This window comes from Hippoglossus stenolepis, chromosome 18, assembly GCF_022539355.2.
Source record: "Hippoglossus stenolepis isolate QCI-W04-F060 chromosome 18, HSTE1.2, whole genome shotgun sequence".
NCBI classification, from domain to species: domain Eukaryota; kingdom Metazoa; phylum Chordata; class Actinopteri; order Pleuronectiformes; family Pleuronectidae; genus Hippoglossus; species Hippoglossus stenolepis.
The window spans coordinates 293165-363954 of NC_061500.1; the positions used below are offsets into that span (position 1 = coordinate 293165).

The 70790-nt window shown below is 43.1% G+C and overlaps 5 protein-coding genes across 6 annotated transcripts; 1 reads left to right on the forward strand and 4 right to left on the reverse strand.

Annotated features, from left to right (window-relative positions):
• Positions 1-15819: 15819 nt before the first annotated feature.
• Positions 15820-19600, reverse strand: june (JunE proto-oncogene, AP-1 transcription factor subunit). Its single transcript, XM_035183968.2, has 2 exons — positions 19466-19600; positions 15820-18057 (listed from the first exon to the last, which is right to left on the reverse strand). The coding sequence occupies exon 2, from the start codon at positions 17866-17868 to the stop codon at positions 16843-16845; it is 1026 nt and encodes a 341-aa protein (XP_035039859.1). The 5' UTR covers positions 17869-18057; positions 19466-19600; the 3' UTR covers positions 15820-16842.
• A 1136-nt stretch (positions 19601-20736) lies between these two features.
• LOC118098126 (leukemia inhibitory factor receptor) lies at positions 20737-30168 on the reverse strand. Of its 2 annotated transcripts, XM_035141608.2 has the most exons (17): positions 29919-30168; positions 28718-28869; positions 27821-27974; positions 27442-27726; positions 26176-26296; positions 24894-25027; positions 24579-24724; positions 24344-24497; positions 24086-24147; positions 23471-23696; positions 23237-23395; positions 23044-23145; positions 22793-22966; positions 22303-22431; positions 22115-22208; positions 21978-22044; positions 20737-21785 (listed from the first exon to the last, which is right to left on the reverse strand). In XM_035141608.2, exons 1-17 carry the CDS (start codon positions 30013-30015, stop codon positions 21318-21320), a joined length of 2724 nt encoding a protein of 907 aa, XP_034997499.2. In that variant the 5' UTR covers positions 30016-30168; the 3' UTR covers positions 20737-21317. The 2 variants fall into 2 exon arrangements, with proteins under 2 accessions (XP_034997499.2, XP_034997500.2); XM_035141609.2 differs by lacking the exon at positions 28718-28869 and having other exon boundaries at positions 29919-30167.
• A 1353-nt stretch (positions 30169-31521) lies between these two features.
• Positions 31522-38601, reverse strand: crata (carnitine O-acetyltransferase a). The gene is made up of 14 exons (XM_035184310.2): positions 38170-38601; positions 36994-37290; positions 36477-36595; positions 36158-36211; positions 35664-35829; positions 35398-35572; positions 34858-35036; positions 34474-34574; positions 34169-34288; positions 33941-34063; positions 33676-33811; positions 33408-33470; positions 33190-33327; positions 31522-32645 (listed from the first exon to the last, which is right to left on the reverse strand). Exons 1-14 carry the CDS (start codon positions 38194-38196, stop codon positions 32430-32432), a joined length of 1914 nt encoding a protein of 637 aa, XP_035040201.1. The 5' UTR covers positions 38197-38601; the 3' UTR covers positions 31522-32429.
• A 326-nt stretch (positions 38602-38927) lies between these two features.
• LOC118125581 (serine/threonine-protein phosphatase 2A activator) lies at positions 38928-59825 on the forward strand. The gene is made up of 10 exons (XM_047344410.1): positions 38928-39071; positions 47184-47281; positions 48067-48162; positions 48729-48845; positions 48932-49049; positions 50652-50751; positions 51383-51507; positions 52087-52187; positions 56184-56291; positions 59240-59825. Exons 1-10 carry the CDS (start codon positions 39047-39049, stop codon positions 59312-59314), a joined length of 963 nt encoding a protein of 320 aa, XP_047200366.1. The 5' UTR covers positions 38928-39046; the 3' UTR covers positions 59315-59825.
• A 6681-nt stretch (positions 59826-66506) lies between these two features.
• ier5l (immediate early response 5-like) lies at positions 66507-67622 on the reverse strand. The gene has a single exon (XM_035184792.2). The coding sequence runs from the start codon at positions 67484-67486 to the stop codon at positions 66650-66652; it is 837 nt and encodes a 278-aa protein (XP_035040683.2). The 5' UTR covers positions 67487-67622; the 3' UTR covers positions 66507-66649.
• Positions 67623-70790: the final 3168 nt, after the last annotated feature.

Here is a 70790-nt window from a genome sequence, read left to right on the forward strand (position 1 = left end):
CCGGCTGAGCCGTGACGCTCCTCCGGCCCCAGTCTGACCACTCTGATTAAACCTGCATCACCTCCTGCTCCCAGCATGCACTGCTGCTGCCGCCACGAGCAGCAAGGGGGACATGAGATCTATTCAAAATGCTTTTAATGTGGATTAGATTCATACACAGTCTAACAAAGAGATGGAATTATTCTACTGTGCCCGCTGATTAAAACGATTAATATATGTTACTTCCTGTTTCAACCATAAATCACAAAAACAATATTTTAAACCATCAATCAAGTAAATTTGAATTAGTTTTAAAATGTTAAAACAAATGATATGAAAAACGAATGATTTGGAACAAAGTGGGTTAGGGTTAGGGTTATATTTTAATAACAGTAAATATCAATAAAACATAAAATAATATATTCTCAATAAAGCAGATGTATCAATAAAAACAAGAGGAATCAAATCTTAACAGAAGGTGATATAACAGAATGAAGAGTTTATAAATATATATTTATATACATTTAATCTTTTCTTTCTTTTCTCTGCGTCTGTGCTGCTTCTGATGAATGTTCATCCTCTGACCCAGATACCATCTACACAGCTTCACTTTTCATTCTCCTCAGTCTGGACTCGCTGGATTCCACCTGGAGCATCGAGCTGTAAACGGAGGTCAGCGGCTCGAACATAACCACGATAATGATGCTGATGTATATTTAAATATAAACACTGTCATGAGTCTAAAATCTGCCTGGAGGCGTTTATCAGATCTATAACACCGTCTAATCTCTGTGCCAATAATCTGCTGCTTCCTGAAAAACACTGGAGGACGCCTGCAGGGAGGAAGACGGTGAGTGGGGGAGGAAGAGGATGAGTGGGGGAGGAGCCCTGCTGGAGCTGCTGGTTCAAAACCCAGAGAAGAGAAGAAATCAGAAGGAGCAGGTCAGTGATGCTGCTGAAGTGCTTCTGAGCAAAGCTCGGCTCAGTCAAGTTCACAGGTCAAATCATGAAACTACATTTATCTGGATCAAATCACGACAACACGACTTCTGCTCAGACTCTGATGCCAAATTACGACATCGGCACAAGATGGCGGTGTTCGTTTCGAGATATGTAGGCTTCATTTCTGGAGGAAGTGTTGTTGAGTCTGGTTGAAACTTTGTTTATTCATCTGCTCAGTAAACACAGACGTGTGGTTTTGTCCGAGTGTTGCTGCCGTCACCGTGACGCACACCTGGGTGGAGGCCGTGTGACATCACTCCTCCGGGGCTAAAGGGCGTCGCTGTGACAGACGTGGTTTCACCTCCTCCCTCTGAGTGTGTGTCGCTGGTTTGAGTCACGTCTGAATTCCTGCCTGATGTCAAGAGTAAGTTTGTGAGACAACAGGCAGCAAAGTCCGTCACACACACTCTGTCACCTTCTAAACTTAACACCTATCTTAGGTGTGTCAGCTGATGAATTCAGACCTTCAGCATCTGAGTCTCGATCTGTTTCAGACACAAAAACACTACATTTTAGTTTGACTCTTTATTGTTTTTATAGACTAAAATTTGTCACATTTTAATACAGCTCAGAAAACAAAATAAATCGAGAGAAACCAGAGCTGTGTAACGTTTAGTGTGTGTGTGTGTGTGGTGGCACCTAAGCTTGTTGCTAATAATAATCTGAAAGTACACACAAACAAATCAACACTGAATATATGTACACACTGACACACACTGTGTCAGTCATTTATTTGGGATTTGTCAGCTTTAATTCAGGAACATTAATCTGCTACGAGATAAACTGAGCAAACATAAGAGTAAAGGTGATAATTATAATCTGAGTCCTGAACAAACTTCAAATCAGCATCTGTCTCAATTTAAGTATGAATTAAATATAGTTCTTTTTGAACTGATGATAATTTTCATGTCTCTAATCATCAGACAAAATCTTCCCACACTTTTCATCTCTAGTGTCAATCATCACGTCTCAGCTGTCAATCATCACGTCTCCTCCTGTTTTTATATCAAATAACTGATTGAAACCAAACTGATCAGAAACTTGAACAAACATCAGTGAGAGAAGAACGACCTGAAATGACAGAAACATCTTTACAAAGATTTATTTAACGTCTACTTTGATTCTTTAGTCTGGTCCATGTCCCATCTGCTAACATGGAGGAGGTTTATGACCTATACTGCAGCCAGACACCAGGGGGCGATAGAGATTACTTTGTTTCACTTTTCGGTCCATCTTTATTTACAAGTTAAAATCATATCTGGATATAACCTGAACCACATTTTAATTCTCAGTGAGTCGGTGCTGTTTCCTGCTTTTACTTTGAAATTTGACAATTACAGTCTTGCAGAGCTTTTCCTTTCACATCCGTCTCGTCTGTGGAGGACGTCAGCTGAAGAAGTGACCGTCGGGTTCTTCTGTGTTTGTGAAGTTTCACTGACTTGGACATTTTGTTGATTTGACCTTGTTAACGAGTCGAGGAGGATGAGCAGCAGCCTGAAGGTTTTGTCTAAATATCATTTTCAACCTTGACTGACTAATCGCAGCTCAGCGGCCAATAAGTGGCTCTGAGGTGACCTTTGACCTCCAGACAGAAGCAGAAAGGTCTGACTTCATCCTCAATAATTAACAGAACCAGAAATGATAAAGTGTTGAAATGGACAGAAGTGGAATGTAAAGAAAGATAAAGTTTGAAGAGGTGTGGTCATTTCGTCTCAAATGAAAATATAGTGAACAAAGTGTCTGACCTCAGGTTTGCAGATACAACATGTGAAGCGTATTTTTAGACGAGCTGCGACCACGACTCTGGATGAAATTAGTTTATGGCTCTGTGAATGTGCACACACACACACACACACACACACACACACACACACACACACACACACACACACACACACACACACACCCCACCCCCCACTGGCCTCGTCCTGAACGTGGCTCTGATCAGATCCCATCAGTTTCCGCTCAGCTTCCTCTCTCGCAGCGTGAACACAAAGAAGCAGCAGCATACATTTCCTCCTCGTTTGTTTTCTTGCTGTAATTTCATGCAGCAGCTGCAGGGTTCCCCGTTCCCCCGTTTCCCCCGTTTCCCTGTTTCCCCGTTTCCCCGTTTCCCTCCGTTTCCCCTGTTTCCCCTTCCCTTCTTCCCCTGTTTCCCCTTTCCTGTTTCTCCTTTCCCCTGTTTCTGTTTCCCCTTCCCCTTCCCTCCGTTTCCCTGTTTCCCCGTTTCCCCATTTCCCCTGTTTCCCCCTTCCCCCGTCCCCCTTTCCCCGTTTCCCTGTTTCTGTTTCCCGTTCCCTTCCTCGTTTCCCCTGTTTCCCTTGTTTCCCTCCTTCCCCTGTTTCCCTTTCCTTCCGTTTCCCCTTCCCCTGTTTCCCCGTTTCCTGTTTCCCCTTTCCCTCCTTCCTGTTTCCCCCGTTTCCCCCGTTTCCCTCCGTTTCCCTGTTTCCCCGTTTCCCTCCTTCTGTTTCCCCTTCCCCGTTTCCTGTTTCCCTCCGTTTCCTCCTTCCCTGTTCCCTCCGTTTCTCCCGTTTCCCCTTCCCCTGTTTCCCCGTTTCCTGTTTCCCCTTCCCTCCTTCCCTGTTTCCCCTTTCCCGTTTCCCTCCGTTTCCTGTTTCCCCTTTCCCTCCGTTTCCCTCGTTTCCTGTTTCCCGTTTCCCCGTTTCCCCTTCCCCTGTTTCCCCGTTTCCTCCGTTTCCTGTTTCCCCGTTTCCCTCCGTTTCCCTGTTTCCCCCGTTCCCCCGTTTCCCTCCGTTTCCCTGTTTCCCCCGTTCCCCCTGTTTCCCCGTTTCCCCCGTTTCCCCGCTGTTTCCCCGTTTCCCCCTTTTTCCTTTCTTCCCTTCTGTTTCCCCGTTTCCCCTGTTTCCCCGTTTCCCTTCTGTTTCCCCTTCCCCGTTTCCTGTTTCCTCCTCCTTCTTTCCCTTCCCCGCTTCCTCCGTTTCTGTTTCCCCTTCCCCGTTTCCCCCTGTTTCCCCGTTTCCCTGTTTCCCCGTTTCCCCCTGTTCCCCGTTTCCCTCGTTCCTGTTCCGTTTCCCCGTTTCCCCTGTTTCCCCGTTTCCCCTTCCCTTCCTGTTTCCTCCTTTCCTGTTTCCCCCGTTTCCCCTGTTCCCCGTTTCCCTCGTTTCCTGTTTCCCCCGTTTCCCCGTTTCCCCTGTTTCCCCGTTTCCCCTGTTTCCCTTCCCTCCGTTTCTTCCCCGTTTCCCCGTTTCCCCTGTTCCCCCGTTTTTCTTCCGTCCTTCTTTCCCCTTTCCCCCTTTCCCCGTTTCCCTGTTTCCCCGTTTCCCTCCGTTTCCCTGTTTCCCCTTCCCTGTTTCCCCGCTTCCCTCCTTCCTGTTTCCCCTTCCCCCTTTCCTGTTTCCCCGTTCCCTTCCCCCTGTTTCCCTCTTTTCTCTTTCTTCCTTTCTTTCCCCTCCTGTTTCCCTCCCTTTCGTTTCCTTTTCTTCTCCTTTTCCCTTCTTTTTTCCCTCCCTCTCCTCCCCTTCCCTTTTCCCTTCTTCCCCCTCCCCTTCCCCGTTCCCCTCTTTCCCCCGTTCCCCGTTTCCCTCCGTTTCCCTGTTTCCCCTGTTTCCTCCGTTTCCCTGTTTCCCCCTGTTTCCCGCCTGTTTCCAGGCTCCTGGTGGTTAAGGCTCCTGGTGGTTAAGGCCCTGGTTGTCAGGCTCCTGGTTGTCAGGCTCTGGTGGTTAGGCTCCTGGTTGTCAGGCTCCTGGTGGTTAAAGGCTCCTGGTGGTTAAAGGCTCCTGGTTGTCAGGCTCCTGGTGGTTAAAGGCTCCTGGTGGTTAAGCTCCTGGTTGTCAGGCTCTGGTGGTTAGGCTCCTGGTGGTTCTCTGGTGGTTGCTCCTGGGGGTTGTCAGGCCCTGGTGGTTAAGGCTCCTGGTTGTCAGGCTCTGTGGTTAAGCTCCTGGTTGTCAGGCTCCTGTGGTGTCTGGTTGTCAGGCCTGGTTGTCAGGCTCCTGTGGTTAAGGCTCTGTTGTCAGGCTCCTGTGGTTAGTCCTGGTTGTCAGGCTCCTGGTTGTCAGGCTCCTGGTTGTCAGGCTCCTGGTGGTTAAAGGCTCCTGGTTGTCAGGCTCCTGGTGGTTAAAGGCTCCTGGTTGTCAGGCTCCTGGTTGTCAGGCTCCTGGTGGTTAAAGGCTCCTGGTTAAAGGCTCCTGGTGGTTAAAGGCTCCTGGTGGTTAAAGGCTCCTGGTGGTTAAAGGCTCCTGGTTGTCAGGCTCCTGGTGGTTAAAGGCTCCTGGTTGTCAGGCTCCTGGTGGTTAAGCTCCTGGTTGTCAGGCTCTGTTGTCAGGCTCCTGGTGGTTAAGGCTCTGGTTAAAGGCTCCTGGTGGTTAAGGCCCTGGTGGTTAAAGGCTCCTGGTGGTTAAAGGCTCTGGTGGTTAAGGCTCCTGGTTGTCAGGCTCCTGGTGGTTAAGGCTCCTGTGGTTAACTCCTGTGGTTAAGGCTCTGGTGGTTAAGGCCCTGGTTGTCAGGCTCCTGGTGGTTAAGGTCTGTTGTCAGGCTCCTGGTGGTTAAGCCTGGTTGTCAGGCTCCTGGTGGTTAAAGGCTCCTGGTGGTTAAAGGCTCCTGGTTGTCAGGCTCCTGGTGGTTAAAGGCTCCTGGTGGTTAAAGGCTCCTGGTTGTCAGGCTCCTGGTTGTCAGGCTCCTGGTGGTTAAGGTCTGGTTGTCAGGCTCCTGTGTTAAGGCTCCTGGTTGTCAGGCTCCTGGTTGTCAGGCCCTGGTGGTTAGGCGTTAAAGGCTCCTGGTGGTTAAAGGCTCCTGGTTGTCAGGCTCCTGGTGGTTAAAGGCTCCTGGTGGTTAAAGGCTCCTGGTTGTCAGGCTCCTGGTTGTCAGCTCCTGGTTTAGCCCTTTGTCAGGCTCCTGGTGTTGCTCTGGTTTCAGGCCCTGGTGGTTGGCTCCGGTTAAGGCCCTGGTGGTTAAGGCTCCTGTGGTTGCTCCTGGTGGTTAAAGGCTCCTGGTTGTCAGGCTCCTGGTGGTTAAAGGCTCCTGGTTGTCAGGCTCCTGGTTGTCAGGCTCCTGGTGGTTAAAGGCTCCTGGTGGTTAAAGGCTCCTGGTTGTCAGGCTCCTGGTGGTTAAAGGCTCCTGGTTGTCAGGCTCCTGGTTGTCAGGCTCCTGGTTGTCAGGCTCCTTGTTAAGGCTCCTGGTGGTTAAAGGCTCCTGGTGGTTAAGGCTCAGGTCTGGTTGTCAGGCTCCTGTGTTAAGGCCCGTAGGCTGGTTGTCAGGCTCCGTGGTTAAAGGCTCCTGGTTGTCAGGCTCTGTTGTCAGGCTGGCTCCTGGTGGTTAAAGGCTCCTGGTGGTTAAAGGCTCCTGGTTGTCAGGCTCCTGGTGGTTAAAGGCTCCTGGTTGTCAGGCTCCTGGTTGTCAGGCTCCTGGTGGTTAAAGGCTCCTGGTTGTCAGCAGCTCTAAATTTGTAACTGGTCTCTGGTTGCCTTTGGGCCCCTGGTGTTTGACTTGTTAAATCTCGGGGCCCCTCTGTGATATTGTTGTCCCTGGTGTTTCCTCCTCACCACAGTAGCTCATGTTTAGTTGGTGTGTGCAGATTGATCACACTGGTTTGTATTTAACCTACTTAGGCAGCGAGCTAAGCCGGGCCCCTGCAGGATTTAACATTTCCAACTGTCAGGATGAATTAAGCGGCACTAATACCACTTTCATCCCTCGCCGGGTTCCTTCAGTCGACTGACTCACGGCTCTGTGACGCCGAGCAGCGTCTCTGAGAGTGATTCTTTTAAACATGTTGATGAGCCTGTGATCTGCTCCCAGGGGCTTCAGAGGAAAAACATATTTCAGGGTTTAAAGGAGAAAACAATCATTTATTCACCTTAACTTCAAGTTTCTTTGATTACAACACGCAGGGTGTAAAAGTAGATTTAACACGTCAAATACTTTGATCACTTTAAGACATTTTCTGCTCCTTAATCATTGTCATTATCTGAGTTCTTATTTAGCGCCACCATCAGGTCATAATTTTAACATCTTATAAATCAATCAATCAATCACATGTTATTAGTTATTAGTCTCATAGATGTTAACAAGGATCAACTTCCTCTGTTCTTCACTCAACTAGAGTCAAACAGAAACTTAGTGATCAGTGAATAAAGCTCAGTCCCATGTGAGGATCCTCTCCCAGGACACAAGTCCAACAGGTGCTGATGGAACTGAACACATCAACACAACAACACATCAACACAACAACAGGATTCACTACATGAGAAGAACCAGTTTGTAACTTCATGTTTAAAGTGTTTATACAGAATGTCTGAATAATGAATCTCTGAGGTGTCTAGTATCAGAACCTTTGATTTATCTGAGGAGCTAATCCAGGTTTTATGTTTTATTAGTTTTATATTTATAGGTTTTATTGACAAGTATAACCGGGTGTCGTCAGCATAGCAGAGTCCTGACGTTTCCTAATGGAAGCAAATATAAGGGGAATAATTGTTTTAAGTCTTTTTATACCTGCATAACTAACGTCACTCCCACCAGCCTCAGCTAATCAGCTAATGCTAAACTAACATGTTGAAAAACCATTAGGCTACTGCTAAACCTGTTAGCATTGTCCGTGTGTGTGTACCACAGACTGGAAATAAAGATGGACGACATGACGGCTTCCAAAACTGAAGCCAAAGTGTCTCGTCAGCCCCCGTTAGCTTAAAACATCGTCAGACATCAGGTTCACTTTTTTCTTCTCACTTTTTTAACATGAAATCAGTTTCCACCAGTCAGTCCACTACTTGTCTTATTTTAGCACAAAGAGAATCTGCTTTGCTTCTTCAAAATGTTTAAATGCATTTTATTTTCATATATGAATAAATCATTGATTGAATATGTAACAGATGAAATCCTCAAAAAAAAGTGAAGCCAGTTTCATTTTACAGTGGTCTGATTTATATGTAATGAAGGTTTGTTTTCATTTAAATTTCAAAAAGGCTTTTTCATGTTAAACAGTTTATGTATGAGGAGAAAATGAGTAAATACAGAAGATGTAAATCTCTCAGTGTGATTCTTTGTTCTCCTGGTTTGTTCAGTGGTTGAACAAAGGTTAGAATCAGCTCTTCTCCCCACAGACGAGCAGCATGTGGAAATATTAAGATAAATCAAATCAAACAGTAAAAACGAGTTAATCACAGAGACGTCCTCCCTCCAGCAGCAGCACCTTGTTTTCATGGAAGTGTTAAATTTAAATAAGCTCGGCTGCCTCGTCCTGATCCAAGAAAATAAACCAGCCCCATGAATAATAGATGAGTGTGAAGAGGATTAATTCTAGCGCAGTAAAACCTGTAGCTAATGTGCTACACCGACACTAATGCTAATGACAGAAAGCTCATGTCTCCACACAGGAGAAAATCTTCATCTGTTTAATCAACATGTTTTGAATCTTTGTCCGAATGAACTTCATTCAACAACTTTACCGTCTGTGGTAAAGTCAATGTTTCATATTTTTATTGTAGAACCACTGACTTCACTTCCTCATACAGAGACGTGGAGTTGATAACAACATCTTCATTAGACATGAGAAAACTTGATGTGTTTTTTAACTTATTGTGTTGAAATGTATCAGTGATGATGTGGTGCAGTTTATGTTTTTAAATTCAAACAGATAATTTCTGATCGAATACGTTTATTTCCCCACATTAGAATGATGATTAGAATTTTAAATGTAAAGACACGTCTCTAGGCACCGTGAATACATCCCATAATATCACATGAGCCTCTGATTGTGTCCCTGGTTTCTTACAGTGTTACTGATGACTGACAACAAGATATAGAGACACACACACACACACACACACACACACACACACACACACACACACACACAACATATCTGTTTGTTTTGAAGTGTGGAGCAGATCTGATTATCCTGTAACACTGTCAGGAGCTGTGTGTGTGTGTGTGTGTGTGTGTGTGTGTGTGTGTGTGTGTGTGTGTGTGTGTGTGTGTGTGTGTGTGTGTGTGTGTCTTCAGGCGTTGACCAGTGAAGCCAGGAGGAAACTGCATCTGTCTCAACGCATCGACAGACACTGCGGTGAAGAACACACACACACTAACTCAGTGTATATTAAACAATCTTACTGGTTTAATGAGGCTTTATTAAAAGGAAAGTTTAAAAAAAGATATAATATTTTGACCAGTTTATACATTTTCATCATTCACATTTGTTTTTATATCAATTAAAAATCAGTGAATGTTTTTCATTGTTTGTCCGAATCTGCTGTTTATGTTTAATTTAATTTCTTTTTTCATCATAAAAGTTTTGAATTGCTTTTATGTGTTGTATTTTAATGAATGTGCTAAAGGAATAAAGTAGATTTTTAAATTTGTATGCCCAAAGAAAAGGTCCAGCAGCAGCAACTCAAGTCCAACATAGAACATGCGTATCTTCAGCACAGGGACAGAACTTTATATCAGTGGGAGATGAGTCTACGAGTGAAAGAGCCGTGCAGGTGAGTCCACTTCAGGTCACAGTGTTAAATGAGAAGTCAGTTTACATCTCATTCATATTTCTACAGGAGCCTGGAGGAGCCTGAAGGTGAAGTCTGTCGCTGTGACTCTTCTGTCTGATGTGAGCTGGAACCTGGAGGCCAGAGCTAAAACCAGCCTGGAACTCTCAGTTTAATCCAGAAGGACGTCCCAGCACCAGAATCTGCTCGTCGGACTGGAGAATTAACTGCCATCGTTATTTAGAGAGAAAAATCCACACGCCTGCAGGAGGCGATGTGTGTGGACGAAGTGAGGAGGGTCGATGTCTGCGGTGACCACCTGACCTCATGAGCGATGACGACAGATCTACGTCTTCAAATAGTCACACACTCGAGCTTCTGAGGAGTTAAAGTGTCTGAGCTGCAAAACATGACCCGTCGCAGACCTGCACGCTTCACATCTGCATTTCTGCAGGGACTGAAACTATCACATGACGTTTACATCAGACTCCTGAGGCCGAAAGAGAAGCAACACGATGAGGAACGTGTGAAGGAGGCAGTGCTGAGAGCAGGAGGAAGTAGACCGTAAATAAAGATCAAAGACTGTAAATAAAGATCAAAGACGTAAATAAAGACGACGACACGTCTCCTCCAGAAATGAAGCTAAAATATCTCCGATACGAACGCGGTCATCTTCAGTTTTTGACGTCATTTGCAGACAGTCTGTTCAGTAGTGATCGTGGAGTGGAGCGATATTTTTAAGGTCCCACCCACATATGCCCTCAACCATTAGTCAGTCTCAGTTGTCAGTCATGACGTCTCCGCTTGTTTTCATCAAATAACTAATTACAAACTGATGAGAAACACTTGAACAAACATCAGTGTGAAATGACAGAAACCATCTTTGACAAACATTTATTTAACGTCTTTAACAAGTTCGATATGTGTCGGGTCATTAAGTTCCTGCTATAACATCGTCCAATCAGAACGAGAGAAAAAAAGCTGTGAGAAAGATTCAGATTCTCACTTTACTGACATTTACATCAGGTACAACACACACACACACACACACACACACACACACACACACACACACACACACACACACACACACACACACAGAGTACTCGGCAGTACGTGGTGACTCAGTGTGTCTGTGGGCGGAGCATCTGAGTCACCCTCAAATATCTACAGAGCCAATAATACATCTCTCCATCATCTCTCCATCAGGTTCAGGAGACACTGATCATCACAGTGATTTTCTTAAATCTTCACTTGTCTCTTTGTGTTGTTGTGTTGATGTTGTTGTGTTGGTAACATAACACAACAGCTCAGTTTCATCTTTCAAATGTTTGATTTCCATTTATTGATTATTTGTTGTGACATTTCTCTGCAGCTAAAATGTGTCATAAAGTGAGTGTGTATGTTTTAGTTTGTGTGAGTTTGTGTGTGCATGTGTTTGTGTGTGTGTGGGAGTTTGTGTGTGTGTGTGTGTGTTACAGTCTCCTGTCACACGCGTCTTTTTGTTTTCTACCTGTTTTTGTTTTGAATCTGTGTCACCATAGCAACATAGAACCAAACAAAGGCAAAGACACAGCTGAAAACTGTGTGTGTGTGTGTGTGTGTGTGTGTGTGTGTGTGTGTGTGTGTGTGTGTGTGTGTGTGTGTGTGTGTGTGTGTGTGTGTGTGTGTGTGTGTGTGTGTGTGTGTGTGTGTGATTATGTTTCACAAAGAGAGTGAGGTAATGAGAGGAGAAGCGAACCAATCAGGAGGCGGAACATTAAGTCTGTTACATCAACAGACTTAATGTTACTGTTTACATTTCATTTAGCAAGCTAGCAGGTGGTAGAACAGATCCTGTGGTAGAACAGATCCTGCAGTAGAACAGATCCTGTGGTAGAACAGATCCTGTGGTAGAACAGATCCTGCAGTAGAACAGATCCTTCAGTAGAACAGATCCTGCGGTAGAACAGATCCTGCAGTAGAACAGATCCTGCGGTAGAACAGATCCTGCAGTAGAACAGATCCTGCAGTAGAACAGATCCTGCAGTAGAACAGATCCTGCGGTAGAACAGATCCTGCGGTAGAACAGACCCTGCGGTAGAACAGATCCTGCAGTAGAAGAGATCCTGCAGTAGAACAGATCCTGCAGGTAGAACAGATCCTGCAGGAGAACAGATCCTGCAGTAGAACAGATCCTGCAGGAGAACAGACCCTGCAGGAGAACAGATCCTGCAGTAGAACAGATCCTGCAGGAGAACAGATCCTGCAGTTGAACAGATCCTGCGAGAAAGACCTGCAGTAGAACAGATCCTGCAGTAGAACAGATCCTGCAGTAGAACAGATCCTGCAGGAGAACAGACCTTTCAGTAGAACAGACCCTTCAGTAGAACAGACCCTGCGGTAGAACAGATCCTGCAGTAGAACAGACCCTTCAGTAGAACAGATCCTGCAGTAGAACAGATCCTGCAGGAGAACAGACCCTTCAGTAGAACAGATCCTGCAGTAGAACAGACCCTGCAGGAGAACAGATCCTGCAGTAGAACAGATCCTGCGGTAGAACAGACCCTGCGGTAGAACAGATCCTGCAGGAGAAGAGATCCTGCAGTAGAACAGATCCTGCAGGAGAACAGATCCTGCAGGAGAACAGATCCTGCAGGAGAACAGACCCTGCAGGAGAACAGATCCTGCAGTAGAACAGATCCTGCAGGAGAACAGATCCTGCAGGAGAACAGATCCTGCAGGAGAACAGACCTTCAGTAGAACAGACCCTTCAGTAGAACAGACTTGCAGAACAGATCCTGCAGTAGAACAGACCCTTCAGTAGAACAGATCCTGCAGTAGAACAGATCCTGCAGGAGAACAGACCCTTCAGTAGAACAGATCCTGCAGTAGAACAGACCCTGCAGGAGAACAGATCCTGCAGTAGAACAGATCCTGCAGGAGAACAGATCCTGCAGTAGAACAGATCCTGCAGGAGAACAGACCTTTCAGTAGAACAGACCCTTCAGTAGAACAGACCCTGCAGGAGAACAGATCCTCAGTAGAACAGATCCTGCAGGAGAACAGACCCTTCAGTAGAACAGACCCTGCAGTAGAACAGACCCTGCGGTAGAACAGATCCTGCAGTAGAACAGACCCTTCAGTAGAACAGATCCTGCAGTAGAACAGATCCTGCAGGAGAACAGACCCTGCAGTAGAACAGATCCTGCAGTAGAACAGACCCTGCAGGAGAACAGATCCTGCAGTAGAACAGATCCTGCAGGAGAACAGATCCTGCAGTAGAACAGATCCTGCAGGAGAACAGACCCTGCAGGAGAACAGATCCTGCAGTTGAACAGATCCTGCAGGAGAACAGATCCTGCAGGAGAACAGACCTTTCAGTAGAACAGACCCTTCAGTAGAACAGATCCTGCAGTAGAACAGATCCTGCAGTAGAACAGATCCTGCGGTAGAACAGATCCTGCAGTAGAACAGATCCTGCAGTAGAACAGACCCTTCAGTAGAACAGATCCTGCAGGAGAACAGATCCTGCAGTAGAACAGATCCTGCAGGAGAACAGATCCTGCAGTAGAACAGATCCTGCAGGAGAACAGACCCTGCAGGAGAACAGACCCTGCAGTAGAACAGATCCTGCAGGAGAACAGATCCTGCAGTAGAACAGACCCTTCAGTAGAACAGATCCTGCAGTAGAACAGATCCTGCAGGAGAACAGACCCTGCAGGAGAACAGATCCTGCAGTAGAACAGACCCTTCAGTAGAACAGATCCTGCAGGAGAACAGATCCTGCAGTAGAACAGATCCTGCAGGAGAACAGACCCTGCAGGAGAACAGATCCTGCAGTTGAACAGATCCTGCAGGAGAACAGATCCTGCAGGAGAACAGACCTTGCAGTAGAACAGACCCTTCAGTAGAACAGATCCTGCAGGAGAACAGACCCTTCAGTAGAACAGATCCTGCAGGAGAACAGATCCTGCAGGAGAACAGATCCTGCAGGAGAACAGATCCTGCAGTAGAACAGACCCTGCAGGAGAACAGACCCTGCAGTAGAACAGATCCTGCAGTAGAACAGACCCTGCAGGAGAACAGATCCTGCAGGAGAACAGATCCTGCAGGAGAACAGATCCTGCAGTAGAACAGATCCTGCAGGAGAACAGATCCTGCAGGAGAACAGATCCTGCAGTAGAACAGATCCTGCAGTAGAACAGACCCTTCAGTAGAACAGACCCTTCAGTAGAACAGACCCTTCAGTAGAACAGATCCTGCAGTAGAACAGACCCTTCAGTAGAACAGACCCTGCAGGAGAACAGACCCTTCAGTAGAACAGACCCTTCAGTAGAACAGATCCTGCAGTAGAACAGATCCTGCAGGAGAACAGACCCTTCAGTAGAACAGACCCTGCAGTAGAACAGATCCTGCAGGAGAACAGACCCTTCAGTAGAACAGACCCTTCAGTAGAACAGACCCTTCAGTAGAACAGACCCTGCAGGAGAACAGACCCTGCAGGAGAACAGACCCTGCAGGACAACAGACCCTTCAGTAGAACAGACCCTTCAGTAGAACAGATCCTGCAGGAGAACAGACCCTTCAGTAGAACAGACCCTTCAGTAGAACAGACCCTGCAGGAGAACAGACCCTGCAGGACAGACCCTTCAGTAGAACAGACCCTTCAGTAGAACAGATCCTGCAGGAGAACAGACCCTTCAGTAGAACAGACCTGCAGTTGAACAGACCCTTCAGTAGAACAGACCCTGCAGTAGAACAGACCCTGCAGGAGAACAGATCCTGCAGTAGAACAGACCCTTCAGTAGAACAGACCCTTCAGTAGAACAGACCCTTCAGTAGAACAGACCCTGCAGGAGAACAGACCCTGCAGGAGAACAGACCCTTCAGTAGAACAGACCCTTCAGTAGAACAGACCCTTCAGTAGAACAGACCCTGCAGGAGAACAGACCCTTCAGTAGAACAGACCCTTCAGTAGAACAGACCCTGCAGGAGAACAGACCCTTCAGTAGAACAGACCCTTCAGTAGAACAGACCCTGCAGGAGAACAGACCCTGCAGTAGAACAGACCCTGCAGGAGAACAGACCCTTCAGTAGAACAGACCCTGCAGGAGAACAGACCCTGCAGGAGAACAGACCCTTCAGGAGAACAGACCCTGCAGGAGAACAGACCCTTCAGTAGAACAGACCCTGCAGGAGAACAGACCCTGCAGGAGAACAGACCCTGCAGGAGAACAGACCACAGTACCCAGTGAGCGACAGGAACCAGGTTTGATGATCCAGCAGCAGACACCAGAGATCTGATCTGGTTTGAGGAGCTGTGACGTCAGATTCATTGGATTGAAGTCATGTGGATTAAATGAAGAACAAACTGTTTGTTCATCCAGGTGAAGAAGAACAAATGTTTAATTCAACTCATTTCACTTATTTAACTGTTTAATTCTAACCCTTCATTCTCTGGTCAGAATTAGTTGAAATGATTGTAAAGTTTGTTTCGGTCCTCGTCTGATCTCAGATGTTCTGAGTTTAATAGAAGGTTTTATATTTACTGAAGAGCAGTGATGACATCAGAGGATTCTCATAGATACTGTGATGAACGTGTGTGACTCAGTTTAACAACAACTCGTCGACCACTGCACTGACGGCTCCCCTTTAACCTGATTGGTCCAAGTTACAGTCAGAGTTTAATCTTAATATTCACATGAAGCTGACGAAGATGTAAACTTTCTGTTTGTGTAAAACATCAGCTTCATGTTTCACTTCAAAAAGGTTTCAACACGTGAAAAACTTCCTTTAAGAAAAGATTCATTATCATAAAGAATCAAATATACTGTTGACTTGTGTGTGTATATATATGTGTGTGTGTGTGTGTGTGTGTGTGTGTGTGTGTGTGTGTGTGTGTGTGTGTGTGTGTGTGTGTGTGTGTGTGTGTGTGTGTAGAAGTGGGTGAAGTGTTGAGTTCTGTTGCTCTGATTCAGCGACAGAGAAATCACTTGATGAGTCATCGATGAGTTAAACAACTAAATCATATGTGGACAAAAGTATGTGGACAGCCACTCACTTGTGTATGAGGCTGTTTCCACTGCCACTCATGTATTTGTCTTATGGCCGAATGTGTAACCGTCCACATACATGGATCCTAACACAGAGGTGTTTTACATAGTATTTATTTATCTGGATTTATAACAATAACTTAAGTTTCTGATAAAAATGGAAAAACCCTGATGGAAATCTGCAGATTTGATTATTTCATCATTTCATTCATTTGTCATTTTATAGTAAAAACAAAAGCAGGAATCATGAGGAAGAATAAGATGCAGATTGTAAAATCTTCACGTGTCTTGTACAGTTTCCTTCCCTCACGTGTCTGACGTGTTCAGTCACGATCACGTGCACGACAGCAAAGACAGAAAACAAGCAGCAGGTTTCATCACTTGTATTATTACCACAAACATTTAACACAGTGTGACGGAAATTAACAAAAGACTTTCATGATAAATAGACACAAAGAGTTTAATCGAATCAGATCGTTCACACACATTTGATCTTATTCACAACGACAACTTTTATACATTTGTACAAAAATAGAGACGTCATGAACGTCAAGTAAAAAATCAGAAATATTTGCTTTGACACTGAAAATCTGGTGTCAAACAGAAAACGTGACGGACACGTAAAGTTCATGCTTCACGCTCGGAATCCTTCAGTCGGCTCAAACTGAGCAGAGTGAAGTCAGCGTGCGGCACTGATCAGCCAATCAGGGGGCAGCAGATCCACACAATGATCACATGACTGCTTCTCATCTGCAGAAAGTTTCTCCTCACGTCACTCGTGGAAAAGTCAAAATAAAAAGAGACAAATGTGTCAGTTGTTTATTTACCTGTGAAAAGAAAGTAATCAGATTACAAAACACAAACTAAGTCTGGGCCGTTGGAAGTGAGGCGTTAAAAAAATCTGACTAATGTAATCTGATTACTTCACTGATGACATCACTTCACTTCTATTGATTATGTTTCATGAGAATTCACTGATTCAATGACACACACACACACACACATTCTCACACACACACATACACTCTCTCTCACACACACACTTACACACTCTCTCACACACACACACACACTTACACACTCTCTCACACACACACACAGTTTGCTGTTTAACAGTCACTTTAAATTCAATCTGTTTCCATCTGTCTTTTTTTCCGTCTTTTCTTAGTAAAGTCCATCTTCTCGTGTCGGGCGTTTGTTCCGCCTCCTGTCTCCTCCCTTGTCCAAGCCCCGCCTCCTCTGGCTCCATGATTGACAGTGGTTTTAGCGGGACTCTCAGGCAGCGTAAATCCCTCAAACGTCCTCGTGTCCGGTGACGCCGAGCTGCTCGCTTTCTGCTCGCTCTGACCAAGAGCACGAGTGAAACCTCATTCTCCTTGTGTCCATCTTCCTCAGCAGCTGGAGTCCTCGCTGCCCGTCCCTCCTCCTCCTCCTCCAGACCTGGTGGCGGTAGCGGAGCTGACAGTGATCTGGCAGCCGTTGGTGATGTGACTCATGACCTTCTGTTTGAGCTGAGCGACCTGCTCCCTCAACATGGAGGCGGTGGAGGCCAGGTCTGAGTTCTGGGTCTTCAGGACCTTCACCTTCTCCTCCAGCCGCGATATCCGCTCCAGCTTCCGCTTGCGGCACTTAGACGCGGCGATGCGGTTGCGGAGCTTCTTGCGTTCAGCTTTGATTCGCTCCTGCGTCTCTAGGTCGATCGGGGAGAGGGAGGGAGGGGACATGGGGTCACCTGATGGGTGAGGCACCTCAGGGACAGTCTGAGGGGCGTCCATGCCTCGGGTGTGAGGCTGAGGTGGTCCACCGTGTCCTGAGCCGCCAACGTACGCTATCTGCCCTCCAGAATAAGGCATCTGGCCATGATTGTAGCTGCTGAGGTTAGTGTAAACGGGCAGGTCAGCGGCGGACATCAGGTTCCTCTGGTAGGCCCCCTGCAGGGAGACGGAGCAGGACGAGGACGGGGACATTGGGCCGCCTCCGACCAGCTGGTTCTGCTTGTGAAGGTCGGCCAGCGCTTTGACGAAGCCGTCGGCGAATCCTTCTTGTTCGTTGGTAGCCTGGTTGCGGTAGATGAAGGGGTTGGTGGAGTTGGACGCGGGGCTGGTTGTGACCAGTCCCTGATTGGTCTGAATGATCAGGTGCTCCAGGTCGGGCGACGCCAGCTTCAGCAGGTTCATGTCCCCCGGAGATGCTGCCGAGGCCACCGCCGACATCAGGGAGCTGTTCCCGCCGAGCCCCAGGTTGCTGGTTCCCCCCCTCCCTCCTGTGGCGCCACTGCCGGGGAAGTGATGACTGCCCGCCACTGACATGGACTTCTTACTCATCAGCATCTTGTTTCCTGGGTAACGCTCGTACTCAGCGATGTGGCTGTAGCCGGAGACAGCGGGAGAGTCGTCGTGGTAGAAAGGTGTCTCCATCTTGATCGTCACTGACGATGAAGCGTATCAGAGGGAATCTTCATAATTAGATTAACCTGAATATCAGAGGAGATTGAGATGTTCCACTGACGTCAGCAGCCGGAGGATGAAGGTGGGATGAAGAGGAGAAGAAACAAAGAAGAGAAGAAGGAAGAAGGAGATGATGAAGAAGACGAAGAGGACGAGTTCCTGCAGGAAAAATAAACACGTGTGAGAAGAAGAGAGAAAGAGTAGTGAGGTGTAAATTAGGAAGTAGAGCTACTGGTGTGTGTGTGTGTGTGTGTGTGTGTGTGTGTGTGTGTGTGTGTGTGTGTATTAGGTCAGAGGTTAAAGGTCAGTGTCACAAAAGCATCACATTTTCTTATATCTTTCAATGATGTGAGTTTATTTCCTCTAGATTGTGGAAAACAACAACTAACCTCATATACACATAAATATAAATATTCCTCCTTGAACAGCCACAAAATCTGAATCTGTCCTTTCACCGATAAAGATAAAACACATCACACAACAAAGGTCACACACACACAGAGACACACTCAGACACACAAACACACACACAGAAACAGAGACACACATATATATATTTATATGGTAAAAATTAGTGACCATTAATATCAATATATAAAGTAAAGGTCACATTGTCAGCGCTCTCTGGTGGACACCGTACGACATAGCAACAAAAATTAAAACCAACATTTCATGTTATTTATTAACAACTAAACTAAAAATATGTGTAATAAATAAAAATCACAGCTGCTGTTTTCATCTGTTTTGAGGTTTTATCTTCTTAGTGACTTTATAAAATAATGTTTTAGAGTTAAATACAATAACTATGATCATGTAATAAAATCTAACTGATTAAAAGATTAAAGTACCGTCAGTGTTTTAATACTTTTCCACATCCAGCAGCTTCCACATTAAACACTGATTAAATATGTTAATATAACTGGAATTTATCAAGTTTGGAGCAACATCTGGTTCTTAATCTCATTTGAACTAATCTTATTTCATCTCTTCTTAATAATAATCCAGTGATAACATGTAAACATACATTAATGACAAGGTGACGTCTACAATAATAGGTTAATAATTAATAACTTTCACTGAAGCTGTTACAGTTTAATTCTCTTCTCTCCTCAGTTTTTAAAAACATTAATTCCTTCACATCAAGAAACTCCACCATTCCTCTATCATCCCTCTATCATCGCTCTATCATCCCTCTATCATCCCTCTATCATCGCTCTATCATCCCTCTATCATCCCTCTATCATCCCTCTATCATCGCTCTATCATCCCTCTATCATCCCTCTATCATCCCTCTATCATCCCTCTATCATCGCTCTCTATCCTTCATCATCCTCTATCATCCTCTCTCTATCATCCCTCTATCATCCCTCTATCATCGCTCTATCATCGCTCTATCATCGCTCTATCATCGCTCTATCATCCCTCTATCATCGCTCCACACATACTACACCTCCACCTCTCTTCCTCCTGTTGGTTGTTTCAGGTTCAGTCTGTCCGTAATAACAATAACAACAATAATAACCATGATGATGATGATGATGATGAAGTGATGAAGGTTAATACTCACAGAGAGAAGAAGAAGAAGAAGCAGAAAAGCAACTGAACCAGATCTGAGATCAGACTGAATGAGTCAGAGAGTCACAGTCACTCTCCCTCTCTCGCTCTCTCTCCCCCCCTCTCTCTCTATGTCTCTCTCTCTCTCTCTCTCTCTCTCTATATGTCTCTCTCTCTTATATGTCTCTCTCTCTCTCTCTCTCTCTCTCTCTCTCTCTCTCTCTCTCTCTCTCTCTCTCTGTCTCTCTCTCTCTCTCTCTCTCTCTCTCTGTCTCTCTCTCTCTCTCTCTCTCTCTCTCTCTCTCTCCCTCCCTCGCTCTCTCTCCCCTCTCTATATGTCTCTCTCTCTCTCTCTCTCTCTCTCTCTCTCTCTCTCTCTCTCTCTCTCTCTCTCTCTCTCTCTCTCTCTCTCTCTCTCTCTCTCTCTCTCTGTCTCTCTCTGTCTCTCTCTCTCTGCCCTCTCTCTGTCTCTCTCTCTCTCTCTCTCTCTGCTCTCTCTCTCTCTCTCTCTCTCTCTCTCTCTCTCTCTCTGTCTCTCTCTCTCTCTCTCTCTCTCTCTCTCTCTCTCTCTCTCTCTCTCTCCTCTCTCTCTCTCTCTGTCTCTCTCTCTCTCTCTCTCTCTCTCTCTCTCTCTCTCTCTCTCTCTGTCTCTCTCTCTCTCTCTCTCTCTCTCTCTCTCTGTCATGTCGTCCACCAGGTGGCGCTAAACTCGGACATAAAACTGACTTGAAATTCAAGTCATCAGACCGATGATGATGATGAAGATGATGATGATGAAGATGATGATGATGAAGATGATGATGATGATGAAGATGATGATGATGGTAGGTTAGGGTTATCTTGGTGAGGACATTCATTGATATAATGCATTCCCTAGCCCCTAACCCTAACCATCCAAACTAAATGCCTAGCCCTAACCTAACCCTTAACCTTTAACCTTTAACCTTTAACCTTTAACCTTTAACACTGAACCCTAACCTTTAACCGAACCTAAACCTAATTCTAACCCTAAAACCAAGTTTTAACCCCCAAACAGTCCATTAAAGGGGGGTCACAAAGTGAGTGGTCACACACTTTACACAAAACTTAGTTAGTTTTGTTCTTTAAATTCATCGTCAGTTCTTTTTCTTCACTGTGTTTCTCCTCATCTGGAATAGTGTTGGCTCCCTCTAGTGTTCACTGGAGAAACAGTCAACAACAATCAGGTTAGTCCCTTTTTCCTCCTGTTTTATTAAAGTGTCTGATTCACTCAGATTAAATGTGACAAATAAAAACATGTGTTTATTAAAGTTCAGCAGGATTTTAATGAAGCAGAGATTTTCCTGGAGACATAAAGAAAAGTGCATCAGTCAGGATTTGATATGTTCGATAAAGCCGAACATTGAGTAAAAGTTAATGAAAAACCCTCTAATCCATGAATAATGTTTCCTGTGTGAAATGTGTTGAAGGGACGAAGCACGTTAGTTTGTTTCTTTGGTGGATCTTGATTCTAAATAAATCGGATGTATTGGACTGATGGGCCTTGACGGAGGAATGTGAACCCGCCTCTCGACCAATGTCAGCAGGGTTTGGCTCCAGCTCCTCCCACAACTATCAAAGCATCATAGATGTGTTGGATTCTGATTCTCTCAGTGATCCCAGATTAGTTTTACACTAAATAGATATAAATGAATATTTGTCTAATATTTCTGCCTCATTTCTAGTTCTTATTGTTGTAATTCTGTTGAAAACCACTTTGTGAATTTTTTCTGAAAAGTGCTGTTTAAATAAATGTATTTATCTTTTTTATACTCGTCTTCTACATCATTTCATTCTCACTCTCCTCCAATTAAAGAAGAACCAAACTATTGTGAGTGTGACTGACTTTAAGTTTCACTGTAACTCAAACAGCTCGTGGATTTTGAAAGGCTTGTTTTGCTTGTTTCTGTGTCAGTGATATTTGTCATATGTTCATCAGATGTTGGCTGTGGCACTGAAATGTAAGTCAAGACACAGGTCATGTGACTCTCTGGTTCCTCTTCTGCCGGGTCGGGGGTGAAGGTCGGAGCTCGGAATTCGTTGGCGTGACCCTCCGGAGGCTGTGCATCCTCAGTCTGCATCATCAGGTGGTAGGACAGGTTGTTAAAAGCGCCTCTGAACGACGAGGAGGGTAAACCTGACGGAGACGGGGCTGATCTCGGGGGTAAGATGAGGTTTGGTGGAGGCTGGTAGGTGGAGGCTGGAGCGGAAACTAAATTCTGGTTGACCTGCACTCCCGGTTTACACAGCAGCTGTGGAGCGTCCATGATGTCCACCTCACTGGGACCCTGATCCACGTGAAGACTGTGTTCACCCTGACAAACACAGTGAGCACATTTAAAGAAACGGGCTCTGCTTCATCATTACACAACTACTAACCGTTACTTCCACTATTTCTGTTCCTTCAGTAACATGACTCATTCGTATTGTACAATACCGTGTGGATATGTGAGCTTGTTGTCAGACATTAGAAAACTTCCTCAAATTAAGACATTTTGAGAACCTACTGTTGATCTGAGCCACGTGTCCGTCAGCAGGGGCCTCGGGATGGGGGGGTACACCTTCTGTTTGATGCTGGTGGAGGAAACAATACGTGAAAATAAAACTCAACACTGATTCGTTCCGAGAATGGTCAGAAACTCACCAGGCCCAGTGTCTGTAGCAGACGACATTGATGAGCGTAAGGAGACTGAAAACAACGACCAGGGAAATGACCACGGTCTCCATCAGGTTATCAGCTGTTGAGTTCAAAAACAGGACTTCATCACATTAGGCTCTTTGTTTTACTACAGACCATGGATCTGTAGTACAAGTGAAAAGGAGAGAACGTACTCAGTGAATTGACGGTGACGATTAACGATTTGGAGCCACATTCTCCGAGCGCGGTCCGAGCCTTCACTGTGAACGTGTACGAGCCGGTCTTCAGGTCGGAGGCTGTGAGGCTGGTGGACGTCGGGTCGTCTGAACCCAGAGAAAGAAAATAAAGAGATAAAACTGTAAAGATGAGATATGAGATCAAATCAGGATGTCCACAAAGGTTAGTAAACATGTATCACGACCACAGACTGAATAAAGATTAACGACATGACCGTTCACAAAAGTGAAACCAAAGTGTCATGATCGCCCCCTGGTGGCTTCTTCTTGACAACGTGAATAAAACACGTTTTTCTAGTTGATATCATTCAGACTTCTACAGGAGAATGTAAAACCGTCTCTTAGCCTGTGGTGAGCCGACCTTGGACGGTTAAAATATTCAGAAAATGATTTTGACTTGTGTAACCGTTGAGCTCTGTTGTGTTAAAGGAAGCGGCCGCTCTAGTACCTGTGCTCACATTGTAGACTGCCTTGTTGTTCGGCTCTTCACTGTCAAACCACTCCAGGACGTAGCCTTGGATGAAAGCTGTCTGCTCTTTTAGAGATATCCAATCCCAGGACACCTCAACATCGGAAACCTTCTGTTTCAATGTCAAATTTTTAAAGAGGTCGTCTTGTATCCCTGGCAAAGCAAAACAAGTCAACATGTAAAACACTGCTGAATAAAGATGCTGCAGGAAAGTGAAAGAGTGGTCTTACGTTGCTCCTTGACGTAGCCCTCTCTGGTTTCCAGCAGCAGCGGAGCTTCTCGGGTGCAGGCAGATATAGACATCGAGTATCTCTGTCCTTCTGTGAAGTTTTCTGGAGAGAAAGAAACAGCAAATATGTATTTTAACACGAAGAAAAGCAGCATCACATGAGTGCAGCTGTTTTAAGGTCAAACATTTCTAACCACTCAAAAAGACGTTGGTTCGAGGCACTTTGAGCCACGTCACCATCGAGGGACCCGAGGTCGGCCACCAGTCCACGATGTAGCCGCAGCTCGCTGCAGGACTGGAGGACCAGGACAGATTGAAGCCGCCGCCGCCGCCCTTGATCCGAGAGCTTGTGTCTGAAATGAAGATTTACAGCCTCAGTGATGATGCTGACAATCATTTGAATTTTAAATGTAAAGAATGTAACTCACTCAGTCCAACAGAGGATGACGATGGGGTGATGATGGTCGATGGGGACGAGCTGCCGTTTAAGTTCCGAGCTGTAACGTTGACAACGTACTGTTGGGTTGTGTCCAGACTGAGTGTGGCGCGGTTGTGAGTCACTGTGGTTGTGTTGTGTTGTTCTGTCCCTTCGATCTTTGACCAGGTCACTGTGTAGTCCAACACGTGTCCATGACTCTGGTTCTCCAGCAGAATCTGTGTGAACGTTAGAACCTTTAAAAACCTTTAAAACTCTTTAGTGTGTTCAAAGTTTTTTAAAGTGAAAAGATCGAAGTCTGTGAAAACACCGAAGCTCCTGAAACATCTCGTCTGTCGTCAGGACGACACGTCCTCATCATTGTGATGTCACAACACCACATTTGCATAATGCACACCTAGCGACTAGTCTGACACGCCCCCTGACAAAACCAGGGCTTCAAGATATAACTTTAAACTAAATGATCAACCTGAATATGAACATGTCCCATTTAAATCATTGATTAGAGCCAGAAGTTTCTTCTTTTATTTCTAATTATTCATAAAGACATTAATAACAACTTGTAAAGATTTTACAAAGAATTCCAGCTTCGATTCAGCTCACTTACTTTCCAGATAATTAAAATCTCATTGTCCTTCATCTTCATCCAAACGTCAAGAGCGTCTGGAACTGTCGGACAAACCGAAAATCAGAGAGCAGACTTTCAAACAGAGTCAGGTGACGTATTATTAACCTAGTTCAAGTTTAACGTTCTTAAAGATTCCAAACTATTTACAAACAGATTCATATAACATTTGAATTGCTAACATGTGAGCCTCGGATGATAAAGAAAATGAAAGTGTGAACCAGGTTCTTCCACACTGACCATCTCCCTTAGTGTGGAAGTTGAATGGCGAGCTCCAGTTGCTCCATTTCGAAGAATGTTGTGTTGTTCGACATTGAACTGTCACGTTATACGACCAGTTTGGAATCAGGTTCATCAAAACTGCAAAATCAAGACCGACTCCAGAGTTTGGTTTCTGTGAACACGACAGAGACGAGATGAAGTCAGAAGGTTTTCACTTGAACAACCGGAGCTCAGCCTCTGTTTGTCCACTCACCGGCTCATGAGCTCCAGCGGGGCTGACGTTCACCTGACACGTGACGTTGAGATGTTTGTAGCGTTGAACCTTCCAGCTCCACTGCAGCCTGACGTCTCTGTGATTCACGGTCGAAGCTGTCACTGACTCTGGAGCCAACATGTGAACTGAAACAAAACTTTAATCAGTTTCCTCCTCAGGTTTTTACCTGCGTCTGAGAATATGATTTCAATTTAATATAAAGTTATATCATTCATTAATGTTCACTGTGTCTTTAGATGAATCCACCAGAGCCTCCAAATAAAGGTTGACCGACTCGTTTGAGAAACATTTCACCTCTTTTCATCGGGTCTGCTGTGTCCGTCAGTTCCACCGTCCCCAGCTCATTCTCAGCCTTTAACGTCCACGTCCTCTCACCAGCTGACACGTCCTCTTTACCCGTGCATTTCCCCGGATCACATTCATATGCACTGAAATACAGATAAATACATTAAACATATTGTTGAGGAATTTTTGACCATCCTCCCACATTACAGTATATGTCACTATATATTAAGTATAGTGTATATTCTATCTGTACAGGAGAATAGAGCCTGTCTGGTTCCACAGATCCTCCTTCTCTCTCTGAGCAGAACCCAGGTCAGGTTATAGATAAAGGACCAACAGGACATTGTAGTGTCTTCACTCAGGGACGTTCAGATCTAACTCAGAGGCTCCAGACAGAGACACCGACTCTTTGTGTGTTTCACCAGACGTGAGGACACAATGTGATTCATGAACACACACTTTACACTGAACTGCCCAATAGGATGCAAACACCTCCATGTAACAGAGAGAGGGACCTTCATGGGTGACGCAGGGTGAGGGAGATATACTGGGAGGCTGTGGGAGACATCTTCAGACTTGGTGGAGACAGTTGCTCACGTTGCTCTGTTAGTGTTTGTATGTTGTTTCACCTCCTGGTCTCCTTGATGCATCAAGTCTACATTCAAACCTTCTGCTGCTGCCTGAGTTCTCCTTTCACCAGCTGCCAGGAAACTTCCAGAACACATATACTACACAACATATAATCCACAAGATTACACAAACATTATTAAACTGAATAACCACAGAAAAATCTGCATTTCTCTGAATTTAAACCACTCAAATAACTTATTTTGAAAAATGTATTTTTGAATTTAATTCTTTAAACATTCAACATCACTGAGCTAGAACTTCCCTCAGTAGATCTCTGACCCATCAGTCCATTAAATATGTCTAAGATTGTTCATTATGATTCTCATTATATTCTCTGAAAATGTTCTGTGTTAAATCAGCAGAAACCATTTGTTAAAAGGATTTATCTAATAATTCATTTATTATCTATGTTCATGTGCATTTTTCTTGCTGCTACTTCAGTTTTACAGTTTTTATTTACGTGCTTATCTTTATACACAAATCTCTTTGTACCTTTCTGATAATAATAAAATAATAATTCTTGGATCTGCATGTTTTTCTGGATTCATATCCCTCCACAAGATGTCATGGAAGTCGTGTCAGTAGTTTTCTGCTAATGAACGAACTAATGCTATAGAAACCATAACCTCACGATTCAGGACAAACATGTTATTCACTTTACCTTCCAACAATCTGGTAATTGGTGTCTTTACGCAGGTGTGTGTCTCGTCCAACTGTCCAGCGACATTCCACTAATTCCAGATCGCTGGTTTCACACTGAAGGTCTTTATCATCAGGAGGGTCTGAGTTTAAAAAGAAGAACGGTTTTACTTTGCTCTGGTGAAAAGTCGACTGAAGAACCTGTTTTCAGGAACATGTTCAAGTCGTAGTAGAAATCTCACATCACATATGTTGTGTCAGGTTGTTTGTTTGCATTAGTAGAATTAGTAGTTTGACTCTTGCTGAGGTTAAGGACAGAGGACGTCTCACCTTGTTAAAGCCTCTGAGACAAACTGGGATTTGTGAATATGAGACTATACAAATAAAACTTGATTGATTGATTCAGGGAGTGAAGGAGGAAACTTTCTCATGTTCACACTAAACATCAGACTCACTTTAACCAAGCTGCTGCTTTCAGGTAGAAAAGTTTCATAGTGTGGATTTAAAAATTGTTTTTAGGAACCCTGCGCTTTGTTTTTGGAGGAAAAGGAGGGGAGGGAAGTGGGGGAGGGCGTTGGTGGAGCAGCTACATCCCTTTCCTTCTTCCCCCCCAGACACCACACCCCCTTCTCTCCTCCTCCTCCTCCTCCTCCTCCTCCTCATGCTGCTGCTGCTTGACCTCTCATAATTAACCTCCAGGTTAACATGAAACTTTGTTTCTTTCAAATGAGTCTATAATCAAAATAAATAGTTTCAGTGAATTGATTTGTGTTCAGATAAATTTAAAGTCTGGGATCTGTCATTTAAACCAACACTATGTAACTGTTACTGAGTAACAGCGCCCCCTGCAGCCACACATGATTAACTCTGTTGGGGATATTACCCATGATCCTCTGCTTCCTGACCCTGAAGAGCTGCTGCTGTAACAAATCCACCAAACTCTGTTCAGAATTCTTCGTGTTTAATAGTTTCCTGCTGAATATTGGAGATAAACTCTGGTTGTTAATAACTTCAGAGTCTTTTTAACTGATCTCAGTTCAGCTTCAGTCTTCAGCTGCAGCTGGTTGTGACAGTTGAAGCTGACTCTCAGTCAGTTCTTCTCACAGGAGATGGAACCCACTCAGCAGAGTTACAGAGAACAGACGCTCAGGGAGAGAAGGAGGAAACTTCCTCATGTTCACACTCACACATCATTCAGAACATTTTCAAGAAGTTGTACAGATTCCTGACGTTTCTCTGTCGCTCATAGTTACATGTTTAGATTAAACACAACATAAATCCTACTTACAGCCAATGAAAGCAGTAGCTCCATTGTCTGTTTGCCTGTGTTGGATTGTTGCTTCACATTTGACGTCAGTGCCGCTGGGGTGCGACGGCTGGTTCAGGACGATGGTCAGTGAATACGTCTGATTGTTGATCTGTGTGATGTTCCCATCAGATCTGTTATAACCCACCAGATACATGTGGTTGAAGGTTCCTCCTGCTGGCAGAACACAGCAGAATGTGGCTCTGCTGCCGACCTCAAACACTTTGTCTCGTGGATAAACCTCTGGACCTTTGGAGTTTTTCATTCCTGTAAAATCACAAGAATCACAATGAAACCCGTTTCCGTGGAGTACGTCGTCGCAGAGAGTGAATATTTACGATCAGCAGAGTGTGACTTTAACCTGGGAGGGTTTCTTCTTGTCTCCTGGGGCTTGTGTAGTTTTTGTATCGGACACTGAGTATGACCGAATGGGAATCGCACTCTAAGGCCACGTGTGACGTCCACCCCCAGATGTGAGGGGATCCGATCTGGTCGGGCGTCACGGTAACGAGATCCTTAAACATTTTACAAGTTAGAAGGTGATAGTGCATAATCTGTGAATAAAGATGGACGACATGATAGCTCCTAAAAAGTCAAGCCAAATATCTGGATCTCCCCCTAGTGGTTAGATGCAGAAGAGGTCATAAACCCACCTTCTCCATGTTAGCAGATGGGATGAAATGTACTGATTGACAGCTGAGACTGACTCATGATAGGTCGATCGTGTGTATCAGCTCCATCCCCTGATCACTACTCCACAGACTCTGACTGTAAATGACGTCATCACCACAAGATGGCAGCGTTCGAATCTGAGATATTTTAGTTGAATTTCTGATGAAGTGTTTTTGTCTTTATTCACAGTTTGATGATATAAAGATGGACAACATGACAGTTCCCAAAAGTAAAGCCAAATCATCCTGATCGCCCCATGGTGGCTGGCTACAGTATAGGTTATAAACCCTGCCTCCTCCATGTTTATAGATGGGACATGGACCGAACTAAAAAATGAAAGCACAGGTTAAATACATCATTTTTGGTACGTTAAGTTTGGTTTCAATAGGCTAGTTATTTTGAGATATAAAAAGTGTGCTGAAAAATACTGCGCCAACGCAAGATGTCTGCCCCCATCCCTGAGATATTTTGGCTTCATTTGGCATCAGAGGGAGGAGGTGAGGACAAGTCGTCCATCTTGTTTTACAGTGGATGGTTGGGTTTTGTGAAACTCAGAAACTGTGACATAAAACAAATCAGTTCGTACGTGATGAACTTGCTCGTCTCCGACAAGAACCAGCAGCTCATAGATGAGCTCATCATTCCCAGCAGAGCATGATGGGTCGTCTTCCCACGTCGCCTCGATCGTCTGGGCGGATGACTTCAGCGTCAGGTTCTTAGGTCCACAATGCAGAACAACTGAGAGACAGACGGACAGTGTCACAGCAGCTGTACGTCACAGCGCTCCCAGTGGCTTTACTGGGATACTACAGGGCCTCGTGTCGATATTCACAAGAAGAAGCAGCTGCCACTAGTTTAGATAGATTTACTGTTTACTTTCACTTTATTAGCAGATAGGACGACATTTGAAGTCTTAATTAGTTAATTTGTCAACAGCAGAATCTCTCATGAAACATATAAAACTGGTGTTTAGACAGAAAATGAGTCTAATTATGTTTCATATTTATAATGAGTATTAAATATACCTGATTATCTGTTTAATGAATGAAGTATTTCTTTACTAGTAAATCTTCATCACTCCAGATGTGACTGAAGCTCTGGAAATCAGGAAGTTGAGCCTTGATAATCAATGTCAGCATCAATAAATTGTCTTTCAATTTAAATCAAACAAATCTTTTACCAGCTTCGTTTACTTAGTTCTATAATATTGTTGTTTTCGCGTATTTCTACATTTAAAATGTATTTATCTTGGAGGAGGATTCGCTCTGAGTGACGTCGTAGTTTTATAGGAATCAGACGTTTGTGGCCACAGAGAAAAATCGATGGAAATTTGAGATCAATGGTCGACTTTGACGAGAAAGTTCTGAAGAAGCACTTAAGAAATAATGAAATAGATGTTTGATTGTGTTAAGTGGCTGTTTGCAACATTTATGAGCATAAAAAGACGCTAATGGTTCGTGATCGGAGAAGTTTATCTTTGTGTAGATGATGAAGCATGAAGTGCAAACGTTCATGTTCCCACAGGATGAACCACGCTGACGTTTCCTCGCCAGGTTCACGCTCGTTGAGTAAAACTTCTTGATAAAGTGTTTTACACACATTCATGTTCCCTCAGGATGAACCGTAATAACTCATTGTTCTTTGAGCTCCATCAGCAGGTCAGAATCTTAATGTTTTGATTCAGGAATCCAGTTTTCCAATCCAATTTCTAAGGACGGACCAAGTGTCATTTGATGAGATTGAGTAATTGATGAAGTTATCACAGGTTAATGATGATTGTTACTCACCCTGTTCTCCTGTGTTTCCATCCTGTGAGCTGTGGCAGAACAATGAGAGCAGAATGAATGGGATCATGATAATCCTGGTCACAGACTCAGTTTTCATCACAGAGCAGAAAACATCTGTTCATCCAGCTGTATCTTCATTTAAATCCACTTCCTGAGAGATAGAGAAAAGCCTGTCAAAGGGAATCTGCTGCTGTGGATCTCACACAGAAAGAAGAAGTCACGTTACTTCCTCACACAACACTCCCCTTCCAAAGAACTCTACTGTCTGGCAATGATGAGTCACTGCAAGTGTGGACATGTATGTTTTAACTTGGAAATGGATCTTTGTTCAGAGAAGAACGAAAGAGAAACATCAGGAATCTGTGCAACTTCTTAAAGAGTTTCTTAAATCAACAGAGAAGAAGAAACGTTTCCACCTTAAACCATGAGTTTGATGTTTTCTCCTCCTACTCCTCAGCCTGAAGCAGCGAAGTGACTCCTCTAATAACAGAGCCTCCTGGCAGGCTGCCTCCAGACCGCTGCTCGCAGCCTGAAGCTGTTGATTCATACGTGAACTGATGAGCAGCAAGCTTTTCACTTTCAACTGTCATTGATTCACCTGCGTTAGCATTGATGTTATTTGGATATTATAGGTTTGTCACTTTAGTAACTGCAAACAATAGCGTTGGTTTATTTAAGATCTCAACAATGTTATTACAATGACATTTACACAAAACTTTTGTCAACTAATGGTGATGTAACAACTTCTTGAAGGGATGTGCCAATTCTTATGGGAAGATTTCAACCACTTCCCCTTGTGGCTCCGCCTCAAGGGGTAAGATAACCCTCAAAAACCAGAGGGAGGGGTCTCAGCTCTGTGGGGAGTTGTTGACATGGAAACCAGGCAGGAAGTGGAGTAAGGTTGAGTGGGAGGAGAGGAGGAGAGGAGGAGAGGAGGAGTCAGGGGGAAGCTGGACAACAGACGGACATGAGGGTCAAACATGAATAAGATTGCGTTCCGTGCTGTGAACGGATCGGGTCCAGTCTACATCCAGGACATGGTCGAACCTTACAGCCCGTTCTTATCTCACTGATGTTTGTTCAAGTGTTTCTGATCAGTTTGGTTTTATTTATTTATCTGATGATATAAAAACAGGCTGAGACGTCATGATTGACAGCTGAGACTGACTCCTGATTGGTCGAGTGTGTTTGGGTCCTGGAGTCTGAGGCTCTTCTTCATGATCATCACTCCACAGACGTCAAAGTGCAGGATAGCTTCATTTTTATACAATGGGAGGTGTCGTCATCTATATTTATCGTCTGTGGTTAAAACAGAAATAATTAAATTGTTACTAAACTAATTCTGAAGATCGATTCCACCAGTTTGTGCACGCTACTCGTCGTAGTTTGATAGATTCTTTATAGTTTGACTTAATCTAGAAAATTTAAGTTTATTCTGGTCATTTCATCACAACATTTTTTTCTTACATTTCTCTTTTCCATAAGTCTGCTTCTTTAGAACATCTGTTGAGTAACAGTCCTTTAAAAGTAGAGGATACTTCATCCCAACTTTGTGGAAGAGCAACATTAAATCATGTTCTAAAAGAAAATGAACGAGTGACACTTCAGTGTTTTAAATATATTGAAATGTGTTGAACAATCATCTCCTCCCTCTCATTCACATACTCTCTGTTATTAACTTATTATTTACTTTCCTGCTAAATGATCCTTCAAAATAATTCATTTCATTTCTGACTTTATAATAATTACATGTCTTCATTAGCATGTTATGACTAACTGGCAAAAACAAGTCAATCTCTCAAAATTTAAATTTCATCTTTTAACTGCGACAACTTAAAGTGATACAATCAAGAGTCTGATTCTGACTTTAGTGACCCCTGCTGGAAGTAGAAAAACACAGTTTCAAACAAAAATACTGATTAATGTACAGAGATGATGTACTATACTGCACACTGAGTGTAATTCTCTGTGTAATTAAACATCTGGAAAAAGGCTCATTAACAAACGCTTGTGAAACTAATAAGATTTGACTGATACAAGACAATTTGTTTGGTAATTTACGTAGCGACTAGATGATGCCACAGATTGTCAGTGTCACAAAAAATATTCTCCAGAGTTTACAGCCTCTGAGAATTAGATTGCTAACATGTGATTTTAATGTGATTTTATACAACAAGCCTGGAGATAACGATATTTGTACTTAAAAAGGAGCTAACTTCACTTCTCACGCATCTAGTTTCCAGGTTTCATTCTCAAGTTAGATAAATATTCGGTAAAATCAGTGAATCAGTTTGTTTCCTAAAGTGTGAAGAGATCATGGATAAATTAACACAGCGTATTCAACCCATCACTGCATCTGTAGTTGTGTACCATAGGACCTCTGAGGGGTCATTTACAATCAAGTGTCGTCTTAAAATCACGTCAGAATAATCAACACTGGCCATGTTCACTGTGGAGATGCAGCAGTTTTAGACGATGAGCCATAAACCGACTCTTTACGGTGAGTAACGTTCACAGTTTGGCTCGTGGAGTTTGTTCCAGCAGAGTCCTCATGTCTAACAGCGCGTCCTCCATCGCCTGAGCCAGACGAGCTGCGTTCGTTTCCTCGCAGGTGTTGAAAGACGACACAGCAAAGTTGATGTGATCGTTCATGGGGTTGTAGCAGACGCCGTATCCGTTGGTCACGACGGGACCGAAACACATGACGCAGTCGGTCTTGGACGGAACCTTGTGGAGACATGAGGATGTAGTTGTTAGAGTTACACAGTTAAATAACATGTTTTCCATCCAATGCCACTTTAAAATACTGATGTTATAAAAACTATTTGGCCCAAAGCAAACACTGATCATATTTTTATACTGAGGTCATTGGGAAAAAATATTTTCTGTTTCTTTAAATCCATTTAAATTAGTGAAAAGTTTGATAACATTTTTCTGAATCAATTTACGAATAAATCTTTTGTGTAATTTTTTAGGCTGTAAGAAGCAGAAAAAACTATAAACAGAATCCCTATGTAACAGCGCCCCCTGCTGCCACACATGGTGAACTCTGTTGGTCTCTGACTGAGTCGTCCCTCTGAACTGAAACACTACTGAACGCTGGAGATTACCCACGATCCTCTGCTTCCTGAACCTGAAGAGCTGCTGCTGTAACTGATACAGAGCCACTGAACCATCATTTAATCAAACCGCTGGTTTAAGGTAGTAAAGTCCACTGAGCTTAATGAATCCATCTGTGGAACTAGAACTCATCTCTAGTTTCAGCTCACACCTGACTTGTAGACAGCTGGTAGTTTGATGCTTTAGCGTAGGAAGCGTCTTTAAAGACGTCGGGGATGGAGAGTTGTTCATCGACCGCCTGCATCTTCAGGCCCAGGAGGTGTCGGTCTATAGCCTGACCACTGACCGCCTGTTAGGAGGGAGACAACATGTCAGTTCCTGTCTGTCACTGATGGGGATCTGTACACTTCAGACCTGTCCTCGACTCACCATGCTGGTGTACGACCTGTGAGCTTTTACAGCTTTCTCCATCAGATCCACTTTCTCTGTGTTCTGTGAAGAACAAGAAAAACTTTAACAGTCTTAAGACATGCATTTTAAACTTGACTTGTATGTAGTTTGTAAATGAACCTCCTCTCATTTACATATAAATGTATCTTAACCACAGACTGTGAATAAAGATGGACAACATGACAGCTCCCTAAAAGTGAATCATCAACAGGAGGAGGTCTCTGAGGAACCCCTGCTTCCATCAGACCTGTCTGCTGGGGTCATCAACAGCTTTGACAAAGGCAGCTGAGGCGGTCGAGGCTGATCTGATCGTATCTGTACGTCCCAGTCGGAACATGCGCAGGGAGGCACTTTCATATGTGGCACAGCAGCGCTGATGCATCCTGTTGAGGCAGAGGACACTTTAAATCCCTGTAAAATCATTTCACCTCAGTTAATCTGTAAAATTATCTCTGTAACTCTTTTAAAAGTGAAAAAAGAGTTCCTGCCCACATGACGGGTCAACCTCTCACCTGTAGTAGGCGAGCTGCAGGGCGATCTGTATGAAGGCATCAGGACTCATCTTGTGGCTCTTTGGGACATTTTTACCAAAGTGGCCAAAAACTACAACCTTCATATCGAGGTCTTTAGCCAGACTGTGATGAGAGAACCGTTCAGACAGCGAGACTTAATAACATGAAGTGTGAACATATATTGTATATGATTAGTTTATTGAGAATCATGATGAAAGCTGCTCTCACATGTTCATACTCTGCTTGGCCTCCTCGATGTCCTTCTTGACCTCAGGTGTGATGTTGAAGTGTAGTTTCTGCGGCATGGGCAGCGGCAACATGGGAGGCTGCACCACCTCCGTCTTCCTCCTGAAAAGACAGGATACGTGAGATGGAATAAGAAACTACGTCCACATTGAGTTCACTTAATAAAGTCGTGGTTTTCTCATGCTTGTAGCATAATGTTGTGAGTCTCTGTTTTAACTCGGACCTTAAAAACAGAAGAAAATCCAAATAAACGCCTGCAGAGCCTAAATAATCTTTGACCATCTCACGTGTATTCGACAACATGGTCAATCAAGGCCACAATAGGCGGTCCTTCGGCTGGGGCGTGCTCGTAGTTTGCTCCACATGTTCCGTCTTCTCCGATAATGAACTGAAAGAAAGAACAAGAAAATCCTGTATAAGTTATTTGACAGAATACACAGACTTCTCCAGCCGGACTGTCGTCAAACGTTGCTCTGACCTCGCAGGTAATCCCCCCCGACCAGACAGTGAGAATAGTTTATAGAAAAAGCCATTTTCCCCCTGATTGTCTCATTTGCTGTTCTAGGTCATAAAGAGGCCGGATATTAAAACAAGACTGTTTCATAAACTCCTTGTAGGGGCTTTAACTCTGGAAACTGTGTCTTCGTGTGTACAATGCCTGTGTGAGTCACCTGCAGTGTCTTGTCAAACCAGCGGTTGGCGCTGTTCCCCTTGCTGCCTCCTCCGTGCAGCATCTGGACAGCGGCAGAGCTGCGGTACATCCCATCGGACATTTCAGGCATCGCTCCGTCCAAACACACAACGAAGATGCTTCTCTGGATCGTTGACACTGATTCTTTGTTGGTCTTATCTGAACATAACAAACCCAAGCTGTGAGTACACAACACTTACACAACTAAATACTGTATTTGGACCGTTCCATTCATCCAGACACTTTGGCATCTATGGCCGCAGCAGCTTTTGTCTTCAGCGGAAGCTTGTCACAACCTCCACAGTCGCCATTTTGGTTGTGGTGAGAGAATCTCGACTGCCCTCTAGTGGATGTAGCAATCATGCCAACGTAGAAGTATGTGAGCAGTGACAGTTACATTGTTTGAAATAGACAAATCTCTTCTTATACATAAGGGCAGAATAAATGAGGCTTTACCGGAGCCCTGTGCTCTTCAGTATTTTGTCTTTCAGCTCAGTGTCTGTCTCTGTCTTTAACTCACCCGTGATGAGGTTGACGTAAGCCTTGCCCCAGGAGTCACGATGCTGCGTGGTCAGGATGCCGACAGGCTCCTCGTTGGTCTGTAGTGAGGAGCTGCAGATTCTCTCCAGCTGAACGCAGATCTGATCAACTGTCAGTGGAGTCCCGTCACTGTTGTACACGTCCAGCGCAAAGAACTGACTCCACACAGAGAAAAGAGTTGTTCCTAACTAGCTTTACGAAATAGGCCCCTGATCCTGAGCTCAGCCACAGACGTGAGACCCTCACCTGAAGGTTGTGCACTACAGTAATGTGTCGCGGGGGCGGCGAGCTCTTGGCGTGGTTCACCACCGAGTCTCTCTTCACACCAGGGATACGACAGGACGACAGAACCTCATAATACTGATTCATGCACAGCGGCCGTCCTCCCAGGTATTCCACAGGTAGTGTCTCACTGCAAGACAAACATTACACACTGACTTGCTGTGTCATGAGGATCCAGTGGAGGGTCAATATCGTTTTTTCAATATATTAAAAAAGGTACAACTCATAAATCTGTAATGCAAGAAATTCACCTGCATCCTTTGACATTAACTGTACAGTCTGTAAACCTGAGCAAATACTTTCAGAAAGACAGAACTGACTCAATTTTTGATATGACAGTCCATTTCTTCATCATTCAATTTAGCATGCCAAGATATATTGATTCCCTCCCTGAAGGCAGAAACTAATAGAAGCTGTAAGATGATGAAACTCACAGAATCGTAGAAGAAGTTACTCACTTGTCAATCATCGTCTTAAAGTCTAAAACACCTGCGATCAGCTTGGCCGCAAACCTAAACACAGGGAACATGATTATTTACTAAAATGTTCATAACATTTCTGAAAACCATCACTTGTCAAAGCAGAACTCATCATGTGGGGGTAATAGATCATATTATATGAAACTGAATATGTGATAATGTGTGTTTTTTTTTATCATTGGGTAAAACCATTCATGTTCACAGCTGTTTGAAATGGTTTGGGTGAAATTAATCAAAGTATAATTCTCGACATCTTTATCATTACTTGTAACAAAACATAAGTTCTGTGTGTCATCACCTTATTTGTCCTTGTTTATCACTGAAGTTCATACGAGGTAACACCAGTCCGGGACTTGAATGCACCACCACAGGCAACCGGTACTCGAGATAGGCCAGCTGCACCCACCACTCGGACAACTACAACGACACAGACACCGAGACACCGTTCAGGACGACATCACAACTCTGTCGATGAAGTTGTGTCGTGATATTATTGTTTCCAGGTCCAGGCTCTGGTATTTTCAAGATGCTGCGGTGCTGTGTCCCTCGTTGTAGTTGTAAATCTCAGGTGGTGGAATAGATTAAATACAACAATGGTCTTAACAATCCGTCAGATCTTTATCTAACTTTCACTTATGAACAGACACAAAGTATGTGAACTAATATCAAATCAATTTCTTCTGTTATCAGGGTGAATCTCTCTGGAGACAAGACATTTGCAGCCTTAGTGAATGAAAGACACAACTGGTTTATTCCCACATCACAGCATCTTCATCATGCTTTCAGTAGAAGTGTTCCCATCTCGTTGATCTCACCCAGTTGTCAGAGTTGTGTGCTCTCTTCTCCAGGCCTCTCTGCAGTCTCTCTCCCACCCCCCCTGCTTTCTGAAAGTCCTGCACCAGCTCTTTTGTGCGCTTCAGCTCATCCTCCTCCACGATGGGCTCCAGTGCAGCGAGGTAGCGCTCGCAGGTCTGCTGCAGCGGGGGGACCGGCAGGGGGGGCAGGCCCTGCTGGTGGGTGAGGTACCGGCCAGAGACCCGGGTCGCTGACACAGGCTTCACCAAGTGATTTGGTTTCACGAAGCTGCAGGGTTTCGATATCCCCGCCTTCACCTGAGAGACAAAAGATGAATATTAAGTTTGTACAGTAACAGTTTGTCAAAAGTCAACTGAGAAAAATAACACGTCCCTCTTTATTGTTCTATCGTAGTATTGTTAAGAATTATGGCTTTAGGCTTCTTCTTGTTCTGGCTCGCTTCAAAACAGGTCCAGTCTTTTCAGGTTTGTTTCTACAGACGTGATGAGGCTGAAGATTCATTTGAACAACAGGTAATCATAATAATAGTAATAATAATAATAATAATAATAATAATCTGTAACGTTATAATGTTTCTGTATCTAACCCATTACTAACTATTAACTGTATATAAAGTTAACAAATCAAGGGGGGGTTAGACTAAAGTGCACCTTCTTCTGTCTAGATCTAATTTTAGCTCACCGCAGAGTGATCTTGACCCAGTTAGCTTAGCTTTAGCTTGTTAACTAACACCACACCAGCTTGCTACTAGTAACCACTCAGCCAGCAGCTAGTTAGCTAGTTAGCTGGTGTCTCGTCGTTAGCATTGGGTCAGTAATAGTAACCACTCAGCCAGCAGCTAGTTAGCTGGTGTCTCGTCGTTAGCATTGGGTCAGTAATAGTAACCACTCAGTCAGCAGCTAGTTAGCTGGTGTCTCGTCGTTAGCATTGGGTCAGTAATAGTAACCACTCAGTCAGCAGCTAGTTAGCTGGTGTCTCGTCGTTAGCATTGGGTCAGTAATAGTAACCACTCAGTCAGCAGCTAGTTAGCTAGTTAGCTAGTTAGCTGGTGTCTCGTCGTTAGCATTGGGTCAGTAATAGTAACCTGCGCAGTAGTTAACGAGTCTTTTCAGAGAAACTTAGATGTGAACCAGTGTTAGCGAGTTAGCAGAGCAGCTACCGCCGCGTTTACTAACCGCCAATCTGCTGCAGAAGCCCCACATTGTGTCGTCCGAGTACCGGCCTCACACACTGATCTGCAGCGGGGCTGGAGGTTCTGAGACCGGGTTAACTCCAGGTGATTCACCGGTGTTTCCTCAGAGATCCACCGGAGACAGGGTCACAGCTCAGCTGCTGAACGAGCTTCGTGCACAATGTTTCCAGCCTGTTGATCACAGACTGACCTCAACACTGCTGGGTTTGGTTTAACTTTCCAAACTCTGGGGTTTAACTTTCTAAACTCTGGGGTTTAACTTTCTAAACTCTGGGGTTTAACTTTCCAAACTCTGGGGTTTAACTTTCTAAACTCTGGGGTTTAACTTTCCAAACTCTGGGGTTTAACTTTCTAAACTCTGAGCTTGTGTTTAATTTATCTATTTGGAGGAAAAGTCACATTGATATATGATGACACAATGACCTGCATTCACTTCCTGGTTTGTTGTTTGTGTGACGTCAAAAGATGCAAACAATTCCTGTCAGTAAAAGTTCTACCTCGTCATCAACAATAAAAATAATAATAATTATGTTGGCTGAGTTCATTCATATTTGATATAGTATAAATAATATTTTATTATATACTTTGTTGTTAATTAATTGTGGTATAAGTGTCTGCTTCCCTGCTGGTGAAGGTTTAAAACCCTGCACTTTTATATTTCACACCTGCATTGCATTTATGTGACTCTTGTGTTTAAGTAACATTCATGAATTATTTTGACTTTATTTTAACTGCGCGTGAACAAAGCGAAGAAAACCTCTGGAGCTGTCGTTCCCTCTCCGTCCATTGGAGGCAGTGAGGAGCCATGGCTGCTTTAAATCAGCCGAGATGCCACGAAGAGAAGAGTGAGAAGCGGCGCCATGGCGGAAACAGAGCAACAAAAAGGTGATAAAATATAAATTGTGTTAAACTTAATGTTTCTATAAACACTAGTGATGTTAGCTTCTACACAGACTGAGTATAAACACTAGTGATGTTAGCTTCTACACAGACTGAATATAAACACTAGTGATGTTAGCTTCTACACAGACTGAGTATAAACACTAGTGATGTTAGCTTCTACACAGACTGAATATAAACACTAATGTTAGCTTCTACACAGACTGAGTATAAACTTAGTGATGTTAGCTAAATATATTTGCTTTACACAACTGAATATAAACCAGTGATGTTAGCTTCACAGACTGAATATACTAGGTGTTACACACTTAAACACTAGGATGTTAAGATTTCTAACAGACTGAGTATAAACACAGTGATGTTAGCTTCTACACAGACTGAATATAAACTCTAGATGTTAGCTTCTCACAAACTGAGTATAAACACTAGTGATGTTAGCTACATACATATTACCTTATAATAGTGCTGTTAACAACAAACACAATGATGTTTTCACAGTGATAATTATGTAGAAGATGATATAAACACTATGTGTGCTACACAGACTAAAAATTTACAGACTGATATAAACACTAGTGATGTTGACACACTAATAAAATCGTCAGATAACACTAGGATGTTACTTCTACACAGACTGAGTATAAACCTAGTGATGTTAGCTTCTACACAGACTGAATATAAACACTAGTGATGTTAGCTTCTACACAGACTGAATATAACACTAAGCTAAACACTAGTGATGTTAGTTACACAGACTGAATATAAACTCTAGTGATGTTAGCTTCTACACAGACTGAATATAAACTCTAGTGATGTTAGCTTCTACACAGACTGAATATAAACTCTAGTGATGTTAGCTTCTACACAGACTGAATATAAACACTAGTGATGTTAGCTTCTACACAGACTGAATATAAACACTAGTGATGTTAGCTTCTACACAGACTGAATATAAACACTAGTGATGTTAGCTTCTACACAGACTGAATATAAACACTAGTGATGTTAGCTTCTACACAGACTGAATATAAACTCTAGTGATGTTAGCTTCTACACAGACTGAATATAAACACTAGTGATGTTAGCTTCTACACAGACTGAATATAAACTCTAGTGATGTTAGCTTCTACACAAACTGAGTATAAACACTAGTGATGTTAGCTTCACACAAACTGATATAAACACTAGTAATGTTAGCTTCACACAGACTGAGTATAAACCTAGTGCTGTTAGCTTCTACACAGACTGAGTATAAACACTAGTGATGTTAGCTTCTACACAGACTGAGTATAAACTCTAGTGATGTTAGCTTCTACACAGACTGAGTATAAACACTAGTGATGTTAGCTTCTACACAGACTGAGTATAAACACGAATGATGTTAGCTTCTACACAGACTGAATATAAACACTAGTGATGTTAGCTTCTACACAGACTGAATATAAACACTAATGTTAGCTTCTACACAGACTGAGTATAAACATTGATGTAGCTCACAGACTGATAACTCTATAAGATTTTACACAGACTGAATATAAACTCTAGTGATGTTAGCTTCTACACAGACTGAGTATAAACACTATGATGTTAGCTTCTACACAGACTGAGTATAAACACTAGTGATGTTAGCTTCTACACAGACTGAATATAAACTCTAGTGATGTTAGCTTCTACACATACTGAATATAAACACTAGTGATGTTAGCTTCTACACAGACTGAATATAAACACTAATGTTAGCTTCTACACAGACTGAATATAAACACTAGTGATGTTAGCTTCTACACAGACTGAGTATAAACTCTAGTGATGTTAGCTTCTACACAGACTGAATATAAACTCTAGTGATGTTAGCTTCTACACAGACTGAATAAACACTTGATTTAGCTTCTACACAGACTGAATATAAACACTAGTGATGTTAGCTTCTACACAGACTGAATATAAACACTAGTGATGTTAGCTTCTACACAGACTGAGTATAAACACTAGTGATGTTAGCTTCTACACAGACTGAATATAAACACTAGTGATGTTAGCTTCTACACAGACTGAGTATAAACTCTAGTGATGTTAGCTTCTACACAGACTGAATATAAACACTAGTGATGTTAGCTTCTACACAGACTGAGTATAAACACTAATGATGTTAGCTTCTACACAGACTGAATATAAACACTAGTGATGTTAGCTTCTACACAGACTGAATATAAACACTTGTGATGTTAGCTTCTACACAGACTGAGTATAAACACTGTGATGTTAGCTTCTACACAGACTGAATATAAACACTAGTGATGTTAGCTTCACAGACTGAGTATAAACACTAATGATGTTAGCTTCTACAAGACTGAATATAAACACTAGTGATGTTAGCTCTACACAGACTGAATATAAACTCTAGTGATGTTAGCTTCTACACAGACTGAGTATAAACACTAGTGATGTTAGCTTCTACACAGACTGAATATAAACACTAGTGATGTTAGCTTCTACACAGACTGAGTATAAACTCTAGTGATGTATATCACTGTGATGTTAGCTTACACATACTGAGTATAAACACTAGTGATGTTAGCTTCTACACAGACTGAGTATAAACACTAGTGATGTTAGCTTCTACACAGACTGAGTATAAACACTAGTGATGTTAGCTTCTACACAGACTGAATATAAACACTAGTGATGTTAGCTTCTACACAGACTGAATATAAACTCTAGTGATGTTAGCTTCTACACAGACTGAATATAAACTCTAGTGATGTTAGCTTCTACACAGACTGAGTATAAACACTAGTGATGTTAGCTTCTACACAGACTGAATATAAACTCTAGTGATGTTAGCTTCTACACAGACTGAATATAAACACTAGTGATGTTAGCTTACACAGACTGAATATAAACATGATGTTCTACACAGAAATATAAACTCTAGTGATGTTAGCTTCTACACAGACTGAGTATAAACTCTATGATGTTAGCTTCTACACAGACTGAATATAAACACTAGTGATGTTAGCTTCTACACAGACTGAGTATAAACACTAGTGATGTTAGCTTCTACACAGACTGAATATAAACACTAGTGATGTTAGCTTCTACACAGACTGAGTATAAACACTAGTGATGTTAGCTTCTACACAGACTGAATATAAACACTAATGTTAGCTTCTACACAGACTGAATATAACATATGTTCTTTATAAACACTAGTGATGTTAGCTTCTACACAGACTGAATATAAACTCTAGTGATGTTAGCTTCTACACAGACTGAATATAAACACTAGTGATGTTAGCTTCTACACAGACTGATATAAACACTAGTGATGTTAGCTTACACAGACTGAATATAAACTCTAGTGATGTTAGCATGAATATAAACTCTAGTATGTTAGCTTCTACACAGACTGAGTATAAACACTAGTGATGTTAGCTTCTACACAGACTGAGTATAAACACTAGTGATGTTAGCTTCTACACAGACTGAGTATAAACACTAGTGATGTTAGCTTCTACACAGACTGAATATAAACACTAATGTTAGCTTCTACACAGACTGAGTATAAACACTAGTGATGTTAGCTTCTACACAGACTGAATATAAACACTAGTGATGTTAGCTTCTACACAGACTGAATATAAACACTAGTGATGTTAGCTTCTACACAGACTGAATATAAACACTAGTGATGTTAGTACACAGACTGAATAAACTATGATGTTAGCTTCTACACAGACTGAATATAAACACTAGTGATGTTAGCTTCTACACAGACTGAATATAAACACTAGTGATGATGTTAGCTTCTACACAGACTGAATATAAACACTAGTGATGTTAGCTTCTACACAGACTGAGTATAAACACTAGTGATGTTAGCTTCTACACAGACTGAATATAACTCTAGTGATGTTAGCTTCTACACAGACTGAATATAAACACTAGTGATGTTAGCTTCTACACAGACTGAGTATAAACACTAGTGATGTTAGCTTCTACACAGACTGAGTATAAACACTAGTGATGTTAGCTTCTACACAGACTGAATATAAACACTAGTGATGTTAGCTCCACACACTGAGTATAAACACTAATGTTAGCTTCTACACAGACTGAATATAAACACTAGTGATGTTAGCTTCTACACAGACTGAATATAAACACTGTGATGTTAGCTTCTACACAGACTGAGTATAAACACCTAGTGATGTTAGCTTCTACACAGACTGAATATAAACACTAGTGATGTTAGCTTCTACACAGACTGAGTATAAACACTAGTGATGTTAGCTTCTACACAGACTGAATATAAACTCTAGTGATGTTAGCTTCTACACAGACTGAGTATAAACACTAGTGATGTTGCTTCTACACAGACTGAGTATAAACAGTGATGTTAGTTTACACAGACTGAGTATAAACACTAATGTCACAGACTGAGATAAACACTAGTGATGTTAGCTTCTACACATACTGAGTATAAACACTAATGTTAGCTTCTACACATACTGAGTATAAACACTAATGTTAGCTTCTACACAGACTGAATATAAACACTAGTGATGTTAGCTTCTACACAGACTGAGTATAAACTCTAGTGATGTTAGCTTCTACACAGACTGAGTATAAACACTAGTGATGTTAGCTTCTACACAGACTGAGTATAAACACTAGTGATGTTAGCTTCTACACAGACTGAGTATAAACACTAGTGATGTTCTACAGACTGAGTATAAACTCTAGTGATGTTAGCTTCTACACAGACTGAGTATAAACACTAGTGATGTTAGCTTCTACACAGACTGAGTATAAACACTAGTGATGTTAGCTTCTACACAGACTGAGTATAAACACTAGTGATGTTAGCTTCTACACAGACTGAGTATAAACACTAGTGATGTTAGCTTCTACACAGACTGAATATAAACACTAGTGACTCTTCACAGACTGAATATAAACTCTAGTGATGTTAGCTTCTACACAGACTGAATATAAACACTAGTGATGTTAGCTTCTACACAGACTGAGTATAAACACTAGTGATGTTAGCTTCTACACAGACTGAATATAAACTCTAGTGATGTTAGCTTCTACACAGACTGAATATAAACACTAGTGATGTTAGCTTCTACACAGACTGAATATAAACTCTAGTGATGTTAGCTTCTACACAGACTGAATATAAACTCTAGTGATGTTAGCTTCTACACAGACTGAGTATAAACACTAGTGATGTTAGCTTCTACACAGACTGAATATAAACACTAGTGATGTTAGCTTCTACACAGACTGAGTATAAACACTAGTGATGTTAGCTTCTACACAGACTGAATATAAACACTAGTGATGTTAGCTTCTACACAGACTGAATATAAACACTAGTGATGTTAGCTTCTACACAGACTGAATATAAACACTAGTGATGTTAGCTTCTACACAGACTGAGTATAAACACTAGTGATGTTAGCTTCTACACAGACTGAATATAAACACTAGTGATGTTAGCTTCTACACAGACTGAATATAAACACTAGTGATGTTAGCTTCTACACAGACTGAGTATAAACTAGTGATGTTAGCTTCTACACAGACTGAGTATAAACACTAGTGATGTTAGCTTCTACACAGACTGAATATAAACACTAGTGATGTTAGCTTCTACACAGACTGAATATAAACACTAGTGATGTTAGCTTCTACACAGACTGAATATAAACACTAGTGATGTTAGCTTCTACACAGACTGAATATAAACACTAGTGATGTTAGCTTCTACACAGACTGAATATAAACACTAGTGATGTTAGCTTTACACAGACTGAATATAAACACTAGTGATGTTAGCTTCACACAGACTGAATATAAACACTAGTGATGTTAGCTTCTACACAGACTGAGTATAAACACTTGTGATGTTAGCTTACACAGACTGAATATAAACTCTAGTGATGTTAGCTTCTACACAGACTGAGTATAAACACTAGTGATGTTAGCTTCTACACATACTGAGTATAAACACTAGTGATGTTAGCTTCTACACAGACTGAGTATAAACACTAGTGATGTTAGCTTCTACACAGACTGAATATAAACACTTGTGATGTTAGCTTCTACACAGACTGAATATAAACTCTAGTGATGTTAGCTTCTACACAGACTGAATATAAACTCTAGTGATGTTAGCTTCTACACAGACTGAATATAAACTCTAGTGATGTTAGCTTCTACACAGACTGAGTATAAACACTAGTGATGTTAGCTTCTACACAGACTGAATATAAACTCTAGTGATGTTAGCTTCTACACAGACTGAGTATAAACACTAATGATGTTAGCTTCTACACAGACTGAGTATAAACACTAGTGATGTTAGCTTCTACACAGACTGAGTATAAACACTAGTGATGTTAGCTTCTACACAGACTGAGTATAAACACTAATGATGTTAGCTTCCACAGACTGAGTATAAACACTAGTGATGTTAGCTCTACACAGACTGAATATAAACACTAGTGATGTTAGCTTCTACACAGACTGAATATAAACACTAGTGATGTTAGCTTCTACACAGACTGAGTATAAACACTAGTGATGTTAGCTTCTACACAGACTGAGTATAAACACTAGTGATGTTAGCTTCTACACAGACTGAATATAAACACTAGTGATGTTAGCTTCTACACAGACTGAGTATAAACACTAGTGATGTTAGCTTCTACACAGACTGAATATAAACACTAGTGATGTTAGCTTCTACACAGACTGAATATAAACACTAGTGATGTTAGCTTCTACACAGACTGAGTATAAACTCTAGTGATGTTAGCTTCTACACAGACTGAGTATAAACACTAGTGATGTTAGCTTCTACACAGACTGAGTATAAACACTAGTGATGTTAGCTTCTACACAGACTGAGTATAAACACTAGTGATGTTAGCTTCTACACAGACTGAATATAAACACTAGTGATGTTAGCTTCTACACAGACTGAATATAAACACTAGTGATGTTAGCTTCTACACAGACTGAATATAAACACTAGTGATGTTAGCTTCTACACAGACTGAATATAAACACTAGTGATGTTAGCTTCTACACAGACTGAATATAAACTCTAGTGATGTTAGCTTCTACACAGACTGAATATAAACACTAGTGATGTTAGCTTCTACACAGACTGAGTATAAACACTAGTGATGTTAGCTTCTACACAGACTGAGTATAAACACTAGTGATGTTAGCTTCTACACAGACTGAGTATAAACACTAGTGATGTTAGCTTCTACACAGACTGAGTATAAACACTAGTGATGTTAGCTTCTACACAGACTGAATATAAACACTAGTGATGTTAGCTTCTACACAGACTGAGTATAAACACTAGTGATGTTAGCTTCTACACAGACTGAATATAAACACTAGTGATGTTAGCTTCTACACATACTGAGTATAAACACTAGTGATGTTAGCTTCTACACAGACTGAATATAAACACTAATGTTAGCTTCTACACAGACTGAATATAAACACTAGTGATGTTAGCTTCTACACAGACTGAGTATAAACACTAGTGATGTTAGCTTCTACACAGACTGAATATAAACACTAGTGATGTTAGCTTCTACACAGACTGAGTATAAACACTAGTGATGTTAGCTTCTACACAGACTGAGTATAAACACTAGTGATGTTAGCTTCTACACAGACTGAGTATAAACACTAGTGATGTTAGCTTCTACACAGACTGAGTATAAACACTGTGATGTTAGCTTCTACACAGACTGAATATAAACTCTATGATGTTAGCTTCTACACAGACTGAATATAAACACTAGTGATGTTAGCTTCTACACAGACTGAATATAAACACTAGTGATGTTAGCTTCTACACAGACTGAATATAAACTCTAGTGATGTTAGCTTCTACACAGACTGAATATAAACACTAGTGATGTTAGCTTCTACACAGACTGAATATAAACACTAATGTTGTTAACCCTCAATACCGAGTTAAGAAATTCTGAAATCTCACACTTAGCAACCACCAAACTACAGCTGCTCTCTGAACAGTGTTTTTAAATTATTTTTTAGGATCCATAGCTGAGGATGAAGCACCTGAAGTCGCCTTTATGGTGCCCAAGAAAGAAATCAGCGTGGTGCCTGACATGAGTAAATGGAAACGATCACAAGTAGGTTGTGTGGCTGTGATGTGCACGTTTCCCAGTCCCAGAGGTTTTTATCTTGTGTGCCTTTTTGTGTAAAAGTGCGGAGAACTGTTGGTACAACTCAACATGTTTGCCCGCACATTTTCTATGTGAAGAGATGATGTTCGAACACTTTTTAGTGACAACTATACCCAATTTCACGTAGCACACTTGAGGTTCAGCTATACAAACGCCAAACTGAAAAAGCTTCAGGTGGCAGATAATGATGCATTCAGTATTTTGCTCAAGTTTCCAAGATGGACAAGTGCAAACCACATGTTTGTGACCGACAATGTTTCCGCCTTTCATCCTGTGCTGAGGAATTTTAAGTTTCAAATAACTGACAAAAATGTGATCATAAGGTCTTTAACTGAGAGAAGACCACACTCGAATAAATGTCCATGTGTGATAATTGTATTTCTATGTTTTTTTGTTTTGTATTTTGTCATTTTGTATATACTTATTTTTCATATAGACATTTACCATTGACTCTGCAATAGAGTTAAACTAAACTAAGACAAACCTGTAGTTTGCTTCCTGTGACTGTAAAAGAGATTAGTAAATTTGGTTTGTTTTTTAAATCTTGGAAATGTATTTTGTATATTGAGTGTTTAAGTTGTTGAAATTAGTGTTTGGTCTTTTTTCTGTTGTAGCCCTTCAGAATGGGTCATAGTTTATTGCACTGAGCATCAGGCTGATTATTTGACTTAATACTCTTCTGTTAATTTACTTTATTATTCACCACTTATGACAAACTCTGTTTTTTCCAGGCATATGCTGATTATATGGGATTCGTTTTGTCATTGAATGAAGGTGTGAAAGGAAAGAAGCTCACATCTGAATATACAGTGTCTGAGGTTAGTATGGTCTTATCAGAGGTATTAAAAGGCTTGATTCCTGGTGTTTTGGTCTTTTTCATTCACAGAATTGTTATTGTCTGGGTCTTAAGGATTCCCATTCACATGAATCTGTCTTTAAAGCAACTTTTTACCTTAACCCAGCAGCTTGATGAAACTGAGTCTGATGTGTGAGTGTGAACATGAGAAAGTTTCCTCCTTCACTCCCCGAGCTCCAGTTGAAGAGTGAAGCTGAACTGAGATCAGTTAAAAAGACTCAAGTTATTGTAAGACTCAGAGACCAACAGAGTCAATCACTACGTGTGGCTGCAGGGGGCGCTGTTGATCAGTAGAAGTTACACAAGTGTGTCTTTAAAACATACATTTCCAAATGTACATTTAAAAAAGTCAGGGACATCAAGCCAAATTGTAAACATTGGAGACTGTGTTATCACCCTGAAATGAATATGCTGCTTCTTTGCTTTCTCTGTATTTCTCTTGTTCATTAAATCGATCATGTGGTGCTGCTGCTCATTTAGTATAAAAGGAATCGACAGTGTTGCTACATCCCTGATCTCTTGTGTTGACCGGTGGAGAAGATATTAGATCTTTTGGAGACTCTGGACCGATGGATCAACGAGACCCCTCCTGTTGATCAGCCGTCCCGCTTTGGCAATAAGGCCTACAGAACCTGGTACAGCAAACTAGACCAGGTTAGTACACACACACTCACACACATTCATGCATGCAACCACATGCTCGTATGTAGAACGTGATGTGTTTGTGTGTGTGTGAGTAGGAAGCAGAGGCCTTGGTGTCAGCATTGATCCCTGCTGACAAATGTGCAGCAGCTCCAGAGATAGCCGTGTATCTGAAAGAGTCTGTGGGGAACCCCACCAGGATAGACTATGGAACAGGTAACAGTGCTGTGTGTCCACCTTCTTTACAATAGTTCTACACAAAACACTCACTTTATAGTCTTCTGTTTATTATGGTTGGTAGTTTAGTGCAGTGGCTCTCAACCAAACAGGTTGTGAGATGAGTGATGAGGCGGTAAGAGAGAAACAATTAAGTTCTCCTACATACATTTTTCTGATGTATAATATTTTGTGAGAAATTGTATAATTTGACCTCTTAATCTTAAATTTAATGAAACCACCTGAGAGTTTACAAATTAACAATATATCTTTAAAAATGTATTGAAATTTAAATTCCTAGCATTGGTGTTTTTTAACCCTTTAAACCCAACAACAGAAATGTTCCTCCAGTTTCTACTTTAGTATTTTTCTAATTGTGATTAATTTTTAAAGATCCTCAAGTACTTCATGTCTCTAAAATCTTTACTACTTCAGCAGAAAAGGTTCTGTAAGTCACTTAACAATAATAAATGATGAAATAACTAGAATTGTCTTTTAAACAATACAAAACTCTAATTTAATAAAATTTAGCTAAACACAAAATCATATTGTCCCGAAATATTTCTAAATACAGAAACGTAAATTAAATATTTAATAACTCTCCATGACTATAAACAGTTTTTACTTTTTGAGATAAGAAGATTTTTCTTCGCTCCTCTCCTGACGCTCTCTGGTGTCACCTCACGTTCCCGATACATTTTTACAACAGGTAACGAAACGTAATTGCATCATCACGAGCGCAGAACCTGAGGTAGAAGACAGAGGCGTCGACATTCTGCTGCAAAAACAGTGAATGTTCATGAAAACATGTCAGTTTTTAGAGGGTTAATGTGATTTTATTCGACAAAGTATCTAAAAGGTAAAACTGTGAAATAAACGTAGTGGAGTTAAAAGTGCGGCATGGAAAAGAGCACGTAAATAAAGATGTATAAAATAGAAATATTCAAAATTCTACTCAAGTACAGTATGTGTTTAAATTTATTACTGTCCGTCTCACACTCTCTAACCCTTAACGTTAAAATCCACACCGAACTTTGACACCCCCCCCCAATACACCGACAACACAGGAGACTTTGTGTTTACATGTGTGGAGCAAAAGAAAAACTCCAGCTGGACGTTTTATTAGGAGCATATCTGCTCTGTCAGCTGATCAAGGGCAGACAATTGAAAACTGCTGAAACCGACTGTGTGAATGGATCAGTTCAACAAAATTACAAGAACCAACACATTTGTTCTAGAGCCCGACTGAATTAACTGTTGGTCCATAAAAATCTGCCAATATGAGCCTTTCACATACAAAGCTGTGTTTTGTTTATCGAAAACTTTTACTCAACTGTATAAACAATGCAGTTCTATCTATTTGGTTGTATTTGTTTTTAGTTTAACGCCTTTATTTATATTCCACTTGATTCAGATCTTTTACAAATGCAGCAGACATTTAGTCCAACAGTGAAACAAAAATCTAAATGAAGAAATTGCTTCAAAACACGGATTGTGAAAGCTTTTTCGTGTTGTAATAAATTTAAAGGAATCAAACTTAATCCTCACACAGATGATGCTGATGTTTCAAGATCTTTTCTGTTTCTGTTTGTGTCGTCTCAGGTCATGAAGCTGCTTTTGCTGCGTTCCTCTGCTGCCTCTGTAAGGTCGGAGCTCTCGGAGCGGATGATCAGCTCGCTATTGTTTTTAGAGTTTTTAACAGGTGAGCTGCTGCTGATTTAGTCGTCTTCAGTTGTACAACACAGCTTTCAGACATAAACTGATGTCTGTTCCTCACATGTTCCTGACGTGTTCCTGACGTGTTCCTGACATGTTCCTGACGTGTTCCTGACGTGTTCCTGACATGTTCTGCAGGTTCTGTGTATGAGAACAAATATCTGAGTCAGTGTCTCTGGACATGTTCTGGATCTTCTGCAGCCTCCTAGTAAAATGTGTGTAACACGCCAGAGTGAGTCCATGTGAGGAGACAGCAGGACAATGTGTGGAAGCTTCCCAGTGAGCGAGTGGGCGTGTTGATGAGGTTTCTAACACGTGACGGACGTGAAACTGGAAGAACACAAACATCTCAGGATGAAGAAGAGGAGCATATGCATGAAGACGAAGACGTCAACTTGGAAACACGAGGAGATTCCAGATCTTTTGGTGCTGAGGGCCGACTGGAAACAACAACACTGATCTTTCCACAGCAGAGTTTATACGTCATGTCCGGCCTCCTGCTGCTCTACAGGCTCCGCCCCTCGCCTGGATGTTCCCACATGTTCCTGTTTGAACGAGTCGGACCCAACAACCTGCTGCTGCTTTACGTAGTGAAACGTGTGTGTGTGTTTTCTCAGGTATCTGTCAGTGATGAGGAAGCTGCAGAGGACGTACAGAATGGAGCCAGCTGGAAGCCAAGGTGTGTGGGGACTGGATGACTTCCAGTTTCTGCCCTTCATATGGGGCAGCGCCCAGTTCATTGGTAAGTAAATATAAGAGCTGTAAGGATGACTGTATCTGAAGGGACGTATGTAGAGGAACTCAGGACAGGATGTTGGTGTTAAAACTTCCAGAACTGGGAAAGAAAAAGATAAATTTAAATGAATACAATAGTTTTCACTGGCAGAGAAAAACCACACGTATGCTTGGTCAAGATGGTTTTCTCAGAGAGGAGGTACCCCTGCTCTTCGTTTTCCTCTTGGAAATAGAAATACACATGTCAGTATAGGTGATTTACATCTGAATGTCACGCATCTTAATATGAGCATGTGTTGTCAATTGTTCAAAAACACTGCAGAAGAATTTTATAGAAATGAGCTGATTTAATAGTTTTTATTTCCGTCGGATGACAGAACAACTGGTTTGAAAGCCGAGCTTTAATGAATAAGAACTAACTGTGAGCTGTTCTATACTGATGTCAAAAGAATAAACTGCTGTAGAACTGAACATCCTGTGCTGTGGTCGAAGGTTTGAGACATAAACATACAAACCTCTGCTTCTCATATAATGACAAGGTGACAGTGGCACCTGGTGGTGAACATGTGCGCTTACTTCCATGCAGATCACCCGACAGTGGAGCCCCGTCACTTCATCGACGAGAGGGTGGTGAACGAGCATCAGCAAGAATATATGTTTCTGGACTGTATCAAGTTCATTAACGAGGTGAGACATTGAAACACACGACACATGTTAGATTTATATAACACGTTATATATCTTAGTGTTTGTACAAACATTCGCTAGAATCTGCTCCATGTGAACTGTCCTTACTCTCATACGCTAACTTCAGTACAAACGTAATACAGTAATCCCTAGAATACTTGAGAGGTCGGTTTGGTGAAAACACAACCGGTCATTTTATCACCGTGAAGCAGAGACGACACAAGTTAGAGAGCAAGTCACGGAAAAGTCTTGCAGCTGTCACTCAGTGCACGTTCATGTGTTTTGTGGGCGGAGCTTTGAAGAGAGGGTTGATGGGAATGGTGAAATGTATCGGTCACATTTTGCAGCTGCAGCTGCTCCAGGACCAACATGAGCTTTAAAGCAGCACTATGTAACAGTTACTGAGCAACAGCGCCCCCTGCTGCCACATGTGGTGATTAACTCTGTCTCTGTGTCTGATGAAGTGTTTTCATGTAAAATCAAAGTGAATCAATGTGTTGACTGAGTCGTCCCACTGGATATTACCCATGATCCTCTGCTTCTTGAACCTGAAGAGCTGCTGCTGTAACAAATCCACCAAACTCTGTTCAGAATTCTTCATATTTAACAGTTTCCTGCTGAATCTTGGAGATAAACTCTGGTTGTTAATAAGTTCAGAGTGTTTTTAACTGATCTCAGTTCAGCTTCACTCTTCAGCTGCAGCTGGTTGTGACAGTTGAAGCTGACTCTCAGTCAGTTCTTCTCACAGGAGATGGAACCCACTCAGCAGAGTCACAGAGAACAGACGCTCAGGGAGAGAAGGAGGAAACTTTCTCATGTTCACACTCACACATCAGACTCACTTTAACCAAGCTGCTGCTTTCAGGTAGAAAAGTTTCATAGTGTGGATTTAAAAATTGTTTTAAAATATTTTCTCAGGATCTTAGATTTTAAATAATTCACCCGAGGTGTGTTTGTAATAATTACATTTTTAAATATTCTGTTGGACGTGGATCACAGCTGAATGTGGTTTCGTTCAGGAAAAGGAAGACGAGGGGGGAAAGGTGGATTCTGTTGGTCAGGAGCCAGAGCAGGAACCCTGCGCTTTGTTTTTGGAGGAAAAGGAGGGGAGGGAAGTGGGGAGGGCGTTGGTGGAGCAGCTACATCCCTTTCCTTCTTCCCCCAGACACCACACCCCCTTCTCTCCTCCTCCTCCTCCTCCTCCTCCTCCTCCTCATGCTGCTGCTGCTTGACCTCTCTCCTCCTCAGGGTTGTGGAAGGATGCTGCTGTCGTCCTCGTCCATCCATTCTTTGTGTTTTTATGTTTTGTGACATAATTATACTTTGACTTGTATCTTTGGTGTAAGCGTTTTAGAGCTGAAACTGTTTTTCATTCATCTGCAAATATATTGATAATCATTTGGGTCATTTCTCTCAGAAACATATCAAATGTTCTGTGGTGCTTCTCCAGGGGGAGGATTTATTACTTTTGTCTGTGTTGTATTATTCTCTTTGAAAACCCTTCCAGTTTTTTACTGCTGGTCAACAATATGTATTTTTGGAAAATAATAATAACCTGAAAATAATGGACAGGTTAATCAGCCTTTTAGTGTCTGGCTCTCTCTCGCTCTTATGTTTTTATTTTTGTCTGAATGAAATCTAAGTTGGTACGATGGCCCTGCAGCCAATAGGAGTCAGGAGATTTGATTCACAAACACCTTCCACGTACGATGACGCTTTCACCGTACAGAGAGAAGTCGTCTCACTGAACTGCACATTGTCCAAGTCTACCCGTTAATTCATGTGCCGCAAAAAACGTCCTTGTCCTTTATTTTGAAATAAACAGTTTGGTTGAGTGCTGATGCAGTCATGAGGTAGACATGCAGGGAAGCATCCCAGCATGCACTGGGGGATATGCTCGTGGACACATTGACTGCATTTAAAAATGAGCGTAGACTCCAGAAAGTGAAGCCAGTGCAGAGTTGCCTGAAACCTGTGTTCTGTGTAGTGACCAGCAGGGGGCGACTCCACTGTTAGTTTCTATAGAAAGTGACTCTACTTCTCACTTTATAACGTCAGTAAACATTAAGGAGTTTACGCTGAACAAAAAGTCGAACTGAGCAGCTCACAAATGACTTCACATGACGTCATTGTGGGTCGATCGTTGTGTGGACACAAGTCAAACGTGTCATTGTGCATTTTGTGACACTTTGTTTTCCAATTAAATCATCATAATAATATTCATTGTTATGGAAGAATGTGGTTGAGTTAGTCAGAATTTATTAATTTAGATTTATTAATCATTTTAAAGGACGTAATCTGTGGATGTGTTGAACTGGATGATGACAACTATTATGATGCTACTGCGATACAACTACTACTATTGTGGGACAAAGCTAATACGATACGACAGCTTCTTCTGTCAGCGCAGATTTACTTTGTCCAATCGAATGGATCCTCAGTGATTGGAGGAAATCATGAGGGTGTTTTTGCTGTTTTAAAATCCTGCTGTGACCAACATTTCATATTAAAGGTTTCAGTCTTCCTCAGGTCAAACTCTTTGTTTTAGCTGCAGTTACTTCAGTCTGGACTTGTGTTTGTTTACCGTCGCTCGGACGGACCTGAAAACATGTACACCCGAGTATTTTCCTGCCACACATACATGGATACTTAGGCTTGAGTTCTTTTTTAAATTCACACACAAAGCTCCAGTGTGCGTGCGTGTGTGTGTGTAGTCCTAAACATGAGTCACTTCCTTCACCACATGCTGCTGTGAATCACTCCTTCCTCCAGGGAGTACGGTCTGTCTCCACCCCCTTTCCTCCCTCCGCCATGCCCTTCCCCATGTGTTCTCATGTGAGGCCCTGGAAAGCAGTGAGTGTGTGTGTGTGCGTGTGTGTGTGTGTGTGTGTGTGTGTGTGTGTGTGTGTGTGTGTGTGTGTGTGTGTGTGTGTGTGTGTGTGTGTGTGTGTGTGTGTGTGTGTGTGTGTGTGTGTGTGTGTGTGTGTGGGGATTTGACGGGTTGGAAGGGGGCTGGGGAGTGTGGTGAATGGGGGATGGAAAAAGGAGAGGGTTGTTAGATTGATGCCCGGGGTCTGGGTTTGAGTTCCTCTGCCTCTTGGGAGAAAATGGTGGGAAAACGTTCATCGTCCTGCTTCATTCATACATTTATAAATTCACACTTTTGTTTTTGTGTCTCACTTTTAACACTGAATATCTAGATATTGGTTTTCTATGTAACACACTCTCTTCTTTATTACTGTTCTTAATGTGATCACAGATCCACCATCAGTCTTTTGTTCTGAACGATCTGGATTATATTCAAATCAATGTTAGAAGAATGAAATGTCATAATCGGACAGATAATGAGTCAATGAGCTGAACATTTTTTGTAAAACTTCATAAAAATAAAAGGAACTGAAGATAATTGCCTGAGTTTGTCTCGATTAGTGACCACTTTCACATCCGTAGTCATGTGACCAGTTACCCTCGAGTCTGGTCCAGTCCGCTGTGAAGATGTGTCTGAGTTAGAATCCATCCGAACTGACTAAACTCAATCAATGAAGAAACTAAATTATTTAAAGCCTCTTTTCATTCTCTCGAAATCTACAATCCATTGAGGACATAAAACTTAAGGGTGCTTTCTGTAAGCTTTTGCTTTATTTGAATAGTCAGTAAAATCAGAGCCGATAACAATCCTACGATATGTTCCTTTCTCAGAGAAATCTGTATTTTCATCTTTTAAGCGATGGTTTCAAGAGGAATTTAAGAGGTTTGAAAACTACCCATTTTAAAAACATATGAACTTCATGGTGCAGAAGAATTAACTAAAAAGACTAAGACTAATTTATAAATACCACTTTTTTCATTTCCCACCCTTCAACATAATCAAGCCTGTGAAATCCAGTGTCTGTTTGAGATCTTTGTCTTTAACTTCCAGCTCTGTCTTTGTTACAGTGTGGATTTAGTTCCTCCAGACTGGTCCTCTTGTCTTCATCGCTCTTTCTCTGCTTTGTAGATGAAGACGGGTCCGTTTGCTGAACACTCCAACCAGCTGTGGAACATCAGCGCTGTTCCTACCTGGTCCAAAGTCAACCAGGGTCTGATCCGAATGTACAAGGCTGAGGTACACCTTCATCATTCTCTTCATCAGTCCAATTCTTCATTTATGAATCAGTCTAATAAATAGTTTGTAGAAGAAGAGTACAAGTAGGTTTCAAAGCATCAATTTAACAAAATCAAAGACTACATGAAAGCTCATGTAGAAAATCAAAGGTCAAATACAAATATCTAAACAGTTTTCCTCTTATTTGCAGCTACACAGTAAACAACCGAGTACAATTTATGAATCGAGTTTTATTTCATCCATGATCTAAATGTCTTCTTTTCAACAGTGGTGCTTGGGTACGTATGTGTATACACTGAATATAAAGAGTATAAAGGATGTTGTATTAAGTCTCCACCTCAACATTTAGAGCTGTGGTACCAAGGTCCCGCCCACACACGCTCTCAACCAATCAGGAGTCAGTCTCAGCTGTCAATCATCACGTTTCAGCCTGTTTTTATATCATCAAATAACTGATTCAAACCAAACTGATCAGAAACTTGAACAGACATCAGTGAGAGAAGAACGACCTGAAATGACAGAAACATGTTTGACAAACATTTATTTAACATCTACTTAGATTTTTAGTTTGGTTCATGTCCCATCTGCTAACATGGAGGAGGTTTATGAGCTATACTGCAGTCAGCCACCAGGGGGCGATCCAGACAGTTAGCTTCCTCTTGATAACTGACATGTCGTCCATGTTCATTCACAGTCTGTGGTACAAATCCTTATGAATTGATACGGGTCTAGTTTCACCTTCAACCAGGAGAAGTGCTTTGTGAGTGAGCTGCTAATGTAACACTTTACCACCAGCGCCACCTTCAGGATACGCCCTCTAGAAACCATGAAGTGAGCATCTTAGGAACTTACCTGCTGTCTAATTAATGGATTCTCATTTAATTAACTCTTGAACTTTGTTTTTAGAGATTAGCAAATGATAGCGTGCTAATCTAAGATGGTGACAATGATTCTTATTTAACCTGCTCACAATGTGCACTTTAGCATCGTCAGTGTGTTAGCATTTAGCTCCGATCTAGGCTGTATTACTCTTGGATTTGTTTCGTGTGACTCAAAGAGCCCAGTCGACACGAGGTTTCCTCTCCTCGCTCTGAGCTCGGATATTAGAAACATGGTGGAGGAAGGAGAAACAGAACGTAGCTGTGTCAATTGGATTGCTTGTAATCCTTCAGCCTCATTGCAAAAACTGTTTTCTTGTTTACTTGACATTTAAAAAATCAGGTTAGTGCTGAACGCCAACTGTGACCAGTGTTAGAGCCAAACGCCCTTTCTGACGCCGCAGAGGAGAGCGAGGCAGGAAAGGGTTAAGCGAGGAGGGGTGGGGCTGGGGGGATGTCTACGCTCGTTCTTTCCCCGCCTGCATGCCCACATCCTGTGTTTTCCAGAGCAGCCTGCGAGTCTTCCCAAAGAACTGAGGGGCCAGGCTGTCTGCCCCCCCCCTCTCTGCCGTTCCCTTCATTAAATCCTCCCCTCTCTCCCTCCCTCCCTCCCTCCCTCCCTCTCTCCCTCTCCCGACCTTCCTCCGAGCCTGGAGCAACCATCAGCAGACTCACATTCCTCTCCCCCTTTCCCTGGCCCCACTCAGGGTTTCAGAGCTAGAAACAGCAGAATCCTCCGTTTTCTGTCCGAGTCGCTGTCCAGTCGTTTGAATGTGAAAGAGAAACAATGGTGTGATATATTCTACAGACTCGATGAGGACCAGACACCAAACTATCATCTCACGCTTCAACCGTCTTTACAGATCGGAGCTTTTCACCACAACTCGTGTTTCACCTCTTCTCAATGAGTTCAGTTCAGTGCACTGTAAAGAATTCTACTTGCACAGACATGAAACTTTCTTTAGAGAATTCATGCTCGTGAACATCGTGTCGTGAAAGACGAGCAAGTTTTTTTTTGTTCCTCTTTAACATTGTGAGATAAAACCCTTTTCAACTGTTTCACTGATTTCTCAGAATAATTCATCGATCATGATGAAATCAGACAGATCTGAGTGTTGTGATTTGCTGCAGATTAGATTCACGGGATTGTTGGACCTTGATGGAGGTTTGAGTTCTACTGAGTGATGAAGTGTCAGAGGAATCATCAGTTCATGATAGCAGGATCTAGAACTGTTGGTTCCTTCATTCGATTTGTTAGACAAATTATCACTTTTATATAGTGTGTGTGTGTGTGTGTGTGTCTATATATATATATATATATATATATATATATATATAAGCTGTTGGCGGACATGTTCGTGTTAAAGCACAAAGCCGTTCACTGATTTCTTAGTATGAAGAGTTGATGTGTGATCAATGTGTTGCTTTACAACCTAAATCTGTCCAGATGATCATGTCGCCACACACAGACGGTGAGACTCCGGCTCCACTGTTCCCCACCCCCACTCCAGACCCCCAAAAACTGGGTCCGTGTCAATCCGCACAAAGGGCCTCCTCTGGTCCACGGCCATTTTGAACGTGAACGCCGCTCCCTTTAGGTCCAGGTTAACTCTCTGGTACGAGGTGGTTCTTTCTTATGTTTAGATGTTTGCTCTGTTTCTCTGAAGATTCAAGATTTGAATAATCTTTTGAACTGGCCACAAAACGCTGAAATCTAAAGTGCTGTAAAGTTGGAGGGATAATTAATTCAAACACTTTTTTACTCTAACAGCTCAAGAAAGACAATCAGCGAAGTTCCGCCTCCTTTACACCAAAACTAGTTGAACGTGCTTCATTGTGATAAGAACTATTTAAAATGACAGAAACCATCTATTTAACATGTTCTTCTTCCCATCTGCTAACATGGAGGAGGTTTATGACTTTTACTGCAGCCAGCCACCAGGGGGCGATCCAGATGGTTTGGCTCACTTTCGGGAGCCCTCTTGTCGTCCATGTTTATTTACGCTGATGGTTTAGAGGAACTGATCCGAGGTCATCTTCTTTCTTTCTTTGTCTTTTTCTCTGTTCCAGTGTTTAGAGAAGTTCCCTGTGATCCAACACTTTAAGTTCGGAACCCTGCTCTCCATCCAGCCCGTGAACCCATGACTCTGACGGACGCCATGCACACGATGAAAAGACCAAAACCAACAACCAACATTGTCCCTCTTTTTTTCTCCTCGTGTGCAAATACAACAGTAGCAAGAATCCAGCACACGTCGTCCAACACGCAAACACGCGTGTGCTCGTGAAATCTTATTCTAAAGTGCAGGTGATGTTTTGTGTTTTCATTGATGCTTCACACTTGAATTTGCCTCAAAGTTTGGATCCTCATGATAAACACGTTCTTTCAGAGACGAAAAAGATCCGAATTATTTGTGAATAATTTCTTTTCTAGTTTCAGCAACATTCTTGGTTTAATTTTCAAACGCCAAATGCTTTAATTTCACATATTTTAATTCCCCCACTTTATTTTTATCAGTTCAGTCGTGGTAAACACTGTAAATTAAAACCCATACTTGACTAAATTCTTGTTTTGTGATGTGCAGCTTTTCCCCCTCAAACTTTGCCTCAGTTTAAAATGACTGTTAAACTCAGAATCTGTTCCCATTGGCCTCCTTTAAAAGCAGTTTGTGTCATTTCATTGATCTGCAAAACCTAATTTAATAAATTTCTGATTTCCTATCTTTTATTTCGTGAAGTTGTTTTCTCACTTTCTACCTCACACTAAATCCACCATCTTTAAAGGACATTTCCTCCTCTAAAGTAAGAATTAATCTCTTGTCTACATGACTCCAGATATTTTCCCTTTTAAAAATGTCTCCGTCAGACGACAACACAAAGACTCAAACAAGCATGTCGGGCCAGTAGGTGGCGATAAAGTCTGCGTCTCCGAAGAGTAAAAGGCCAGAGAAGATGTCGTGGTCTAAGTTATATAATGTCTGTGAGCGTCAGAAATGTGGAGCACTGATGCTAAATGTAGCTGCTAACTTGTAATCAGACCTGTGCTAACCACACAGAGAAGCGGGTTCTCGCCCTTCTGGATTCTGGTTCATGTTCAGGTGAAGTGTGAAGTGCACTGTGGCGTCATCGTTTCATAAAGTCCACGTTTTACATGAGCTTGTAATAATCGTGTTTGTAAAATATCTCTGTTTGGGTTCGGACGAGAAACGGGAAAAAGTTTGTTATGCAAAATATCCAGATTAGTGTGAACAGGAGTTGAAATGTATATTAAACGTATATATAAAACGTAGCTGTTCACAGGAGAGATTCATGCATGAGGCCAAATGTTTTATTGAAAATAGACTTAGTCTGATTTGTGACCCACAGATGAACCCAGCAGTGAGACTGATGCATTCTGGGAGAGAGTCCTGAATATTGCATGAGTCAGGATACTTCATACTAATCCTTCATGTGCAGGATGATTTTATGTTTCAGTTCATGTGTTTAACGGGAGTAAAAGAACAATGATTCATTTCCGCTTTACAATTTGAAGACAACGTGCAGCAGGGGACGCTGGTGGAATCCCCCCCCACGTCCAGAGTGATGGAATAGCGAGCAGCAGGACTTTGTTCAACCGGGAGAAGCAGCTGTGTCACATTTCAGATGCAGCCTGTGAAGGTGTGTCCTTCAGAGGACTCCACGTAGTATCCAGAATGTAAAAAGATGCTTTCAGACATGAACTGAAGTCCTCACATGTTCCTGGCGTGTTCCTGACGTGTTCCTGACATGTTCCTGACATGTTCTGCAGGTTCTGTCTGTGAGAACAAATGTCTGAGTCAGTGTCTCTGGACATTTTCTGGATCTTCTCCTGCAGCCTCCTGGTAAAATGTGTGTAACATGTCCTCGTGAGTCCATGTGAGGAGACAGCAGGACAATGTGTGGAAGCTTCCCAGAGAGCGAGTGGGCGTGTTGATGAGGTTTCTAACACGTGACGGACGTGAAACTAGAAGAACACAAACATCTCAGGATGAAGAAGAGGAGCCGTACACGTAGAAGACGAAGACGTCAACTTGGAAACACGAGGAGGTTCCAGAGCTTCTGGTGCTGAGGGCCGACGCCGGTGTGGATGAGCTGTAAACAACAACACTGATCTTTCCACAGCAGAGTTTATACGTCATGTCCGGCCCCCTGCTGCTCTACAGGCTCCGCCCCTGCTGCTCTACAGGCTCCGCCCCTGCTGCTCTACAGGCTCCTCCCCTCGCCTGGATGTTCCCACATGTTCCTGTTTGAACGAGTCGGACCCGACAACCTGCTGCTGCTGCTTCACAGACACTAACTACACAACACGTCAGGACAACATTTCACTCAGTTCATTAACGTGTAGCTTCACCACTAGATGTCTCTAAATACCTCACGTGACATGTTCAGGTGTCGTACACACTAACTCCTCCACACTGAACCAGTAACGTAACAATGGTTATAATGGAAACACGTTCACACCTCAGGTCGGAATCTTCCTGTTATTTTCCTGTTGTGGTTGCTGGACTTAATTTTCTGGACATTTTCGTGTCTGAAACAACAACAGAGAAAAATCTCTGTTTCCTTTATGTGATCGTGTCTTGATTTTCAGTCGGGGGTAAAACTATATCTATATCTCTATATAGATATAGAGATATAGATATAGATATAGATATATAGATAGATAGATAGATAGATGATAGATGATAGATAGATATATATATAACTGCTCCGCTGAAAGTGACCTGAACAGTTTGTTCCTGAACATGTTGCTCGACATGAGGAGCGTCTTCAGTCGGACGAGTCCTCACAAGCTGTGGATTCACCTCCAGCTCTTCAGTCTCTGACTCTACAGAAGAGACGAGCTCCTCTGACGTTCTCCAGCTGCTGATCTGCTCCTGGAGCCCGAACATGGAAAACTTTCAGATGTTTGGGGATAAAAAGTGAGGAGAAGGTTTCTTAGTAAGAATGTTTGGAATGAGACGCGTCGACCTGCTGTGACACGTCTGTGCCTGAAGGGCGGCTCAGTGGAGGCAGGGAAAGTCACAGGTACATTTACTGCAGTACCATGTATAAGTACTATGATAAGTACTATGTTGTTGTGATGCCACCTCATAGTTCTACTCCACAACATCACAGGAAGTAGATCAAACAACTGATTTATTATAGAATATATTAGATTATTATGCATTAAACCAGTTGTTCATTGGGAAGCTTTAAATGTTTTAGTTTGTTGATCTTGAACCACTCAAGTTATTATATATTATAAATAACTTGAGTTATGTAAATAGAAAAGTGACCCAGTTTTCAGTTTGTTCAGTCAACTGTTCAATGTTCAATCAGGGGCGTGTCCTGATTCTGTGACTGTTTAGCTGGGGGCGTGGTTTATGGGAGTGACAGAATGGGACGAGTGTGTTTTTAAATTATGCAAATTAGGCTGTTTAATGCCACATTATGTAAATGAGATGAACGTGTGGCCTGTAACGGTACTGTGCGGGAAACTGGGCGTGGTTTAGTGTCACAGTATGTAAATTAGAGGCGCTCATTTTAAATATGGAGCTGGGGGCGTGGTCTACATCTCATTAAATATGCAAATGTCTCTGTTAAGCCAGAGGTCTGGCAACACCCCCCGTCTCCTCCTGGTAGGATCAGCTGATCTCTGCTGTTCACTTTACTTTCTTATTGGATCTTTGTTCTTTGTCTCATGAATCAAACACAAGGTGAATTACATGGGACTTTATGGGAGGAGGAGGAGGAGGAGGAGAGGAGAGGAGGAGAGAGAGGAGCAGGAAAACCAGACAGGCAGGAGGAGCAGGAGAGAGTAGGGAGAGGAGGAGCAGAAAGAGGAGGAGGAGGAGAGAGGAGGAGAGAGAGGAGCAGGAAAACCAGACAGGCAGGAGGAGGAGGAGGAGGAGGAGGAGGAGAGAGAGGAGAGAGGAGGAGGAAGAGGGAGAGGAGAGCAGGAAAACCAGACAGGCAGGAGGAGGAGGAGGAGAGGGAGAGGAGGAGAGAGAGGAGAGGAGGAGAGAGAGGAGCAGGAAAACCAGACAGGCAGGAGGAGGAGGAGGAGGAGGAGGAGGAGAGGAGGAAGAGGAGGAGGAGCAGACAGGAAGGGGGAGGAGGAGAGAGAGGTGCAGGAAACCAGACAGGCAGGAGGAGGAGGAGGAGGAGGAGGAGAGAGAGGAAGAGGAGGAGGAGCAGAAAGAGGAAGAGGGGAGGAGGAGAGAGAGGAGCAGGAAAACCAGACAGGCAGGAGGAGGAGGAGAGAGAGGAAGAGAGGAGGAGCAGAGAGAGGAGAAGAGCAGGAAAACCAGACAGGCAGGAGGAGGAGAGGAGCAGGAGAACCAGACAGGCAGGAGGAGGAGAGGAGGGGGAGGAGAAGAGAGGGGAGGGAGGGAGGAGGAGGAGAGAGAGGAGCAGGAAAACCAGTCAGGCAGGAGGACGAGGAGAGAGAGGAAGAGGAGAGGAGGAGAGAGGAGGAGAGGAGGAGCAGAGAGAGGAGAAGAGCAGGAAAACCAGACAGGCAGGAGGAGGAGAGGAGCAGGAGAACCAGACAGGCAGGAGGAGGAGAGGAGGAGGAGAAGAAGAGAGGGGAGGAGGAGAGGGAGGAGGAGAGAGGAGGAGCAGGAAAACCAGTCAGGCAGGAGGACGAGGAGAGGGGAGGAGGAGGAGGAGGAGAGAGAGAGGAGGAGAGAGGGAGGGAGAGGAGGAGGAGAGAGGAGGAGCAGAGGAGAGGAGCAGGAAAACCAGTCAGGCAGGAGGACGAGGAGAGAGAGGAGGAGAGGAGGGGAGAGAGAGGAGGAGCAGAGAGAGGAGAGGAGCAGGAAAACCAGACAGGCAGGAGGGGAGGAGAGAGAGGAGGAGGAGAGGAGGAGAGAGAGGAGGAGGAGAGGGGAGAGAGGAGGGGAGGAGGAGGAGAGGAGGAGGAGAGAGAGGAGAGGAGCAGGAAAACCAGACAGGCAGGAGGAGGAGCTGGAGGAGGAGGCTCAGTCACAGCTGCTGCTGCATGGGAGAAAAAAGAAACAAAAAGAACGTAACTTTATTTTCTATGATTGAACAACATAATAATTTATAAGCCAGGGTTTAAACACTTTATGCTAAGCTAAGCTAACAAGCTTCCTCCTCTAATCTCTCTTTCTCCAGAAAGTGAATAATCTTCCAAATGTCCAAATACCTTTTCACATTTACTTTTTATACATTTATCATCCAAAGAAGTTTGTTCTCAGGAAACATTAAAGATCGATGAACTAACGATGACGATTTTTGTTACTCCTCAACAAACTGAAAATGATTCACAATCAGACAAACTCTGGTTAAAGTTTTAATTTTTTATTAAGATTATACATTTTTTACAAATATTTTCTGCAACAGTTTTACCCGAAGAGCTACAATTTATCAAACACACAAAATACCAATAAAAAAATAGAAGAATAAGAGGAGAATGAGTAGTTGTCTGAGTCTGGTACACACAGTGCTCATAAAGCTGAGGGAGTCACACGAAGGAATCTTTGCCTTTTTAAAACAAAAGGATCCAACTTCTTTTTTATATGAAACCAAAGTTCAACACTCACTAAACCAAAACGTCTTTGTGTCATGAATCGATGCGTCGCTCCGAGCAACAACCACGATTAAGAGGATGTTAAAGTGTTCACGGAGACGAGCCGCTGGCGTCCATCACGGACCTCAGGTGTTCAGGAAGTGAACGTCACGTGACCACAAACTGCTCCCAGCGTCTGATTAGTTCGATTCTTTACTTCAGAGACATTCAGTCACGTCTCTGTTCGTTCACTTGTGACACGAGTGTCAGATTTAAGGCAACGGTCGTCTCAGATTCAAGTTCCTGTCAAACAAACAGGAAGTCTGGTACAATATGGCACAAACTCTCCTCCACATTAAACATTTTAAATAGTTTTTATCTTTTTCCTTGCAAAAATAAAGTTGATCTATTTGTCTCATTTTGAGGGAGACCAGGCGCAGCTGTACATTTCCACCAATCAGAGGAGAGGGTGAGTGATGTCACCACTCACAAACCAACCAATCACATGTCACCGATGATGTCAAACGGAGACTCCAGGTGAGATTCTGAAGATGAACGATCAGAAGATGAACCAGAGAAATATTTTAAACTTCACTACGATCGACACTTTGGCTTCAGCTCAATGTTGAAAATTCATAATAAAGAACATTTGAACTGGATTGAATCTTCTTACATTTTCTTTACACATCAGTTTTATTAATGAACCTGATTTTGTTTTCAAACTGGAGGATTTACTCAGATGTCGGATTTTGAAGAAAGTGAAAAGAACCAGTTCCAGAAAAAGTTGTTAACTTTCAAGATTATTGAGCTGATGTTTTCAAACCAGATCTGAGATGATGGTTAATTCAGTGTAAACGCAGCTGATCCCAGTCTCTGTCTGTCTCACTGTCTCACTCTCTGTCTGTCTGTCTGTCTCACTCTCTCTGTCTGTCTGTCTGTCTCACTCTCTGTCTGTCTCACTGTCTCACTCTCTGTCTGTCTGTCTGTCTGTCTCACTGTCTGTCTGTCTGTCTCACTCTCTGTCTGTCTGTCTGTCTCTCTGTCTGCCTGTCTGTCTCACTGTCTCTCTGTCTCTCTGTCTGTCCTCTCTCTGTCTGTCTCACCTCTGTCTGTCTGTCTGTCTGTCTGTCTGTCTCACTCTCTGTCTCTGTCTGTCTCACTCTCTGTCTGTCTGTCTGTCTGTCTGTCTGTCTGTCTGTCTGTCTGTCTGTCTGTCTGTCTCACTGTCTCTCTGTCTCACTCTCTGTCTGTCTCACTGTCTCTCTCTGTCTGTCTCCCTCTCTGTCTGTCTGTCTGTCTGTCTGTCTCTCTGTCTGTCTGTCTGTCTCACTGTCTCTCTGTTCTCTCTGTCTGTCTCACTGTCTCTCTGTCTGTCTCTCTGTCTGTCTGTCTCCTCTCTGTCTGTCTGTCTGTCTCTCTGTCTGTCTGTCTGTCTGTCTGTCTCACTCTCTGTCTGTCTCACTATCTGTCACTGTCTCTCTGTCTGTCTGTCTGTCTGTCTCACTATCTGTCTCTGTCTGTCTGTCTCACTCAGTCTGTCTGTCTGTCTCACCACTGCTCACTCAGTCTGTCTCACTCAGTCTGTTCTGTCTGTCTGTCTGTCTGTCTCACTCAGTCTGTCTCACTCAGTCTGTCTGTCTGTCTCACTCAGTCTGTCTCTCTGTCTGTCTGTCTGTCTCTCTTTCACTCAGTCTGTCTGTCTCTCTATCGTCTCTGTTCTGTCTCACTCAGTCTGTCTGTCTCACTCAGTCTGTCTCACTCGTCTGTCTCACTCAGTCTGTCTCACTCAGTCTGTCTCTGTCTCTCTGTCTGTCTCTCTGTCTGTCTCACTCAGTCTGTCTGTCTGTCACAGTCAGTCTGTCTCACTCAGTCTGTCTCACTCAGTCTGTCTCCCTGTCTGTCTCTCTGTCTGTCTCTCTGTCTGTCGTCAGAATAAGGAGTTGGATTTAAAAAGCCACGATGGCCCGGGTCCACGCTCCCAGACTGGCCAGGGCCTGCTTGCTACAGATCTGCTCCAGATCCGCCTGCCGGCTGAGCAGCCCGGAGAACCCCGAGCCGAAGATGGAGATGAGGTTGGAGATGTTGGACGTGTCCGTGAATTCCGCGCTGGAGAAGCAGCAGTCCTCGCGCTTGGCTCTTTTACGCGCCGCAGTGAAGTCGCTCAGCTCCTCCAGGTCCGAGGCGCAGCAGCCGGACTCCACCTTCCTCTTCCTGGCCGGAGCCTGCGCGTCCTGCGCGTCCTGCGCGCAGCAGCAGTCCTGGTGCAGGAACCCGTTCTCCACGGTGGTCACCACATGCGTGTCCAGGTCCAGCACCGTGGTCTTGTTGCAGTGCCGGATGTTGTCCGCCTCCATGCAGCAGCTGCGGAAGTCCGACGGCTCCGGTTCTTTGCCGCAGTCTTCGAAAGGAGAGCAGCCGAGGAGGGAGCTCGCTGCCCGGACGTGCGCCGCCGACTGCGGCGCGTTTCGGGGGCGCGCCGCCTCGCACGGACTCGTGTCCTCGCCGCAGCCTCGCGCCTGCTCCTCTCCGTGCGCGTCCTCCGCGTCCACGTCCAGCGGGTCGAGCTCCTGGATCTCGTTGCAGACCGTCATCACCTCCTCGTACTGCTGCATCCGGTACAGCTCCGCGTACCTCTCCTTGATGTAGAGCTGGCGCGCGTTGCGCAGCACGTAGGACACCAGCAGGTTCCGGTGCAGCTTGATGCCGCCGCGCTGCGTCCTGGAGTTCTGGATCTTCATCAGGGACATGGAGATCAGGCTCTGCGCGTCCGCGGCGCGCTCCATGCTGACCAGCGGCCCGGCCCCAGCTCCTGTCCGGGAGAGGGACCTGTCCGCGGGCGTGTGGGGGAGGTCGTGCTGGAGGAGAGAGCTTCAGGTCTGTGGAGACACATCGGACACTCGTCCTCCTCCTGACTGAGCCTACGAGCACTGGCACAGACTCCGAACCCTCAACCTCTATATACTCCAGCCAGAGAGCCCGCCCCCTGCAGGCTGAGCCAATCACACGCCTGAGATCCGCTGAGTGACAGGCAGGAGCGCAGGAAATATTTCAGTGTGAACCAATGAGCGAGGCGGTTTCTGTGATCTATTCAAATTCCCCCGGCTGAGGAGCAGGAGGAGGAGGCACCAGGAGGCCGGCTCAGAGGCTCCAGGAGGCACCAGGAGGCCCCAGGAGGCTCAGAGGCCCCAGGAGGCCCCAGGAGGCCCCAGGAGGCACCAGGAGGCACCAGGAGGCTCCAGGGGGCTCCAGGAGGCTCCAGGAGGCCCAGGAGGCCCAGGAGGCTCCAGGAGGCCCCAGGAGGCTTTAGGAGGCCCCAGGTTCCATCCCCTGCAGGAGCCATGGAGACAACCCGGAATATAATCATCACTATTAACTAATGACCATAATAATAATAATAGGTTTTATATATGGCACTTTAAACTAGAATCAGTAGAGCTCATACCTCCACTATCGGTCCTTTTAGATCAGATGTCACATTAACATCAGCCTCTAACCACTCGTGGATGATTCTGTCAGAAACATCACGTCCTGATTGGGTCATGAGGAGCAGGAACAGAACCTGGTCTCTGAGATCCGGAGGTTTCCACACACATGACTGACGATATTCACTCTTAACATTTATTCTATTAGGACATGAAATCTTAATGAAGATATTTTCATTCTGACTCTTAGTTTCAGAAAATGAATCTTTTCTTTGAGCAGGGGCCTGATTTAAAAAAAATAAGTTTGAGTTATCATTTGAGAATTTAAACTTTTATTCAGAGGATGAGGCTGAAACCTAAAAAATATGACTCAGGATAATTACACATAAATAAAGATGTGATGCTCACAATAAGAGAAAAATGACATTTGTCTGCTATGGAAAATCGTCATTTCAGACCGTGTCTCCCAGAAATTTACTTTTATCAAAGGAAAAGTTTCATTTTCTTGTAGTTGAGCATCATTCATCTGATTCACGGTGGAGCAGACGTGTCTGGAGCCTGATGCAGATTCACTGCTCCAACATGTTCTCAGGCTGCACCTCTGCAGGTTGGAATCTCACTTCTCCATGAGACAGAAGCTTTAAGCTCTTCATGCACTAATCAAGCTGTTTATTAATGGAATAAATGAATATGTGTGATATTGAATCAGAAATGAGAGTAAATCAGTGACTCTACCTCCTGGGTCCTGGGATTGTCTGTGTGTAAACAGGAAATGGCCTCATGAAGCCAATAGATAAGAAGCATCAGCTGAGGACACGTCTCCTCCTGATGAGAAGAACTTCACTGTCAATGAGCAGCTTCAGACTTTATGAAGCTTTCAATTCATCTCATGCTGAATTTTTACTTTTATTCTTAAATTGTTTGGTAATGAAGCCTGATCATCTTAGTTTTATCCGTTTTATGATTTTCATCAGGAATGAAAACACGCCACATGACCATTCACGTCCACTGGTCATGTGATGTAAACGGAAGTAGATGTCTCCTCTGCAGCTGGTTGCTTAGTAACAGACAGAAACTCCTCCTGAAGGAGGAGCAGTGAAGAGTCAGAGCAGGGACGACGAGGTGGAACTGTTACTGACAGGAAGTGTTAGAAACAGGAAGTGTTACTGACAGGAAGTGTTAGCTTTGTGTTCGCCGCTGGTAGTCGAGTCACGTGACTGATGAGAACCAATCAGGAGGAGAACGTGTCATCGTTACTAAAGTCTCAGTTTCTGTTCAGACTCAAACACAAACCCAGAGTTTTCAAACTGAAACGAGACCAGTTTACACAAGTCTCTGATTCAGAGACACACACACACACAGCAACACACACACAAGAGAGAACACACACACAGAGGACACACACACACACACACACACACACACACACAAGCACACAACACACACCACACACACACAGAGAGAGAAGGCACAACACACACAGAGGAGAACACACACACACACACACACACACACACACACAGAGACACACACACACACACACACACACACACACACACACACACACAGACACACACACACACACACACACACACACACACACACACACACACACACACACACACACACACACACACACAGTGCAGTGGCCTGTACAGATGAGGATCAAACAGCTGACGTGTGGGTGCAGTACCTGTGTTGAACTGCTGAAGCCAGTGCAGCATCAGTTTTCTGTCCTGTGTGATTAGTGTTTTGTTCCTGAATTCTCCTCTGGGTTGGAAACTAAACAACATGAACCATCTCAGTACACAGTGAGGGAGGAGGAACACACACACACACACACACACACACACACACACACGCACACACACACACACACACACACACACACACACACGCACACACACACACACACACCCTAACCCACACCAGAAAGTTTCACACACAAACCAGATAAATGTTTGTCAGATTCAAACTGATGTTCAGTCTGCAAAGTCCTCACGCCATCTAATATCTTTACATGTTTGAATTTTAAAGAACAAAAACGTTTTCAGCGATAGTTACAAGACAAAAGAAATTGATTATGTATAGAAATGCACTGTAAAAATACAGTGTGTGTTCATGTTGAGAACTGATGTAAATAAAGATGACGACGCATCTCTTTATGCAAAATATTCTGTCTTGACGTAACATATTAGCTTTGGCCACCAGGGTCTCTCGATCAAAACAATAACAGACGATCTCGTTTGATGACATTTGAATCAGTTGGGATCCTGGGAGTTTTGGGTCTTTACCACCACTGCTGATGAAAATCTACCTGATGTGACTCAGACACAAATCATGTTCACGGAGGAAAATAAAGATTAATTCATGTTAGGCAGAAAACGTAAAGAAATAATGCGATCAAAGAAAAAACATCTGACTGGCTAACACGCTAACAAGCTAACACGCTAAATGTCAAACGTCGTCTGAAGTCACAGCAGAAACAGACCAAGTCTCCCATAAAGAGGATGTGATGAATTAAAGCAAAATAAAACGTCCTGAATAAAACTGAGATTTCTCTGAACATTGTTGGAAACATTTCAAAGTAAGAAGACAAGTGAACAACATTTATAACCTGGGTCTGTTTGGGTTTAGACATTTTAATGAAGAATTGATACAAATT

What these genes read in the sequence shown, in the direction of transcription:
- june (XM_035183968.2), bottom strand. Translation starts at nt 17,868, where the DNA reads ATGGAGACACCTTTCTACCACGACGACTCTCCCGCTGTCTCCGGCTAC.
- LOC118098126 (XM_035141608.2), bottom strand. Translation starts at nt 30,015, where the DNA reads ATGAAAACTGAGTCTGTGACCAGGATTATCATGATCCCATTCATTCTG. An exon ending in AATTACCAGATTGTTGGAAG is followed by an intron (nt 25,028 to 26,175) that starts GTAAAGTGAATA and finishes TCTGTATTTCAG; the next exon opens with TGCATATGAATGTGATCCGG. An exon ending in GTCATCCTCTGTTGGACTGA is followed by an intron (nt 23,396 to 23,470) that starts GTGAGTTACATT and finishes TCTTCATTTCAG; the next exon opens with ACACAAGCTCTCGGATCAAG.
- crata (XM_035184310.2), bottom strand. Translation starts at nt 38,196, where the DNA reads ATGTGGGGCTTCTGCAGCAGATTGGCG. An exon ending in TTGATGACCCCAGCAGACAG is followed by an intron (nt 33,471 to 33,675) that starts GTCTGATGGAAG and finishes TGTTCTTCACAG; the next exon opens with AACACAGAGAAAGTGGATCT. An exon ending in ACAGGTCGTACACCAGCATG is followed by an intron (nt 33,328 to 33,407) that starts GTGAGTCGAGGA and finishes CCCTCCTAACAG; the next exon opens with GCGGTCAGTGGTCAGGCTAT.
- LOC118125581 (XM_047344410.1), top strand. Translation starts at nt 39,047, where the DNA reads ATGGCGGAAACAGAGCAACAAAAAG. An exon ending in GGTACAGCAAACTAGACCAG is followed by an intron (nt 48,846 to 48,931) that starts GTTAGTACACAC and finishes GTGTGTGAGTAG; the next exon opens with GAAGCAGAGGCCTTGGTGTC. An exon ending in CAGGATAGACTATGGAACAG is followed by an intron (nt 49,050 to 50,651) that starts GTAACAGTGCTG and finishes GTGTCGTCTCAG; the next exon opens with GTCATGAAGCTGCTTTTGCT.
- ier5l (XM_035184792.2), bottom strand. Translation starts at nt 67,486, where the DNA reads ATGGAGCGCGCCGCGGACGCGCAGAGCCTGATCTCCATGTCCCTGATG.